This window comes from Arachis hypogaea, chromosome 3, assembly GCF_003086295.3.
Source record: "Arachis hypogaea cultivar Tifrunner chromosome 3, arahy.Tifrunner.gnm2.J5K5, whole genome shotgun sequence".
Taxonomy (NCBI): Eukaryota; Viridiplantae; Streptophyta; class Magnoliopsida; order Fabales; family Fabaceae; genus Arachis; species Arachis hypogaea.
The window spans coordinates 122386162-122447109 of record NC_092038.1 but is presented as its reverse complement, the minus strand read 5'-3'; the positions used below and the strand labels follow the sequence as shown (position 1 = coordinate 122447109).

At 34.5% G+C, this 60948-nt stretch overlaps 2 protein-coding genes across 2 annotated transcripts; both read left to right on the top strand.

Moving 5' to 3' along the window:
• Positions 1 to 11755: 11755 nt before the first annotated feature.
• On the top strand, positions 11756 to 14032 carry LOC112791199 (uncharacterized). The gene is made up of 3 exons (XM_025833930.3): positions 11756 to 12154; positions 12647 to 12727; positions 13397 to 14032. Exons 1-3 carry the CDS (start codon positions 11996 to 11998, stop codon positions 13802 to 13804), a joined length of 648 nt encoding a protein of 215 aa, XP_025689715.1. The 5' UTR covers positions 11756 to 11995; the 3' UTR covers positions 13805 to 14032.
• Positions 14033 to 47946: 33914 nt separating this feature from the next.
• LOC112791198 (uncharacterized) lies at positions 47947 to 51812 on the top strand. The gene is made up of 8 exons (XM_025833929.3): positions 47947 to 48241; positions 48691 to 48828; positions 49053 to 49264; positions 49351 to 49589; positions 49681 to 49921; positions 50293 to 50799; positions 51226 to 51342; positions 51430 to 51812. Exons 2-8 carry the CDS (start codon positions 48702 to 48704, stop codon positions 51520 to 51522), a joined length of 1536 nt encoding a protein of 511 aa, XP_025689714.1. The 5' UTR covers positions 47947 to 48241; positions 48691 to 48701; the 3' UTR covers positions 51523 to 51812.
• The last annotated feature ends 9136 nt before the right edge of the window (positions 51813 to 60948 follow it).

Here is a 60948-nt window from a genome sequence, read left to right as displayed (position 1 = left end):
AATCACGAATATAAAAAAGAGTTGAAAGACACAAAAATTTAGTAATTACAAAAAAATATATTGACAATTTTATATAAAGTATAGATTATTTATTCGCTAACCTACATAAACTTTAGAGTTATTAAGTCAGATAATTGGAGAGTTTTCACAGTATTATATTTTAGGAGTATATATTCTGAACTTTTATAACAACATTTAGAAGAAGAACTAATATCATCACAAAATCAATTTCACACGCAACTTTTAGAGTTTTAAGGCATATAAGTGCAACTAGCTTGGTGCTCTCACATAGTGGGTTTATTGTGATGGACCGCATTACCTAACTACATGAGCCAATTTCACATTTTAAACAAAGTTGAATTATGTATATTGCATAGAAAAGATTATTACATCTGTATGAGTTTAGAATATATCACGTATATGTGTAGTGCTTATATATATATATATATATATATATATATATATATATATATATATATATATATATATATATATATATATATATATATATATTCTTGAGTGAATAATCTGACTATAACTCAACTTCTGGCAGCTAGCATCGAGCTATTATTCCCGATGCCAAATTAAGAGTTTGGAGGTTCGAGCTTTTCATCTGAGGGGTATATCACGTCGTGGAGAAAACAAAATAGGGAAGTGTACCTATAAAAGGTACTCCAATATTTAAGTCAGTATTGGATATTTGATGTATGTTCTGTCGAAGATAAAATGTCATACCTTTATAGGTGAAGTGAAACAGATCGATTACGCTTCTGGCAATTATTTTTATTGAAGGGTATTAATGACGTATTAAGTCGTTATGATATTTGTTCAGTGTGAATCTGATTTATGACATTTGAATGTCATAACGTGCGGGGCCGAGTTATAATGCATAAAATCGATTAATTATTTTTTGGTTAAGTTTTATCAATCATACCATAGCCTCCAAGCTTGGCTTGGCGATGTTTTAATAGAGCAAGTTGAGCTTTTTGATGAGTTAGAACTCGACTAGTGTGGTGGGTATAGAGTCCCCAGCTCAACATATATACTTTATTAAATATCGTGAAATAATAACTATAAATGTTTAATTAAATAAAGAAAGTAAAGCATTTAATGTATGATTAGTAGACACGTGTTACCTTTTCAGTTTCCAAGAAGATCTGGACCGTTTGTAGTGTGTGATTTATTTAATGGATTTCAAATTGTTTCATTAACTTGTATGTAGTTACCTTTGAAATTCAAATAGTTTGCTTCATTTGACATTCATCCCGATCGAAACGTCATGAGTAAAAAGGGTAAGTTCTCTGGCTCTGTTTATTTTGCTTTCTTCTTTTCTTACTTTTTCTTACTTTTTCTTCTATTGTGTGGGCTCTGTTTGGGATAGTGATAGAGAAGGAAAAAAGGAAGCAAGTACAGAAGTTGGTAAAGGATGGTACATATGAATGGGTCAGTGAAGATGTGAAGATAAGCAGTTCACTTTTCGTTGGTAAAGACAATGTGAGCCAGATAGATGTTGGAAAGGTTGTGAGATTGGGTTCTGGGTTACGGGTTGAATTGTTGCCTTGTTCTAGGTCTGATAGGGTGTTTCATAAGAGAAAAGACTTCGAGTTCTTCTACATGCATAGCTGTGTGTTGGAAGAACTTCGCATTAAGCTACCTTTCACGCAGTTTGAATGCGATGTTCTGAAATAGTTGAACTACGCTCCATCACAGCTGCACCCAAATGAGTGGGTTTTTTTGTGTTGTTTTGAAATATTGATGGATTATTTGGGGGAGAGGCCGACCTTAGAGTTATTTTTCTCGTTCTTACAGGAAAAGGGGGTATGAAAAGGTGGTTGGGTAAACTTAAATAGTACACCAGGCTTCTCGGTGTTTAAGTTGTATAAGTCGTCCTTTAAAGACTTTAAGGAGATGTTTTTAAATGTTTGTACAACCGAGGATATTTCCCGTTTTATTTGGATGAGAATGTGGGTGAACGGTTTCCTTTTTTTAGTGCTCTGAATCGCAGCAGATTTTAGGCCCAGAGGAAATTTTGCCTAGGAATGAATGTATAATTGAATATTTGATTAAGGCTATTGATCGGAAAGATTTGATTTCTATTTTCGAGCAGTTGCCTTGGGAGGATGATAGGCAATCAGTGATGGATTATTTAGGTAAGAAATTTACAAGGCGCTAAGCATTCTATGTGTGTTTGTGCCTTTTGACATTTTCAGGTGGTAAATATTCTAGAGTGTCCGCAGCAAGCTTGAGGTCGCAGCTCAAAACTAAGAATCTGGAGAAAGAGGGTTCATCATCGAATCCTGATAAAGCTACTGTAGAAGGAGAAGTTAATTAGCCTCCTCATCGTCGGAGAAAGGTTATTTTTAAGAAATGAAAATCGAATCATATAGACCTCAAGCTGTCCGAGGATTTAACTGAGAAAGGGAGGGATATTCCCTTGGAGGAAATGAATTCGTTTCGGATGAGGTATGTCAGAGTTCTGCTGATGTGGCTGTGGCTAATAAGGCTGGGGATGTATCTATTGATCAATTTATGCAAGTGCACTTGGTACTGTGGTTGTACTTATATGCGCTTTTAATGATAATGATTAACATTATGGTCCCTATATGTCTGATATTTTTGTAGGTGATCGGTTTGCATTTGGCCAGTCTTGGTCAGAGTCAAGAAATAAAACATAAAAGGATGTTAGGACAGGTGGAGGAACCGAGCAAGTTGAGAGAAGAGCTTTCCCTGAAAAAAGGTTAAATCTTGGATTTGAAAAGTAAGCTATTAAAAAAAGAGGAAGAACTGAAGCTAATGGGGGGGGAATATCAGAAAGAGTTCGAGTTGTTAAAGAAAAAAGAGGAAGAATTGGCCAAAATAAAGACCATGTGGCTAATGTTACTGGTAAACTGAGTGAGTTTGAGAAAAATAAGCAAACAGAAATACTGGATGCCTTTGTGGAAAGATTTGAACGTGCTACTGATCAAGCCAAATTTTTTGCTCTTGACCGAGATTTTGCTTTGACGGATCCAGCAAAGATTGTTCGAGACGGAAATTTAGTTGATGATGAAAAAGGTGCAAAAGACGGGGAATGATAATTTAGGTCATGATGCATGACTTGTAGTTTTTATTTTGAAATTTCTGTTACCGACTTTTTAGGATGATGATGACTGTTTATATTCTGTCAAGTTTGATTTTGGCTTCTATTTGACTGTTTGGTTGTTTATATTTGTGTAGAATATTTGGAATTTGAACTTGTTTATCGATTTGGTATGTGAGAGACAATGCATGAGTGTTGTCTGCTTTTGATTGTCTGATTGTGAGTATTTGATTGTGGACTATCCTTGATGATAGTAGAAGAACAGTTCCCATAAATGGTTCAATGAATGGGTAATTTTAATGATAGTAATAGTTGATTGAATATGATTGTGTGACGTAAATAGTTGGTCGTTGTTACAAATTGTTATATCTGGAGAGATATAGGTCGGTTTAAAGAAAGAGAATAGTAATGAAACAGATAATAATATAGTATGAACCTTTTATTGTACAAAGGTGCAGGTAAGTTGGCCTCATTAAAACCTCTCCAAGCAAAACCCTTTTGAAAAAAATCTTGTGAGTAGGAAAAAGAGTACCTGTCTGGCCCTGACTTTTAACTATAATAGAGTTTTAAAGATGAGATATTCCATGTGTTCGGTATGGTATTACCATCAAGTGATTGCAGACGATAGGCGCCGTTGCCGACAACCTCGATAACTCGGAAAAGGCCCTCCCAGTTGGCTGCTAATTTTCCATGGGCTGGGGGTCTTCTAGCTTGTTCAGTTTTCCTTAGTACTTGGTCATTTACTTGAAAATATTTGGGGTGAAGTCTTTGGTTGTACTGCCGAGCTATGTGTTGTTGTATAGCTTGGTGATTGATTTTTGCCAAAGATCGGTTTTCTTAAATGATGTCAAGTTCGTTCTACTGAGATGTGTTTGTTGTGTTGTGATCGGCATATTGTGCTTGGAGAGACGACTGGGAGATCTCCACAGGTATCATTGCTTCAGAGCCATACACCAAACGGAAAGGTGTTTCTTTTGTTGTTGAGTGGGTGGTGGTGTTGTATCCTTATATGACCTCCGGGATTAATTTGGCCCATAGTCCTTTAGCATCATCCAGTTTCTTCCGCAAAGCATGCAAGATGACTTTGTTGGCGTCCTTTGCTAAGTCATTTGTTTGTGGATGTCCTACTAAGGAAAAGTGTTGTTTGATTCTTAAATTCTACAAAAAAAAGAGGTAAATTTATGATCGGCAAACTGGTGACCATTATCAGTGATAATGTGCCGAGGTATGCCGAATCTGCATGTAATATTTTTCTACACAAAGGAGACCATTTTCTGGGATGTTATTTTTGCTAGGGGTTGAGCCTTTATCCATTTTGAAAAGTATTCGATTGCAACAACTAAAAATCTTACTTGCCTTACTGCTAAAGGGAAAGAGCTGAGTATATCGAACCCCTATTTATTGAAGGGCCAACTTACTTTGAAATTGTGAAGGTTCTCGGCTGGTAGGTGTGTAATTGGACTGTGCTTTTGGCAGTTACTACAATTTTTCACTTTTGCATTGCAATCTTGTTGCAATGTCAGCCAGAAGAATCTTGCCCAAAGTATTTTGGAGGATAAGCTCCGGGCTCCAATGTATGTTCCGCATATACTTTCATGAGCTTTGGTGAGTGCGAGCTTGGCCTCCGACTTGGAAAGGCATTTTAGCAAAGGACGAGAAAAATCTCGTCTATACAGAGTATTGTTATATATAGTAAAAAAGGATGCTTGGTGACAGAATCGCCGAACATTGTCAATATTCTGTGAAATAACTCTGGTCTTGAGATAATCTATATAGGGTGTTCGCCAGCCTTCATCCTGTGTAACACTTAAAACCTCGGTTAGATCTATAATTGGTTTAAGCAGTGTAAACTGGTATAGGGTAGAAGTTGGTGTTTAGGTGCTGATGAGCTTAGATAGAATATCAGCTCGGTTATTGTGCTCTCGAGGTATATGGAGAATTTCAAATTTTGAAAAATTAGAAATAAGTTTTTTGACAATATCCAGATATTATGCTAATAATGGATCTTTCACTTGAAAAAGATTATTTACCTGTTGCACAACAAGCAAAGAATCACAGTATACCTTTAATTTTGAGATTTTTAGATCGGTTGCAAGTTGTAGACCTGCGATTAGTACTTCTTATTCTGTTTGGTTGTTGCTTGCCTTGAAGGACAGGTGTAAGAATTATTCCAGAACAAAACCGTTGCTGTCTTCAAGCAAGACTCCGGCACCATACCCTTGAGGGTTCGATGCCCTGTCCACATAAAGGATCCACTGTGTAGGATTATCGACCGAGCTTAGAACAGTGTACTCGGCTATGAAGTCTATGAGGTATTGAGACTTAATTAGACCTCGGCTTTGGTACCTAATGTCAAATTCAGAGAGTTCGATGGATCACTTTATTAGTCGGCCAGCCAACTCTGGTTTGTGCAACACTTGTCTTAAGGGTTGATCAGTTCGGACGTGTATGACATGGCTTTGAAAATATGGTCGGAGTCGCCGGGCTGAAAATATTAAAGCCAAAGCCAACTTCTTGATCTTTGGGTAGCGAAGCTTGGCATTTGTTAAGGACTTGCTAATGAAGTAGATCGGTTGTTGTTGCTTTTGTCTTTCTGTAACGAGAACAGAACTTAATGCCCGGTCAGTGACAGATAAATATAAGTAAAGTGCTTCCCCTTGAAGGGTTTTTTTATAAAATCGGTGGCTTTGAAAGGGTGGACTTTGTTTTTGCAAAAGCATTTTCACATTCGTCAGTCCAATTGAAATCATTTTTCTTTTTCGGTGCTTAAAAAAAGTAGAAAGACTTAGATGCTAAGCATGGTAAAAATCTAGATAGTGCAGCAACTCTCCTTGTTAATCATTGTACTTTTTTTATCGCTTGTGGGATCGGCATGTCTAACACAGCTCAGAATTTTTTGGGATTCGCTTCTATTCCTCAGTTTGTAAACATGAATCCGAGGAATTTTGCCTCCTTGTACTCCAAAGGCGCACTTTTCTGGTTTTAGTTACATATTGTAGCATCATATTTGATTGAAAATTTTCAGAAGGTCGTCGAGGTGGTTGTTGCCGAGCTTTGTTTTGGCCACCATATTGTCGACATAAATTTCTAGGTTCCTGCCGATTTGATTTGCGAACACCTTATCCATAAGGCGTTGGTATGTTGCCCCTGCATTCTTAAGTTTGAAAGGCATGACCTTATAACAATAATTTCCATATTCAGTAATAAATGCAGTTTTATTATGATCAAATGGATGCATTAGAATCTGGTTATAACCAGAATATGCATCCATAAACTTAATGTTTTGTACCCTGAAGCATTGTCTACCAAACAGTCAATAGAAGGTAAAGGGTAAGCATCTTTTTGGCATGCTTTATTAAGATCTGTGAAATCAACGCACATGCGCCATTTACCATTGTGTTTTTTTTTACCATAACGACGCTTGCTAACCACGTTATAAATTTAATTTCCTGAAAGAAGCCAGCACTGATCAATTTTTTGGTCTCTTCCAAAGATGCCTGTTTCTTTTCAAGGCCGAGGTTTCGCTTCTTATGTGTTATAGGTCGGACAGATGGATCCAGCGCCAATTTATGAGAAATCACTGAGGGATCAATCTTGGGCATATCAGCAGGAGTCCATGCGAATAAATCGGCATGTTGTTGTAGAAATTACTAGAAAGAACTTTTTTCCTCCAGGCTGAGAGTGGTACCAACATAAGTAAACTTGTTAGGGTCGTTGCTAAAATATATTTTTTGTAAATCCTCTATGGGTATTGGGCGCTCAAGCAGCTCGGCTCTTGGATCGAGGTCGGCAAGAGCTGGGAGCTCATTAGAGCTGCATACGTTGATTACTTCTGTCCCCATAATTCGGTTAGGCATTTTTAGACTGATGTTGTAGCACTGACAAGCTTCACGATGGTCACTGTAGATAGTTGCAATAAGGTCGTCCTACATAGGAAACTTGACACAAAGATGAACTGTGGATACTATAGCGCCGAACTTATTTAAAAAAAAGTCGGCCAAGTACTAAATTGTATGGACTAAAGCAGTAGACTACCAAATATTGAATGTCAGAGGTCTTAGATAAAGGATGCTCACCCAGTGTGGTTTGTAATCACATAGATCCTAATACTGGGACTCGTTCACCTGAGAAGCCGACCAAGTCTCCGGTGGAGGGTTGGAGTATATTGTCCCTCAGCTTCATTTTCTAGAATGTAGAATAGAAAAGAATGTCGGCATTGCTTCCCGAATCGAGTAGTACTTTTCGTACTAAAAGATCCCCCAACTGGATTGAAATCACCACTGGGTCATCCAGGTTTGTGGTGTTTGTGTTAAAGTCCAATGCCTGGAATGTCATCTATGGAAAATGTTGAGATGTGTGGGCTTCGGCTATAGTGCCTTCTATCGAGAACATAGCCCGGTAGGTACATTTTCTGGCCAAACTTGTTGTTCTTCCACCTGAAAAATCTCCGTAAATATAGTTAATAATTCCCCATGGTTGGTCAGGGTAATTATGAGTAGTTCTCTTTGTTGTGCTCTGCTTTTGCATAGTCTCGCTAATGTATTTGTCTAGGTGGCCTTGCCGAACTAGTCGTTCTAACAGATCTTTTGCAATCACAAACTCATCGGTGGTGTGCCCATATTTTTTGTGGAAAGTGTTGTATTTGGATTTGTCTGCATTTTTTGCGTCAAGATAGTTGTCGGCCTTCCGAGAAGGTTTGATTAGCTTGGAATTGAGAATCTCCTTGATGATGTCGTCCCTCTTTATATTAAATTGAGTATATGAGTCATAGCAGGGGGTTAGTTTAAAAGTCTTCTTGCTGTCTCAAGCTTTATCCTCGTCTTTGTTATACTGTGGCTTGTCTGTTTTCTGAGATTGGCGAAGCTCCTCGATGTCCATCTGACCTTTAGCCTTTTCACGGAACTCGGCAACGGTCTATGGTTTAGTAACCGCGATTGCTTCTTGAAATTTGCCTAGTCGAGGTCCACTTTTGATGGCGTGCAGATGCACTTCAGGATGGAGATTCGGTATGCTCATGGCCACCTTTGTGAAACGGGTGATGTAGTCCTTTAGGCTTTCGCTCTGACCTTTTTTTATTGTGTTCAGGTAGTTGGACTCGTGTAAGTAGATAGAAGAGGCAGCAAAGTGATCCTCAAAAAGTTTTGCTAGTTCCTGAAAATGAGAAATAGAATCTACAGGCAAAGAACAAAACTAATCAAGTACATGACCGTCTAAAAAGGTAGGAAAACAACGATATAAAACAGGATCAGAGGCACCATTTACTATCATTATAGATCTGAACTTTTGGATGTGCTTCTTCGGGTCCCTAACCCATCATAAGGGGTTAAGGTTGTTGACAAAGTGAATCTCTTAGGCATTTGAAAATTCATAATGTCAGCCATGAATGGTCTTACAGAGTTATCGAGCTTAGTGTCTTCATTCTCTGGTTGAGCTTCTTCGTTCCTAGAAGTTTCAGAGACATGTGATGGGTCGGTTTCTGTTCTGCCTCCTCCATTCGCTCGTTACAATCACCATCATTTTCAGTCCGAGTATTAGTTAACTCGGCGATTTGATTTGCCATCCTTTGTTTTTCCCCCGCCATACGTTAATTTATTTGTTGCAACTCAGTTACCATCCGAAGGAATTTGGAAGGTGTTGGGGGAGGTAGAGCAGCCATGGATGGACATGAAAGTTTTGAGGCCAACAAAGGAAAAGAGAGTTATAACTCGAGTCCCACGGTGGGGGCCAATTGTTCTTGAGTAAATAACCTGGCTATATCTCGACTCTTGGAAGCTAGCACCGAGCTATTATTCCCGACACCAAGCTAAGAGCTTGGAGGTTCGAGTTTTTCGTCTGATGGGTATATCACGTCGTGGAGAGAACAGAAAGGGGGGAGTGTACTTGCAAAAGGCACTCCGATACTTAAGTTAGTATTGGATATTCAATGTATGTCCTGTCGAAGATAAAATATCATACTTTTATAGGTGAAGTGAAACAAATCGATTACATTTCTGGCAATCATTTTCATTAAAAAGTATTAATATCGTATTAGGTCGTTATGATATTTGTTCGGCGTGAATCCGATTTACGAGGTTTAATGCGAGGCCAAATTATAATGCATAAAACCAATTAATTACTTTTTGGTTAAGTTTTACCTACCATATATATATATATATAAACAAAATAAATAAATCTGTCACGTTTATGGTTAAATTGATTATTATCGATCTAATTATGTGATATTTACCTCAAATGAAAACACATGACATGCAATCATGCATGGTTTGATAAAGCGCGAGTGTATCACCTATATACAACGACCTTCCTAACAAAATAACACAAATATCACGATGATAAATATAAGCTAAGTGTTAGGTGGCTAATATTTTTTTTTATCAAATATTATTGTAAAAACAAATATTATTGATGAAATTTGTAGTATAAGTTTTGGAAATAAATATAATGTAATTTTGTATTTCAAAATCTTTTTGTATATTATAAGGGTTATTGAGGATATCCAATAACCTGCATTGTAGTGTACTTTTTTTTTATGATACTGTTTTGTTTGGAGAATTAAAAAAATTAAATTAGAAGTTAAATTTGTAGAGAGAAATTTTAGAAATGTATAATTTGCACTTAAATCACAGTAAGACAAAATATGTAGAATATAAATTTGATCTGCAATAACAAAATACTAATATAAAAGTGAAATTGAAAAAAGTACCTTATCACAAGTAAAGTATTTTAAGAATTTTGGATGTATCATATAAGATAACAGACAAATTGAGAAAGATGTAAAACATAGAATTTAAGAGGTCTAGTTAAAGTGACGGATTGTGTATAATTTTATATGTGACAAAAAGATATATTTAAAATTTAAAGTTAAATTTATCGTATTACCATTAGACTCCCTATGTTATATGAAACAAAGTGTTAGCAACAAAAGTGAGTATGGATATAAGTTAACTATGACAAAGATGAGGATGCTAAGGTAGATGAGTGGTCACACAGATATGGATAAAATAAAAAATAAAAATACAAGAGAGAAAATTAGAGTAGCACTTACAGTTGAAAAAGATGATAATAAAATCTTGTTTCAAATGGTTTGAACATGTGATAAAAATATCGATAGAACATCTAGTTATGACAATAAATAAAAAAAAAGATAGATAAGAGATGAAAGGTTGAGACCAACAAAAATCATACACGAGATGATAAAAAAAATTATATAAACAGTTTTATTATAGACATTATACATGATAAGGTTCAATAACTTTGTTTGCTCTATATAACCTTATTACTATATAAGTTTAATTTTTTATAGTCATCCATTCATGCATTTAGATCACTTAATTTTTAGGGTAATTTATATCGATAAATAACGAAAAAAATTACACAAATATTCTAAACTTAATTTAGTTACATGCATATTTTATTTGACTTTTTTATATAAATGGATTTACACTTTTTTTAATATAAATCAAATCAAGTTGATTCGATTTACCATGTATATATATTTTATCAATAGTAAATCGAATCAACTTGATTCAATTTTCTACTAATATAGCATACAAGTTGATTCGATTTACTAATGTACAGTACATACATAGTAAATCGAATCAACTAATATAGATTATTCACATTTCTTACTTTTAATTAATCGTTTATTTAACTTCAAAACATAAATATCATTAAAAAAATGTCTCTATTTGAATTCAAATAAAATATTAAAAAAATAAAAATAAATAAAAATAAAAATTCAAATTGCATGTTAGTTCAAATTCCAAAAAAATTATATTTTACAAACATATGAATGCAAAATAGAACAATAAACGACTTATAAAAATTTATTAAAAATCATTCTTTGATTTATTAGAATCTAAAAATTTGTTATCGAAATTTTATATTTTAAAAAATTTAATGTAAATTATAACCTTCAAAGTGACATATGAGTTAAAATTTAGATTTTTTATTCAGAGTTAGAAATAACACATAATTATATAAAACCAACTATATGTTTATATAATATATAATTTAAAAAATAATTAAAATATTATATCGATTAAATTATTATTTAATTTATGAAATTAATTGTAAAATGCTTTTTGATAATATTATATTCTGAAATTTATGTTAGAATATTTATTTAATTTTTTTCATCCAATTTATCTGTGTTTGTATTCTAATTTTTAAGTGGTAAAATTTAAAAATTAAGTGACTTTTACTATCATAATAATATATGTATTGAGTATTTATATAAAACTTTCTTATACTATTAATACATGAAGATTACATTTATATTATAAATAAAATAATATAGGTTATTTTTTATTAAAAAAAATAAATGTTACGATGCTCTTGTAGAATAAGACGAAAATAGCAAGTCTATATAAACAGTTTTTGGTCAGTGTGTAAAATAAAATGATAAATTTTATGGTATTTATAATTTAGTGGTTATTTTTATTTAATTTATTTTTTGTGATAAATTTTAAATATTTAAAAATTATTATTTATATATTTTTTAAATTAAATATTAATTTTTAATTTTTTTTAATAATTAAATACTACTTTTTAAACATTATAGCAATTACTAGACAAAATTTGCTATTGGGCTTAAATTAAGTGTTCTGTGTTGATGAGTTGGCCCAGATTAAACTAAACTAGGCTGGGTTGGAGTGAAAGAACGAAAAAGCGAAGGGGTATCTGACTGAGTGGCAAGATGTGCCACGTGTATGCCACTTGGAGAAATAATCTGCAGCGTCACTCATCTTTCTTTTTATTCGTTTCTAGTTTTCCAATTCTTTTCCCTCAACCTCCATCGCCATCTCCATCTAACTCACCTTGCCCCATTCATTTCATTCCCTTCCTTCGACTCTTTTCGGAACCCCAACGCCTACCTTTATTCCTTTTGTTCTTCTTTGAGTTAGGAGGACGAAGATGGGGAAGAAGAGGAAGTCGGTGGCCACGCGCCTCGACGAGGTGGATCGGACCATGTACTCCACCTTCTGCACCACCGCTAACTCCCTCTCCCATCTCTACACCCACGCCATGAACCAACAGAAACTCTCTTTCCAAGCCGGTGAACGCCACGCTCTCGTCGGTTTCTTTATTCCTATCCCTTTCATCTATTTCTTCAACTCAATTCTTAATTTCCATTGTTCAATCTGAACGAAAAATCTTTTTTTTTTTCTTTAATTTTCTTTTATGTTTTAAACTGCGATTGAGGTTTTGTGCTTTAATTTAGGGCTACCCGGCAGGTAGCTACTGAGTAGAAGAATTTAATTTCTGATTTGAGTTTCCACGAATCTAGGACTTGGAGAATCCCAATTTCTTCCCTGAAGTAACTTGGAGTGTATTTGCAAAATTGAAAATTGCTCATCCAAGCTCCTGATTTCTGATTTGGTTTCGGTGGATTGTATTTTGTGCATAACGAGCTAAATATTTCTTGTTGTTTGTCCAGTTGTTTGGTGCGTTTGGATGTGTTGCTTGCTGTTGAAAACTTGAAATTTTGATAATTGTGTTATGCTTGTTTTATTGGCCCAAATTTTAAAGAGATTAAGAACAGTGATTGTTGGTGTTTTATCACAGGAGAAGATGTATCAATGGATTATTAGACAACAGCAAGAAGGAACAAGGGTGACCACTGGTGATATAGTTGCTCAGTTGCAGGTTTTGTAGTGTCAAAAGAGAATATTTACTAAGTTTTATGCTTTAGCATTGCTTATTCAACCCTCTTTTGCTCTATTTGCCAGTACACAGATTGCTCTTTATTTTCATGACCTTATGGCCTAAGTACTCAACATTTATGCTGAATCGACGTCTGATTGTCGTATATAACTTATAGAGTTACAGACTTATAGGTCTCTTAGTCAGTTGCTTTGAATGTCAAGTTCTGAATTTAATGGGTATCATTCTTCAACCTTTGGTTTTCATAGGAGTAGTAGATTAGAAGTAATTTATGTGGAACAAAATCTTTCAATATGTCTTTCTGATTTTTCTGCACACTGAATACCATGAGATGATATCCGAGATGTTTATTTCTTAGCATATGTTTCGTTAAGAGGTGCCATGAAGGAGCTTCAAGTGTAATGTTAGACACCTAACTTGCCCATGACAATTTTCATCCCATTTTTATCTGAAAACTGTTTAACCCCGTAGGTCTCGTGCAACCATATTTCAGGTTGTGATCTTACAAGTCAGAGCATGAAAATATACACCCTTTTATCCCCACTAAACTTGCATTGTTTCAGGATATTCATCAAACCAAATTAGTTCATTTTCAAGTGTATGGTGATAGCTGAATAGAGGTATAACTGTTAGCTATGTTTGTGCATGTAGAATGAGCTTGAATTTGGAGCAGAGGAGTCACCGGTGTCTCCAAGGCAGCCACTCCATCAACAGAACACTCAGGCTGCAATGCACGCTAATTTTGGTGCGTCCGTACCCTCTAATGCATTTACAGCTACTCTTGTGGGACAGGGAATGAGAAGTGCGCAACCTGATCAACAACCAAAGAACTCTGTGTTCTCAAATGCACTCTCTAGCCCCATTCGCCGCAGCCTTCAGCCATACCATCTGGCGCAGGGGAGCTGCCCTTCAAGTAATCTCATGTCATCCGGGAATGGAACCCGAAACAGTGAGATTACTTATCCTAGCGGCCAGAACCGGGATACAAATTCTTCCAACTCCAGTGATTGCATGGACATGCATGCTGATGATAGTCCCAGCCATGATTTTCCATATTGATACTGTACTAATTAGATCAGGGAACGTAAAAGGGAATGTTATTTCTGAAATCTGTCGTCATAGTTATGTGGTGGAAAATGTCAAAATTTATTGTGGATAGACATCAATTTATTTTTTGTAATCTTGTTCAGTTTGAAGCTTGAACCATCAGTGATCAGTCCACTTAATAGGTGTATCAGCATATTTCTGGTGAAATGGTGAACTTTTCCAGACTCCCATAACATGCAATCATTGTGTCTAATATTTGCATGAGATTTTGCTTTAAGGTCGTAAAACTAGTGAGAATTTGTTAGTAAGTCATCACTTGCATTATATACTTCATAGATCATATATAATATGCCTTTGATTCTAGAAAATCATGCCTTTGAGACCCTCTCGCTTATTTACTTAAAGGGTAGTAGCTAATTGACTTTTTATCTTGAATTTTTAATTTTTACATAGTGGGTTCCAAGCATGGATAAAGGAGAAGAATTGTGATAGTTCTTTGATAGCCAACATAAAAACTTAGTCGAATTTTTATGACATGGGTCAAAAACGTTATTGCGCTAAAGTTAGGTCGTTGTTTGGAAGCAACGTGTTATATGGCTCGCATACAGTGTCAAATGAGCAAGAGTTGTTCTATCGGTGTCCGGGTATTGTGTTAAATGAGTAAGGATTTTCGCGTTTTTGTGAACAGGTGGTGCACGAAATTGTGATCATCAACAATGGCGCCAAAAACTTGGTAGTGCTCTCAAACGTGAATCACACTTAGTCACAACTCCGCACAACTAACCAGCAAGTGCACTGGGTCGTCCAAATAATACCTTACGTGAGTAAGAGTCGATCCCACGGAGACTGTTGGTATGAAGCAAGCTATGGTCATCTTGTAAATCTCAGTTAGGTGGATAATAAATGTTATGGAGTTTTCGAATAATAAATAAAGCAGAAAATAAAGATAGAGTTACTCATGTAATTCAATGGTGGGAATTTCAGATAAGTGTATGAAGATGCTTGTCCCTGTTGGATCTCTGCTTTCCTACTGCCTTCCTTCAATCCTTCTTATTCCTTTCCATGGCAAGCTGTATGTAGGGCATCACCGTTGTCATTGGCTACATCCCATCCTCTCAGTGAAAAAGGTCCAAATGCTCTGTCACGGCACGGCTAATTATCTGTCGGTTCTCGATCATGTTGGAATAGAATCCCTTGATTCTTTTGCGTTTGTCATCACGCCCAACAATCGCGAGTTTGAAGCTCGTCACAGTCATTCAATCCCTGAATCCTACTCGGAATACCACAGACAAGGTTTAGACTTTCTGGATTCTCATGAATGCCGCCATCAATCTAGCTTATACCACGAAGATTCTGATTAAAAAATCCAAGAGATATGTGCCCGGTCTAAAGTAGAACGGAAGTGGTTGTCAGTCACGCGTTCATAGGTGAGAATGATGATGAGTATCACGGATCATCACATTTATCATGTTGAAGTGCAACGAATATCTTAGAATAGGAATAGCTGAATTGAATAGAAAATAGTAGTAATTGCATTAAAACTTGAGGTATAGCAGAGCTCCACACCCTTAATCTATGGTGTGTAGAAACTCCACCGTTGAAAATACATAAGTGATGAAGGTTCAGGCATGGCCGAATGGCCAGCCCCCAAAACGTGATCACAGGATCAAAAAATACAATTCAGGATCCAGGATGTCAAATACAATAGTAAAATGTCCTATTTATACTAGACTAGCTACTAGGGTTTACAAAAGTAAGTAATTGATGCAGAAATTCACTTCCGGGGCCCACTTGGTGTGTGCTTGGGCTGAGCTTGATCTTTACACGAGCTGAGACTTCTATTGGAGTTGAACGCCAAGTTGTAACGTGTTTTTGGCGTTCAACTCTGGTTCGTGACGTATTTCTGGCGTTTGACTCCAGAATGCAGCATGGAACTGGCATTGAGCGCCAGTTTACGTCATCAAATCTCGAATAAAGTATGGACCATTATATATTTCTGGAAAGCTCTGGATGTCTACTTTCCAACTCCGTTGAGAGCGCGCCATTTGGAGTTCTGTAGCTCCAGAAAATCCATTTCAAGTGCAGGGAGGTCAGAATCCAACAACATCAGCAGTCCTTTGTCAGCCTTTTATCAGAGTTTTGCTCAGGTCCCTCAATTTCAGCCAGAAATTACTTGAAATCATAGAAAAATACACAAACTCATAGTAAAGTCCAGAAATGTGAATTTAGCATAAAAACTAATGAAAACATCTCTAAAAGTAGCTAGATTATACTAAAAACTATCTAAAAACAATGGCAAAAAGCGTATAAATTATCCGCTCATCAACAGGCGAGGGTAAATATGCTAGTTCACAAGGAAAAAAGGTAAAGGTAAAAGTCAGAGTGACAGAAGGTTGAGATTTGTGACATGGAACAAAGGCAGAGAACAGGAAAATCCATGGAGGTGGTGGATACCATGACAAGGAAGAAGATTAACGTCATGTACCTACAAGAAACCAAATGGGTCTGCGCGAAGGCTAGGGAGTTGGATACCTCCGGGTTCAAACTTTGTTATACAGGAATGGTGAAGAATAAGAACGGGGTAGGTATTATCGTGGATAAGTAGTGGAAAAAAGACGAAGTGGATGTCAAGAGGGTGGGTGATTGGATCATCTCTATCAAACTTGCGGTGGAAGGAGGTACTTTTCATGTGATTGGCATTTATGCACCGCAAGTGGGTTCGGACGAGCAACACAAGATAAGATTTTGAGAGGATCTAGAGAGTTTGGCCCAAGACATACCTTCGGGAGATAAGATTTTCTTAGGAGGATTAAATGGTCATGTTAAAAGAGAAATTATAACTAGGTATGGAAGTTTTCACAGAGGCCATGGTTTTAAGGTGGTCAATACCAAGGGTAAAACTATTTTGAACTTTTCCTCAACCTTTGACCTTCTCATCGCAAATGCATGTTTTAAAAAAAGAGACGAACATCTTATAACCTATAGGAGTGGCATGACAAGCTTGAAAATAGACTTTTTCTTGTTGAGGAGAGCCGACTGGAAATTTTGCATTAATTGTACAATTATTTCGGAAGAGAGTTTAGCAACATAATATAGGATGTTCATCATGGATTTTTCGCATTGAGAAAAAATTGAGAAAAAGACATCATACGAAGAACCCAGGGACGAGGTGGTGGCGGATGAAAGGTGAGGAACAAAGAAGCTTTCTAAGACGGGTAGGAGAAAAGACAAAGTGGGAAGGGGATGGAAGCGCGAATGAGATGTGGAGAGAGATGGAAGAAGTTATTAGAAGAACAATAAAAGAAAGTTTTTGTGAATTTAGAGGAATAGGACCAAGAGATAAGGAGTCTTGGTGGTGGAATGCGAGTGTACAAGAAAAAATAAAGACAAAAAGGGAGTGCTTTAAAGAGTGGTCTTTGTGCCGCAATGCAGATAATTGGAAAAAATATAAAGCAGCTAAGAAAGAGACAAAAGTAGCTGTAAGTGAAGTAAGAACAAGAGCATATGAGGGTCTCTACCAACTTTTAGGCATGAAGGAAGGAGAAAAATGTATATATAGAATTTCAAAGAGCCGTGAAAGAAGAACGAGAGACTTGGATCATGTTAAGTACATAAAGGATAAAGACAGGAAAGTTTTGGCTCAAAATGAGAAGATCAATGAAAGGTGGAAGAACTACTTCTACAAGTTATTTAATAAAGGATAGAAGACTCTTCCAAGCCTTAGTCGGTTATGCGCGAGAGAAGATGATCAAAATTTTGACTACTATCAAAAGATTTGAGTCTTCGAGGTAAAAGAGGCTCTAAAGCGGAAGAAGAATGGCAGGGTAGTAGGACCTGATAATATTCTGATTGAAGTTTGGAAGGGCCTTGGAGAGAAAGGCATCAATTGGTCAACCAAACTTTTTAATGAGATTTTAAAGTTAAAGAAGATGTCAGATGAGTGGAGAAAGAGCACGTTAGTACCTATCTACATGACTAAAGGGGATATACAGAGTTACAAAAACTATAGAGGGATCAAGCTTATGATCCATACTATAAAGTTATAGGAAAGGGTGATAGAACGGAGGCTGAGACAAGAGACACATATAACAGAGAACTAGTTTGATTTTATGTCAAGCAGATCCACCACTGAAGCTACATACCTGTTAAGAAGGATGATAGAGAGGTATCGTAGTAATAAAAGGGATCTACATATGGTATTTATTGATTTAGAAAAAAACGTATGATAGGGTGCCAAAGGAGGTCTTATGGGAGGTTTTAGAAAGAAAGAGGGTAAGGATCGCATATGTTCGTGCAATTAAAGACCTGTATGATTGGGGCTACAACTAGTGTGAAGACTCAAGGTGGTGTGACAGAGAAAATTCCTATTGGTATAGAATTACACCAGGGATCATCCTTAAGTTCATATCTTTTCACATTAGTTTTGGAAGGACTCACAGAGCATATCCAAGAGCCTGCGCCATGGTGCATGCTTTTTGCTGATGATATTGTTCTAATGGGAGAGTCAAGATAAGACCTAAATAAGAAGTTGGATTTATGGAAAGAAGCTCTAAAAGTGTATGGTCTGCGCATAAGTCGTAGCAAGACGAAATATATGGAATGTAAGTTTGGCCGCCGAAGGAAAACCCTAATATAGAGGTGAAGATCGGAGAAAACATCCTACGAAATGTTAACAGTTTTAAGTATCTTGGCCGTATCATATAGGATAATAGAGAAATTGAACATGATCTAAATTATAGGATCTAAGCATGTTGGTCAAAATGGCGGAGTGTGTCTGGTAAATTCTATCGCACTGCTACCGGATATGTTTTATTGTACAGAGTGTTGGACGGCAAGGGGAACACAAACATAAGTTAAGTGTAGTAGAAATGAAGATGTTGAGATGGATAAATGGTCATACGCGATTGGATAGAATAAGGAACGAAAATATAAAAGAGAGAGTTGGAGTAGCACCTATTGTGGAAAAGATGATAGAATCGCGTTTCAGGTGATTTGGACATGTGAAAAGAAGACCAACAGAGCACCCAATCAGGAGGGTAGATGAGATGGAAGATGGACAAGGGGTGAAAGGCAGAGGAAGATCGAGAAAGACCATCTATAAGGTGGTCAAACGAGATCTATATGTAAACAGTCTCTCTGTAGACATGATACATGATAGAGCTCAATGGCGTTGTTTGATCCATGTAAACAACCCCACCTAGTGGGACAATGCTTGTTATTGTTTGTTGTTCTAAGCTACATGTTGTATAGCTTTTAAAAGGAAAAACTACCAAAAGTACCCACGAAGTTTATGAACGCTGACAAAAGTACCCATAAACTAAGGAAATTAACGCTGTACCCATGAAAGATGGATTCCGTATGACAAAAGCATCCAAATCCTAAATTTTTATTGATTTTTTAATAAAATTCCCAAACCCTCACCTCATTCTATCGTCACTCCCTCTCTTCTCACTTCTTCCTATCTCCTCACTTATCCCTCTCTCAAAAATCCTCACAGAGTTTTCTCCCTTTCACTCTTAAGGTGACTACAACACCTTCATCACGCGCCTATGACCCAACCTGAGGAGAATATCGCCGTGGCGCACCTGTTACAGCCGAGGAGAACGTCATCGTGGCGCGCCTGACCTAGCAGAGGAGAATACCAATGTCGCATGCCTGAGAAGAGAGAGAGGGGTCATGGTGCTTTTGCATGCAGGAAGAGGGTTCGGTAAAGAAAAATTAAAGAAGAAAGGGAGGTGGCGCCGTGGATGGAGGTTCTGCCATTGACGATGTTACAGCTGGCGAAGAAAAGGTATTTCTTTTTTTTTTTAAACATTTTTTATTTTATTTTTCTTCTTTTCAAAAATTGATTTAATTACTACTAAAATGATATTGTTCTATTTTTTTAAATCTGCTTCTATTTTTTAGGAAGGCTGAGATTGATTTACAGAAGATCAGGTTTATGGCTACTTCTACTTCTGATTTTTGCTGAAATAAATTTCAAATTTGATGAATGAATTTGTTGGTTTTTTATAGTTGATGGCTGTTTCTATTTCTAGTTTTGCTAAAGTGAATTGAAATTGGATGAATGAATTTGAAAATTTTTATATGTTGAGTATTTTTTTGTGTTTGATAGATTTGGTTTGGGTATGAATTGTAAACTTATGAGTGAATCGGTTGAGGTCCGATCCTTCACCACTACCATTGATTTCGGTCTGGTTTGTTGTAGGAGTAGTTTCGGACTCCATGGCAAGAGTTGGTACAGATTGGGTTATGAAAGGTTGAAAAAGTGAGTTAAGGTTGAGTGTAGGGTAGTTTAGAAATTTTATTAAAAAATCAACAAAAAATTAGGATTTGGATACTTTTGTCATACAAAATCCATCTTTCATGGGTACAGCGTTAATTTCCTTAGTTTATGGGTACTTTTGTCAGCGTTCGTAAACTTCATAGGTACTTTTGGTAGTTTTTCCGCTTTTAAAAATACACTTTTTTTTTTTGAAAATTCTTTATGAAAATATAGAATAAGTTGTTTTAAACAAATGGTTAATTTCATAATAAAATGGGAAAAGGTCCTCTATATTTTTAAAAAACAACTTAAGTTAATTATTATGTAAAAAAAATTATTATAAACAGCTAAATACCTTAGTCTATTATTATTATTATTATTATTATTATTATTATTATTATTATTATTATTATTATTATTATTATTATTATTATTGATGTATGATGTAAAACGTTTTATATAGTCGTCTAATCATATATTTTTTTGGATAATTTCTTACATGGTCAATATAAAAAATAGTTTTGCTTATATAATGCTATGTAATTAATGGACAAATTATATAAACAAACTGAATAAGATTCAATTTTACATGAATGTCCTAAATGAAAACATGGTTCACGGATGCCTTATTTGCATATTTATATAATCGAATCCAATTTATTCGAATTAGTAGGTGTACCAATAAATTGAATTCATTAGTGTTGATTTACTACGAAAAACCATTTTAGCAAAGTAGTCCATACGTAAATTGAATCAATGAGTTTCGATTAGGTCCCATGATAAATCGAATCAAAATGCTTCGATTTGTAGCCCATGGTAAATCAGATTGAGTGAATTCGATTTATAGCAAATGTAGCCCATAAGTAAATCGAATGTAATAGATTCGATTTAATAATATTGTACCTATATATAGAATTCGAACTCATTTGTTTCGAATTGCGTTTCACAACTTCCTCCACCCCCAAACCATTTTGAAGAGAGAAAATTTAGGCAACAATACCACAAGATTAAAAACTGCAAAAATGGCACCCGAATCGTATCTATCGGTTGGAAGGAGTTGCCCATATTGCTAGTAGCATTCATGAAGAGGTTAGTGAATGAAATTTATTTTCTTTGACAAAGATCAGAATTGTTAGTAATATTAAGTCACTTAAAATTTGATTATAAGTGTTACTAGAATTTTTAAACTACAAGTGGTAGTTAAAGTAGTTTGTTAGAATTTTGAAACTACAAATGCAAGTTAGAGGAGTGATAAATAACTGTTAGTTAGAGTAGTGATTAGAAGTTTAATTAAAATTTGTAAGTTTTAAATGTTAATAGTTTAACTAGGTTAGAAGTTTAGTTAGAAGTTAATTTAATTTAATTTAGTTTAAATCTAAAATGTTAGATTAACTAGGTACTAGAAGTTTAGTTAGAATTTAATTTAATTTAATTCAAGTCTTACATGTTAGATTAAGTAGGTTCTGTTAGAGTTTAATTTCAAGTTTGCAATGTCTTTTACATTAATTGTTATGATTCTTAGAGATTTTTTTATAGTTAGCATCCTCACCGATGTATCACCAGCATGAGGAGGCAGCACGGTATGCTCCTAGGTGATAGGATCATACTGTACTTGCAGATGGCCAGCTTAGCACATTTTGTGAGGCTCAACGACCACTGGTTTAGGTTGGATGAGCCGCTATCAATGCATTTGTGGAGCGATAGCATTCGGAGATGCATACATTCCATATGCCAACTGGGGGTGCACGATTATGCTATAGGATGTTGCATACCAATTACGCCTCCCGATCGACGGACAGTACATCAGTGGATGTGTGACGGACTTCGAGAGGTATATTGAGGGCGGCCGACCTGCATGGGCATGGTTCAAGCAGCTATTGGGTGTGTTATCTCTGATGGAATGCATTATCAAGTTCACTGTGAAGTGAACTTGGATGCAGGAGACATTTAGTGTCCTTCCTCAGGGTGTAGACGGGGAGACAGTTAGGAAGTACGCGAGGGTGTACATCATGATGCTGTTATCGACCTATTTCTTTAGTGACAAGTCCGGTACAGGTATGTACATTCGGTGGCTACCGTAGTAGCGAGATTAGAGGACATGGGAAAATACAGTTGGGGATCCACAGCTCTCTCATGGTTATACCGGTGCTTGTGTCGTGGTTAAGTTGGTCAGTCCATTGCAACTCCTCTAGTCATGGATCTTCTGGTGGTTCTGGGGTTTCAGCCCGATGGGTTTGATGCCTTTCATTGGAATTGGTGACGAGATACTTGATATTTATGGTTGTCATGTTTGTTAATATTTTTTCGGTTTATGGTCGTCGTTCATAAAATGTGTTGGGTGTCAGGTGATTCGGTTATCAACCAACATTGAGCGAGAAGGGTCCTAAAGTCGCGCAGTGGAGGCTCAAGATAGATTTACTCCGGGCTAGGGATGTTTGTGTTTTAGCTTTCAATTTTTTATTGTTAAGTTTTTCTTTTAACTTCACGTAGATGCCATATAACTTACCAGAGGTCATTCAGGTAGTTCATCCCGAGATACTGGAGCCCCGGCATATGGCACTATGAAAGGCTGTGATGGCATTGATCTACTTTATTGTGATAGAGTGGTATCAGGTGGATAGGGTGCTACCACATCTTGGTGGAGTACAGTATCGACCAAGACCTGCACTCAACATTAATTTTCTGATGTTGAAGGATGGCAGAGGCGGAGACTGATGGTTTCCGAACACATTATAGAGCTGGCACAACCATTGGACCAACATCGCCGATCATGTGTTACGATTTGATGTCGTGGAAGACATAGGATCCACTACAAGAAAATCGCCGGGTACCGGCGGATTTATCAGCGGATTTGCTAAAAAAGTATGCCGGTAATCTATTTACCGTTGGATTTTTCGTCGAAAAAAATTGACGATATAAACCTCGCCGTTAATTTTTTAACGGCGAATTTTCTTGTCCACCACTAATTACAGTCAGAAATATTCTGCCGATAACTTTTACTGCTGGATTTATACCCTGGTAAATCCGATGGTAATATGTTCTTTACTAATAACAAAATTAATATTTACCAGCGGATTTATCCGTCGATAAACCTATTGGTAAACTTAAATTTTCCTTTTTTTATATATATAAATTCACTCATCATCATCATCCTTCTACGGCAGAAGAGAAGAAAAGCATATATAACTTGTTAAGAGAATAATTAGAATCAAATCAAATCAATTAGTATCATTTTTATTTATATAGCGTATATGTATATTAAGTATAGGATTCTATGCCTTTATTACTTTGATTCCTCTAGCAGCTATATATACCCCATGTACATTGTATTTTTCCTTAGACTGAATAATACACAAAAACACTTTCTTTAGTTCAGTCTCTTGTTTCTAATATGGTATCAAGAGCTTAGGTTAATTTTTTTCAGAAACAATTGGTTTTTTTTGTTTCCTCTGGCAGTACTTTGTGCTCACTTTTTGACTCTTTTCTGACGTTTTGGTTCGTCACCGCCACCACCCTCGCATTCTCCTCGTTGCGACGTTTCCAATGCCACCGAAATCACCATCGTACGCCACTAGAAGCGCCGCCACGTGCCGGTTGAAGTTAGCTGTCCGGTTGCAGCCGCCCTCCCTCCAGACGCCTCCAGCGCCGTTGATCAGTGCCCAGATCAACGACTCCCAGACGCGCCACATGTTGCCCAGCAGTCAGTCAGATCCGTTCCTGACCCGTGTGACCGACCCGCACCGCCTCCACCAACCCGCAATCGACCCGTGTGCCAACCCAGCCCAGTTCGCATCTTGACCCGTGCGCCAGCTTCTCCTCGCGTCAGTGTCTGCGTGTCCTTCCCCTCCACTTAGACGTCGCCACATGGCATCAATCTGCTGACAAGGATGTTGACGTGGCACTGACATGGCGCTGACGTGGCAGATAGTCGAACCCTCCCTAAGTTTTTTGGTGAGCTATTTTCGATTCTGCACTCCGATTTCTTATTTTCTGCTCCGAACTTGCAGTTTTCTCTCCTCTCTTTGCTCTATTTATCTACTATTATGAAAAAGTCAGATGTTTTTGCTGCCACTGACAAAAAGGATAAATGCTGTCAAAACTGTAACCGTTTTGGGCACTTTTTCTCCGTCTGTCCATCTATTGAATGTCGCACATGCCACCAGAAAGGTCATATTAGCTACCATTGTCCACAGTTGTTCTGCCGTTATTGCAAGCTCTCGGGACATTTGATTACTACTTGTCCTACTCGTCCACCACGTCCTGAGCCTGCTTCTGCTGTTGCTGCTACTACTGAATCTACCATCTCTGCACCTTTTAACCAATCTCCTGTCTCTCTATTTGATATTGTGTCTCTTCTTTAGCATCTTCTCTCCCTTTCTGGTAATACCCCTACTTCTTTTTTGACCCCTCCAGGTAATTCTAAATGGTATTTTGACTCGAGTTGCTTTAATCACATGTCTCTGTTGCATAATATTTTCTCGTCTCTGTTTACCACAACAAATGGACCTTCTGTCAATACTGTAAATGGTTCCCTCTTGCATGCAACACACAAGGGTTCTATCTCCCAGTCGACTCTTAATCTTCCTGATACTTATTATATTCCCAAATTAAACTATAATCTTATTTCTGTTGGTCAATTTGTTGATCTTGGTTTTGATGTCACTTTTTCCGTTTCTAGTTGTCGTGTACAGGATCCTCGGACGGGACAAATCATCGGGACTGGACGTAAGGTCGGAAGGTTGTTTGAACTCGAGAATCTTCATATTCCTCCTATACAAAATCTCTGTGCTGCTACTTCTCCTTTTATCCTTCACTTATGGCATCAACGTCTTGCCCACACCTCCTTAGAAAAACTGCATCCTCTCGTGTCTCAGGATGTTTTGGGTCAGGTTCCAAATGAATCTTTTGATTGTATTTCTTGTAAAATTGCCAAACAACCAGCTTTATCTTTTCACAATAATTCCTCTCTTGCTTGCTCTCTTTTTGATCTCATTCACTCTGATGTTTGGGGCCCCGCTCCCACTGCTTCTATGGGCGGCGCTCGATACTTTGTCGTTTTCATTGATGATTATTCACGTTTTACTTGGGTTTATTTGATGACTAATCACCACGAGTTACCTCAGATCTATATCAACTTTGCTACTATGATTAAAACTCAATTTTCCAATGTCATTAAGGATTTTCGACGTGATAATGCTATGAAATACCGTGATTCCAAACTCTTAACCTTTCTTGTAGAACAACATACTTTATCTGAGTTTTCTTATCCTGGTACGTCTCAACAAAATGGCAGAGCTGAACGCAAACACCGTCACATTCTTGACTCCGTCCGTGCAATGCTTCTTTCTTCTTCGTGTCCTGAGCGTACTTGGGGTGAAGTTGTTCTTACTGCTATTCATGTTATCAATAAACTCATTTCTTCTGTTTTTGGTAATGTTACTCCCTTTGAGCGTCTTTATCATACCTCCCCAGATTATAGTTCTCTTCGAGTTTTCGGTTGTGTATGTTTTGTTCTTCTTCAGCCTCATGAACATAGTAAACTTCAACCTCGAGATCGTATGTGTTGTTTCCTTGGTTATGGCACTGAACACAAGGGTTATCATTGTTGGGATCCTCTCTCTAAACGTATTTGTATATTTCGTCATGTTGTCTTCTGGGAGCATTACATGTTTTCTCGATTCTCCTCCTTTGAGTCCATTCCCCCTACTCAATCACCTTTTTTCACTAACCCCAATGTTGATCTTTTTCCTAGTGATGATTCCGCATGTTCTATCTCGAGTGACTCTCCACAGCCTCCTGTTCTTCTGCCTTCTCCATCTCCCAATGATTCCAGACCAGACGATGATCTTGTTCCTACTATCATGCCTCCTCCTCCCACTCATTCTTCTAGGGTAAGAAATCTACCTCCTCATCTTCTTGATTATCATTGTTTTTCTACGATCCTTCATCAACATGAACCTAAGTCATTCAGAGAAGTCTCGACAAATCCAGATTGACAACAAGCAATGCAGGAAGAAATACAGGCACTTGAAAAAGAACACACTTGAGATTTGGTTGATCCTCCTTCTAATTAGGAAGTTGTGGGAAGCAGATGGGTATACAAGATCAACACTCGCTCTGATGGTTCTATTGACTGTTATAAGGCACGATTGGTTGCTCAGGGTTGTACGCAAGAATATAATATTGACTACGAAGAGACTTTTGCTCCTGTTGATCGGCTCACATCTGTTCGAGCTCTTCTTGCTATTGCTGCGGTTGAAAAAATGTTCTCTCAGTCAGATGGACGTGAAGAATGTGTTTCTTAATGGAGATTTGAAAAAGACGGTCTATATGAAATCCCCTTTGGGTTATCCTTGTCCTTCTAGCAAAGTTTGTCTCCTTCGCAAGACACTCTATGGACTTAAGCAAGCTCCTCGTGAATGGTTGGACAAGTTCAGCACTACCATATGTAATCTTGGTTTCACTTGCAGCCCTCATGAGAATGCTCTCTTCATTCGTAAAAGCGAACATGGAGTTATTTTTCTACTTCTGTATCTTGATGATATGATCATTACTGGAGATGATGTTGATGGTATCTCTGATCTTAAGGGATCTCTTCAGCATACTTTTGAGATGAAAGATCTTGGTTCTCTCAACTACTTTCTTGGTCTAGAAGTCATATCCACCAATGATGGCATCTATCTCTCTCAGGCTAAATAGGCTTCAGATCTCCTTGCTCGAGCCGGAATTACAAATAGTCGCAATGAGTCCACTCCTCTTGAGCCTAATGTTCGATTTACTCCTATGGATGGCACTGTTCTAGATAATCCTACTCTTTATCGACAGCTAGTAGGTGGACTCGTCTACTTAATTGTCACCCGACCAGACATCGCCTATCCGGTTCATGTTCTTAGCCAGTTCTTGTCAGCTCCTTGTACTACTCACTATGCGGCAGTTCTTCGCATTCTTCGTTACATCAAGGCACCCTATTCCATGGCCTTTATTTTTCTGCCCATTCCTCTTTATCCCTTCAGGCGTACTCAAATGCTGATTAGGCTGGTGATCCTACTTATCGTCGCTCCACTACTAATTATTGTTTGTTTCTTGGTGACTCTCTCATTTCCTAGCGAGCTAAGAAGCAAACATTCACTGCTCGATCTAGCACAGAAGCTGAATATCGTGCTCTTGCTGACACCACTGCCGAAGTTATCTCGATTCGTTGGCTTCTCGCAGACTTGGGAGCTCCTCAGTCATCTCCAACTAATGTTTTTTGTGACAACCGCAGTGCTATTCAGATTGCCCATAATGATGTATTTCATGAACGCACCAAGCACATTGAGATTAATTGTCACTTTGTCCGGCAACGTATCCTTATTGATGATGTTCGTCTTATCGCTATTGGAACACTGGATCAGACTGCTGATATCTTTACAAAGGCTCATCATCCAACTCATTTTCAGACTCTGTTATCCAAACTCAAGATGGTATCCTTAGCTCCCACTTGAGTTTGAGGGGGGATGTTAAGAGAATAATTAGAATAAAATCAGAGCAATTAGTATCATTTGTATTTATATAGCGTATCTGTATATTAATTGTAGGATTCTATGCCTTAATTACTTTAATTTCTCTAGCAGCTATATATACCCCATGTACATTGTATTTTTCCTTAGACTGAATAATACACAAAAACACTTTCTTTAGTTCAGTCTGTTGTTTCTAACATAACTAATACCAATCAATCAAACAAGTAAAAAAGATAAAATTAAAGTAAAAAAAAAGTATAACAACCAACTGCACTATAGGACAGTAACCCCTATATTCTGTAAACAAAAAGAAAAATTAAATATATATATATATATATATATATATATATATATATATATATATATATATATATATATGCACATTATGACTAGAAAGTTTTTTTAAAGTATTATTTGCACACTTAAAAAAAATTAAAGCCAATTAAGAACCTTTTATGTTCAATAAAAGATAAACCATATATCATAGCTTATTACTCTAAATGGCCTATGCAATTGACTTAATAAGCTTAATCTAAATTAAAATTTCACCCACTACCAGCCATATCAACATATAAATTTGTTCAATTTTTCTCAAGCATTAAGATTTTGAATGAATTGAAAATAAATTATAAAAATTATAGAGAATGTTCATCCTATCAATCTTTGGTATTATCGTACTCTCTGAATTTTTGTTTTATATGTGACTTCATTTTTTTCTGAGAATAAGATATGAACAATTGAACATTAGCTTTATAAGCATAATCAACCGAAAAAATAAACAAAGAATAAGCGCAAAACTAGAGAGAAACTAAAATTGGAGATAATTAATGTTGATTGAATTTTATGTTTCAACAGACCAATAAGAGAACAATTATGAAAATAACAGCAAAAATCAATCATCAATCATAAAACAAGTTAAAACAAGTAATTGATTTTTACTTATCACCACCAGCCTTGCTAACCTAATTGTTTTGAAGTTGCAGTGACAAAAGAAGTTAAAATTCAAACAAGTTAAAAATAATTTAAAAACTAATTTAACATTTTTTAAAACAAGTACTGAACAATATATTTTAATCAAACATTTAGATTTGCTTCTACTGCTTTAATCAGTGACCAACTAAATTACTATCCTATTTCTAACTGTGCCTCAGTCTTTCTTCCTTTTCAAACAAAGAGCTCCGCCAATCTTCGATATGTGGACTTCACCACGAATAAGCTGGAAGGTTCTGACACCCTTGAGTACCGAATTAATACACTCAGATATATTTGTCGTCAGGGACGAACCTACGTTAGTTTGTGTGGGGACAATTGTCCCCATTAAATTTATAGAAAAATAGTAATAAGTATATATGTATATAGATAATTGCTCTCATTGTTATAATTTATTTGCCCTCCATACTTTAAAAAAAAGTTGGGTAAGAAAAAAATTGTTATTAAATATTAATACAATTATAAAAATTATTATATCATATATATTTAAAATAAATAATAACAAAAATAATAATAATTCTATTTAGTAGTTTTTTATATAATATATATATATATATATATATTGAGTCTCTTATTTATTTTTTATTATTTTATTTAATTTAGTTTTGGTCTTACATATAATAATTATTTTTGTCCACAATTTTTTATCATAAATATTAAAAAATGTTAATTTTATAATTAAATGATAACAAATCATTTGAATATTTGCATAATATAAAAAGAGATATTATCTTATCTATACTTATATATAAAGAGAATTGTAGTTGTTTGATTTAAATTTTATTTTCTCACAATTTTTTTTGTCTTTCACACAAGTTTCGTAAAAATTTAAAATTAGTTAATTCGAGTCATATTCTTGATAGATTCTTTAATTATTGAACTATAATTTTTTTGTATTACATAAAAAAATAATCAATAAAAATATAATCGACGGATATAAAATACTTAATAAGGCACTGGTATTAATAATAAATGTACCACACAATAATGCCAAAATATTGAAATGAGAAAAAATACTATATAAATTCATATGTTTTTTAATGTGTTAATTATATTTATTAAAAATTTGATTAACTAACGTACTCCAAGATCTAAATATCTAAATATATTGATATTATTTTTTTATTATTTTCTGAGTCCGTCACTTTAATTGTCGTCAAACAACCGAATCTACGACCCTCATCTTGCTGAGTCCACTTATCATAGTCCAGCATGTTGGTCCAGTCACACATTGTCGGGTCTTCAATCCAGAGGATATCAAACCAATAATCAAACTTCACTTCAGTTTTCACGTAAGCATCGTTAACTAGGATATTCTCCTATATTGATCGTACTAGTGGGTCCCATCAATACTCACCAATGGTTTACAATACTTGAATGCTTCGATATTATCAACATAAACTAGTATATAAGTAGTAGAAAATGAATTAGTACGGATCAGGGTTAAGTACGATTTTGGTCCCTAACGTAGAGGTCGAAAATATATTTCATCTTCGACCTTTTTTCGCTACAAAATGGTCTTAAAGATTTCAATGTTTTAAAATCGTACTTTTTACCAAATTTTTTATTTTTATTACCATTTTATCCTTAATTAAAAAATTATAAAATAAAATAAAAAAAAAAGAAAGAAAGGGAACGACGAGGGGAGAAGAGAATGGGGGCCGGGGAGAAAGAAAAAGGAGGGAGGGGGAAATAGAGTCGTGGGGGAGGGGTGTGGGAAAGGAGGCCGTCGCGCCGCCGCCTGTGATAGAGACTGGGGAATCTCATGTCGCCGCCGCCGCCGCTACTTCCTCACTGTTCTCATTGCAATTCGCGGCGTTGCCACCACTGCCGCAGCCCTTTCTACGCGATCCGCCACCACCACCGCATCTTTCTCTCCTCGCAATTCGCAGTTCATTGCCACATTCAGCTCCTCCTCTCCCACCACTGTCGCAGCTCTTTTTTGCTTATGTTTCTGGTTTTGCTTTTGTTGTTGCTTTAATTTTATTATCCATTGTTGTTGTTGGTGTTGTTCTTCTAATTGTTATTGTTTCATTATTGTTGTTGTTTCACTGCTTCTGCTTTCTTTTTTTGCATTCTGCTTCTGCATGCTGCTTCTGCATTCTGCTTCTATTTCTGCATTTTAGAGAAGATGGGGGGAATGGTATTTTCGTTCGAAGGATGATTTTTAAATAAACTGAAACCTTAGGCACTGTTTGTTTAGTGGGTGTGTCCACCAAATTTTGAGACACGGTGACACACTCACACCCATGTTTCATGTTTGGTTTTCAAATACATAAATTAAGTAAAGACATAGTGGTACACATTGGTACACAAATACATAAAATTTATGTACTACCATTTTATTGAGACACTAAGACACAAAGGTTAAGACACAATTTTTTCCGCTGTTATCCTTAATTGTAGTGATTATGGTGATTTTTTTTTGGAGATAAGGATAATATTGATATTTGCAATTTATATTCTGTCTTGTGCATAGTTATCAAACAAAGTAAAAATTTTGTGTCTCCTTATGTATATGTCTTCAATATTTGTGTATTTGTGTCTATGTCTTCACCCATACATAAACCAAACAAAGCCTTAGGGACCATTTTGTAGTGAAAAAAAATCCGGGAACGAAATAAAATTTCGACCTCTATGTTAGGGACCAAAATCGTACTTAACCCTACGAATAAAGAGTGAGTGATCTAACTCAGTGTAATGGAACCCAAATTTGTTTAAAGTTTGTGTTAGAATAATAAACTAGGTACGAGGTGTCTATTTAAAACCATACAAAGCCTTATGAAACTTACACACAGAAAAAGCAAATGAAAATGAGAATTTGGGTGGTTGAATTATGTAAACGTCTTTGTCGAGAGTGCATTTAAGAAAGACATTATTAAAGTTGCATTGTCAAATTTGCAAACCTTTTGAGAGAGCTAAATTAAAGTTAGAAGGACAAAAATAGTTGTGGATTTAACGATGAAACTGAAGATTTGGTCGAAATCTAGGTCTTCCTTTTGATGGAAGTCTTTCGCAATTAGACGCGCCTTATATTTCTTTATCAAATAATCTGAATTTTGTTTGTTCGTGAAGATCCAAAGGGAGGCAATGATAGTAGCTCTTGATGATGACTGTACAAGATCCCAAATTTTATTTTTACATAGATGAATGAAATATTCCTACATAATATTTAAAATCCTATTTTGTTACAGCACATGGCATAAAGTATAAGAACTTTTATTAATAGCAGCTTATAAATAAGTTATTTTTGTGTTTGGATTTTTAGTTATAGAAGTACTTATTTTAAAGTTGTAGCGTTTGGATAAATAACTCAAAAAATACAATTTTTTTACACAAGAAAATAAATATTAAAATAACGAATGATAACAAATAATTTTCGATATTAAATGTTGATTTTACATAACCTAATCACTAAGATTACAATTGATTAGACAATTGATTCTTTATTTGTTTTCTTATTAGTTCTATTTTTCTAGCGCTTTTAACATTCGGTTCTTCCCACGTAATATCATTAGAAACTAGTTCTGCTACTTCACCTCATCCATAAATTCTAATTCACAATAATCTTAATGGCAATGCCAAAGAAATTATTGTGTAATTAGTGTTTGTTATTTTATTGTGTATGATATGGTAGGTGAAAATAAAAAACAAATGTGAAATGTGTGTCAATGTATATTTTGTTGCTATTTTTTATTTTTTATATTTTACTTCTACTAGAACTCCCTCCTCCTTTATTGGGGTCAAGAACTTGCTATAACTAACTATAAAAATAATAGCAACCTATATAAAAATAAAATCACATGTGAAAAAATAAAATTAAAACTGAAATTTCATACCACACACAATGTTGAGTACAAATTTAATAATAAAAATAGAGTGGTGAAATGATAAAAAAATACCTGGAAGGAATATATCCAGTAGGTGGATGGAACATTGTCTAAAAATGGTGATGGAGGGTCAATACTTCCAGCAGATGAATCGTTATGCGAAAATGGTTGTGGAAGGCTAGTGCTTCTAATAGATGAATCGTTATGCGAAAATGCCCGGCCCGGTCCCGAACACTTTAGGAACTAATTTGGAGTGATTTCATCGGGTTTAGGGTCGGGTACGGGTCTCAAAAATAGACCCGGTCATTATTTCGGGTCGGGTCCGGGCCATAGCTCGGGTCACCCGAAGTTGGCCCGGTGGCCCGGTCATCATACACAATTAATATTTTGTGTTATTAGTGATGGATCATGACTATTCTTACATGGAATTTAAGTATTGTAAACCTTAATATTTTGTGTTATTAGTCATTATAAGACTATAAGTTAATATTTTATGTTTAGAATGCATAAGATTTTAGACTAATACATAAGATTGTGTTATTTGTATTGATTTAAATATTTGGTATTATTAGACAATATTAGTATTGATTGTGGTTATGCTTTAATATTGATTGTGGTTATGCTTTAATTTTGAAGAATGGTTAGTTCTTGTTATATTTTTCTAAGTGAATTTTACCATGTTAACTAATGGTTGGAGCCTTGGAAATTTGGATATTTTTACATGCTAGTTTACAAGAAGGTATCAACGTAATGTAATGTTAACGGCCCGGTTTTCACCCGGTTTTCACCCGGTATAATTGTGGCCCGAAAGTGTATTGGTTTCATCGGGTCTAGGGCCGGGTTCGGGTCTAATAAATAGACCCGGTGTATATTTCGGGCCGGGTCTGGGTCACATCAAACCCGGCTTCACCCGGCCCATGTGCACCCCTAGATGAAACCTTGCGTGAAAATGGTGGTAGAAGACCAGTATTTCCAGCAGAAAGAAAAAAAATATTTTTTTACGAAAGTGATAGAATTTATCGGTGTTAAGAGATAATTAGAATCAAATTAGATCAATTAGTATCATTCGTATTTATATAGCGTAAGTGTATATTAATTATAGGATTTTATGCTTTTATGACTTTGATTCTGTTAGCAGCTATATATACCCCTTGTACATTGTACTTTCAAAATACACACTCAATAATATACAAATCATTTCTCTAGTTTAATCTCTTGTTTTTATCATGGTATCAAGAGCTTAGGTTATTTTTTTCCAGAAACAATTAGTTTCTAGTTCCTTTATCTTGTTTCACCGGCAGTACTTTGTCCTTAGTTTTCAACTTCTTTCCGACGCCTTGGTTCGTCACCACCGCTACCCTTGCCTTCTCCTCGTTACAAGCTTTCCAACAAGCTCTGCCATGCTGTCTGAAACCCTCTCACGCGCCTCCACGCGCTACCACAACATCGCTGGCCACACCCATTCTTTCCCTGCCTAGAAGCTTCAGCAGCCGTTGGATCTTTACGCAGATTGCACGCTCCACAGGCCTCCACGTGTCACGCCACAGGCCTCCCAGCAACCAGCCCCGCGTGCTACCCGGTCTGACCCGCAACTCTGACCCGCGTCCAGCTCAGTGCCAACATGTCTCCTTCCTCCAGTCAGACGCCGCCACATGTACTCCTTTTGCTGACATGGCACTGACGTGTTGCTGACGTGGCAGACAAGTGGGACCCTCTCTAAACTTTTTTTGGTAAGCTCTTTTCAATTCAGCCCTCCGCTTTGTCATTTTCGGTCCTGAATTTGCAGTTTCTACCCTTTTTTTACTTTGATTATGTTATTATGGAGAAACCGGATGTTTTTCAGCCTATTCCTGTTATCCTTAATGGCTCCAACTATGCTCGTTGGGTTGAAGTTATGCGAGGATTTCTTAAAGGATGGAAGTTATGGCGATACGTGACTGGTGATATTGTTTGTCCAGTTAAGCAAACTGGGACCTCCAAATCCAAGGAGGATGTTGAGAAGGACTTTGCAGAAAGATTGGAAGATTGGAATAGTAAAAATCGTCAAATTCTCACTTGGTTCCACAACACTTCTACTCCCGGCATTCATTTATAGTTTGGACGTTTTAAAACTGCTAAAGAGATATAGGATCATTTGGCCAAGTGTTACACTGTTTCTGATCTTTTGCATCAGTATCAACTGCTAAAAGAGCTTCATAGCCTTAAGCAAGAACGTGGCCAAGCAGTTTTTTATTTTCATGCTTAGATGAAAATTATTTGGGATCGATTGACCTCTTGTGAGCCTGTTCTTAAAGATCCCATTGATGCTAAGGCATATGAGGATTACAAGAACCAGACACGTCTCATACAGTTTCTTATGGCACTTACTGATGATTATGAGCCGGTAAGGGCTTCTCTTCTTCATCAGAATCCCCTGCCTAGTCTTGAAGATGCTCTTCCTCGTCTTAAGTCTGAAGAAACCGCTTGGGTTTATTTGACTCATTCTAAGAGTGAAACTACCTTTGTTGACACTGATAGAAAGGGCAAAATTTATCGAAACTGTAACCGTCCTGGGCATTCCTTCTCCGACTGTCCCTCTATTGAATGTCGTAAGTGCAAACAAAAAGGTCACATTTCCAATTACCCGAAACTGTTCTACCATTATTGTAAGCTCTCAGGTCACTTGATTACTGTCTGTCCTACTAGACCACCACGTTCGGATCAGAATAAGTATTAACCTCGTCCCCACAACTCTCCGCATGTGCCTGCTTCTACTGTTGCTGCTGCTACTGACTCCACCCCTTCTACCTCTCTCACAACACTCCTTCTCTCTCTCCATCAGACATTGAATCTCTTCTTAAGCAACTTCTCTCTTTTTTTGGTAATACTCCTACTGCTCTTTCCACCCCTCCAAGTAATTCTAACTAGTATTTTGATTCTGGTTCTTTTAATCATATGTCTCATTTGCATCATTTTTTTCGTCATTGTCTACCACTACAAATGCACCTCCTGTCAACACTGCTAATGGTTCCCTCCTATATGCAACACATCAAGGGTTTATTTCACAGTCCAATATTCATCTTCCTGATACTTATTTTATTCCACAACTGAATTTTAATCTCATCTCTGTCAATCAACTTGTTGAACTCAATTTTGATGTCACTTTTTCTATTTCTGATTGTCGTGTGCAGGATTGTCGGACGGGAAAGATCATCGGGACTGGTTGTAAGGTCAGACGTTTATTTGAGCTCGAGATCCTTCATGTTCCCTGTACAAATCTCTGTGCCGTTTCCTTTCCATATACTCTTCACTTGTGGCACCGTCGTCTTGCCCACAGCTCCGTAGGAAAATTGCGTTCTCTTATGTATACAGGTGTTTTATGTCTAGTTCAAAATGAGTCTTTTGACTGTATTTCTTGTCAAACTGCAAAACAACCTGCCTTATCCTTTTATAATAATTCCTCTATTGCTTGCTCTCCTTTTGATCTTATTCATTCTGATGTTTTGGGTCCCGCTCCCATCGCTTCTGTGGGAGGGGCTCGATACTTTGTAGTTTTTACATTAACTTTGCCACTATGATTCAAACTCAATTTTCAAAGGTCATTAAAATCTTCAGACGGGATAATGCTATGGAATATCGTGACTCCAAACTTTTAAATTTTCTCGCTGAACAAGGTACTATGTCTGAGTTTTCTTGTCCTGGTACCTCTCAACATAATGGCAGAGCTGAGCGTAAATACTGTCATATTCTTGATTCTGTTCGTGCGATGTTTATTTCTTCTTCCTGTCCTGAGCGTGCTTGGGGTGAAGCTGTTCTCATTGCTGTTCATGTTATCAATCGACTCCCTTCTTCTGTTCTTAGTAACACTACTCCCTTTGAGCGTCTCTATTATAGTCCTCCCGATTACAGTTCTCTTCGTATTTTTGGTTGTGTCTGTTTTGTCCTTCTTCAGCCTCATGAACACAATAAGCTTGAACCTCGGACTCGCATGTGCTATTATTTTGGTTATGGTTTTGAACATAAGGGTTATCGTTATTGGGATCCTATCGCTCGACGCATTCCTAATGGATTCAATTTATATTCACTTGTTGTTGCCACACTTACTAATTCGAATCATATGAATTCGATTTATATAGAATCAATATAAATCAATCATATTGCTTCGATTTATATAGTAATGGCCAAACGAGATAATCATAAACTCTATTTACATTTAGGGCATTCATATAAAATTAAATTTTATTTAGTTTGTTTATGTGATTTGCCCATAATTAAATGTATGTATAAAAGTATTTTCATAGTGTGTTGAAATTAAATAATAATTATTAGTCAAATAAATAGTTAGGAAATTTGAGTTCTTGGCCGTCAGGCTTCCTATGCTCTACTAGGGTTTTATCCTAACAGAGTTCACGTGTCGTTAGGTCAACGCTAAACTCATCTCAGATTTCTACGTAATCTGAATCACATTCAGACTTTTGCATGGTTGATTAAGGAGGAATAATGCAGAGCAATCTACAGGAAAGTAGGGAACAAAATGAAGAATTGATTGAATTGGAGGAGGAAGACATAAACCAAAGGATCAATGCTTGCAAAAATAGTTTGATTGGAAGACTCTTTGCAGAAAATAATTTTTTTCACTGGTACAAAAAAGGGTGCTATGCGTGCAATTTAGGGACGTCCGAGGGGTTCAAGGTGGTGGAAAATGGAAATCAGGAGAAACCCATTCCAATTTTTCTTTGATAGAGAGTGGGATTCTAAGGATAGAAAAAGGAAGTCCGTGGCTTTTCAAAGACTACACACTACATCCAACGTTGGAGACTAGGGGAGGAGATGAAGGTCAGTTCTTTTGGAGTTTCCTAGTTTGGACCCAATTCTAGGGCTTGCCAGAGTATTACAAAACATTAGAGGCTGCCACGAAGTTGGGAAGAGGAGTTGATAAGGTGCTGGAGGTTGTTTTTTTATGTTAAAGGGAGAGAATCTATAATCATTAAAGCATGAGTAGAATTGGAGGAAATTTGTGTCATCAAAGACTCCCTGAGGGTGATTGGACCAGATAATAAAAAGGCAATTGAAGTGGTGCTTAGATACGAAAGTTCGGGGATGGTCTGCTTTTATTGCGCAAAACTAGGTTATGATCACAAATCTTGCTCTTCCTTCCTAGGTAATGCCAATGAAAATAAATTGAAGGAAGACATACAAGATAAGAGATTGGGTAAAGGCCAACCAAATTGGTGTGAAAGTAGAAGCAAAAGATGGAACAAAGAAGGGGAGGGAAAGCGAAACTTCACAATAGCAAAATTTTAGGCGCAAAAAACCACTCCTTGATTGCTTAGTGGAAGGATTCTCAAGCCTAAGTGTCAAAGAACATGCTAATAAGGAGGATGAAACCCCAATAATGTCACTGCCCAGACTCGTTGAAGACAAGACTAATGAAGACAAAGGTGAACAATTATCATTAAGGTTGATGAATCGGGAGAAGGTAGCTATGCAAACTAAAATCATGTGAAAAACCAAAGCACAAATAGGGGTTCAGGCAAACAAGGGCAGCAATAAGTCATTGCAAGGAGAGTACACAAGAAAATTCAAAAGAATAAAATGCATGGCACGAATGGGGAGCGAGGAAGAGACGACTCTGAGTGGCTGCAAGAGGAGTGCAGAGAAAGATGTTGGGAAAGACATCTCATGGAGTGAAGATTTAAGTGCATATGATGTTGTGGAGATGGCGGAGAGGATGCTAGGTGTCTAGTGGCACCAGAGGCACCATGAGAGTCATGGCATGGAACTGTTAAGGTTTAAGAAAACCCTTGATAATTACAAGCTCAAAGGGATGTGCCAATTGTATATGACTCAATTTTTAGCACGACGTGATCTTACTAAAAATAAGGTGTTACTAATATGTTCTCCTAAAACTCTAACTCCTTCTTAGCATAAGGTATGAGCCTGATTCGTGGTTTGGGAGGTGAACGCGTTTTCGGGGTAAATTCTTTTAAAAAAAACATGGCCAAGATATAATGATCACACACAATAACTCATAAAGTGGAATAAAAGATAGAAATAGACATAATTCACAGTATAAACACACAGATTGTATATAATCAGCAAGAAAAAGTAAAGGTAGTACTAGTCACACAAACGTAAGTAGTATGGGCGAATGTGTGTAGTAGCATTGGGATCTATTTTTATAACTAGTCCATTTTGGCCTTCAAAGTGTATTCATGGTCCTATCTCTTAATTCTTTGGATTTGTTTATGGTGTTTCCAAGTTTTTTTTTTTAATTCTGCTTGTAAAGTAAAACAAAATTAAAATAACTAAATAAAAACAATAATCTGAAAGTGTATGTGGCTGTAAACTTAGCTTCAGAAAATGGTTGTGATGATTCTATCCTTATGTGGTTAAAGAAAGATTTACTATAATTAATAACTATTATTATTTATTTCTATGGATATTGAATTTTCAAATTTAGCATATTCTCACGTATAATTTAATGACAATCTATACGTTTATTGTGAATATTATTTAAAAAGTTAAAGTATATTTTTTGTCCCTAAAGTTTCACAAAAATTTTAAAAATATCTCTAAATTTTATTTTGTTTCAATTTTGTTTTAGAAGTTTTCGATTTGCATTAAATATACCCCTAACGGCTAATTTTTCAAAAAATTTAAAACCAAATCAACAACAATTTTATAAGAATTGAACAACCCTCAACACAAGTAAATCAAGCATAATTTTCATGCATATATATTGTTAAATTGGTCTTAAATTTTTTGAAAATTTAACCGTTGAGAGTATATTTGATGCAAATAAAAACGCTTGGGACAAAACTAAAACAAAATAAAATTTAGAGATATTTTTAAAACTTTTGTCAAACTTCAACAACAAAAAATATACTTTACCCTATTTAAAATTAGATTTGGACTTGTGCAAAGAGCTAATACTATGATTTTTTTATATAATATTTTAGATGGCTAAAAATATTAGAGAAGCTTTTATGTTATAATTAGTTATAAAATAATTTATATAACTTTTAAAATAAAGAATTGTATCATAATAACTTTTATAATATAATACAATGATAATAATATAATAAAAATAATTTATATAATTTATAGTTATATAGATATTGAAGTATTTATTTAAATTTAAATTTCTTATGTTTTTAAAATAAAGAATCGTATTATAATAAATTTTGTCGTATTATTAATACAATGATAAGAGTATAATAAAAATTAATTCTATCAATTTATACTTATATAAATTGAAGTATTTACTAAAATAATATTAAAATATTTCATAATGCATTTTATATCAAACTCAAAAGTATTTTTTTTCAAAAATATTTATATCTTTTAACAAAAAATAGCTTGAGGGAACCTTATCGAGATTTTAATGAAATTATAAAACCAACAGAATAATTAAATCATATTAAAAATTTAAAATTAAAAATATTTTAGATTTAAAAAAATTGAGAGTAATTATAAGAACTTAATCTTCTTAATATTAAAATTCTGGTTTCGTTACTTGATATGTCCATGCCAAATTATGTAATTTAAAATATATAATATTCCACCATGCAACTCATTTTTTACATAGATTGTTATAAATAAAAATAGAATTATGAAAAATAAATTTAAGCATTATATATTTATGTCATATTTATGAAAAAATCATTGAATGGTGAAAAATCAAATAAAAACGATATTATTTGTGAAATAATTTATAATGACAATGATGCTATGATGGTGATTACTATTATTCAATTATTATTGTTTCATGAAGGGCGTGGTTTTCAAATCAAAATGTGTTAATATTCATTAATATAGGAGAATTAAAAGTAACTGAAGTACATGAAATAAATGATTTCAGTGGAAATATAATATAAAAATTAATAATAAATAATCATTTCTAATCGTAAAAAAATTGTGCTGATAATTTGACCACAATTAATTTAAATAATTAAATTTTGTAAGCATGAAAGATTAATTCTGTCTAATAATTCTAACAAAACGTTAATTTTTTTAGTAACTTGTTTGTTTAGCTCCTAACGTGGCTGGTAGCCTTTCAATGTATAAATACTTTATTTTAGTTTAAAAATAAAATAGTAATTTATGAAACTTTTGGAATTAATAGTTAAATTCGTCTTTGAAAGATTATTTATTTTTTAAATTAGTTCTCAAATGATTTTTTTAGTCATATTAGTTTTTGAAAAATAAAACGTAAGTCAAATTGGTCCTTCCGTCAGTTGAATGATGATGTGACAGATTAATGCCACGTGTCACAAAATGATTGGATGACATGTCAAGTTAGTGATACCTAGTACGTCATATATCACTTGACATATAAAAAAGTTAAATAATCAAAATAATCCCTAAAAATTTAGACGTAAGTTATTTTCATCCTTAAAAATTTAAAAATAATCAAATTTGTCCTTATATAAATTTTTATTTTTTTCATAATATTAAATTTAAAATATTTTTTGATACTACTAATTTTAATAGAAATATAATTGACAAACAAAAAATTAGTAATTGTATCTTTTGTTCTTAAAATTTTTTTCAATAGAATTATCTTTCTCCTTTAATTCTTTTCAAAATCTCCCTTATTTTTCTTATTTTATATATATATATATATATATATATATATATATATATATATATATATATATATATATATATATATGCTCAAAATTGAAAAGTATGTATTTGTCAACCTAAATAAAGTTATATGCTCAAAATTAAAATTTATGTATGTTAACCTAAATAAAGTTATACTATTTTTTTTACTATATTTTTCTTTTCGTTACGGTATTACTTACATTAGTGAGACTATTTTCATTATTAATATTTATAAATATGCTATTATTTGTATAATTGATTGAATCATCTTATTCGTTTAAATTTAATTTTATTGAATTAATTATTCAAAGTGCCATCGCTATTTCTATTTTTAAAGAATTTTTTTAATATTATTTAACAATTCTAATAACATAATAACAATTAAAAAAAACAGAACAACAAATTTTTTAATGTGAAAATATGGTAAAAAGAATAAATTTATTTAATAATTTTTTCAGGATATATATATTTTTTTATAGATAATTATTGTAAGGTATGAAAAATTATTAAATTCTAACAATAATTATTAAGGATAAATGATTATTATAATTAAAAATAATGTTAATTTAAATAATATACAAATAAACCATACCAAACATAACAACTTAAAAGAGTTACTTTGAAAGAATATAGTTTATGATATTTAATTTCTTACTATTTATTAAAAAAAGCATACTTATATACTTAATGATATTTATTTTTTAAATTCACTATGTATACAATTTTATTCTTCTTTTTTTTTGACAATTTTACTCATGATGGTAATTTTTCTACTGGTGTAAATGCGAATAATTATATTTTTACTTTTTGATATAATCGATATATTATTAATAATGAATAGTAATTAATCCCTCATATTTTTAATCAAAGCATTTTGACGATAATTTTTATTTATAGATATTAATGGTTGATTGTTTCTTTAAAAATAAAATGCATTATAATTTTAGGTTATTTCATAATTAACAATAATACTTGATTATTTCTTTAAAAATAAATTGCATTATAATTTTAGGTTATTTCACAATAATAATTAATGTTCATAATATTGAATTATTCTAATTTTTTTATTTTCTATTGTTCGTAGTTAATCCCAAATTAAAAAAAATTATGTTGAATTGTTGAATAGTCCAAATATAACCGGAGTTAATTTAGTTTATTTGTTTATTAATATAATTAATTGAAAGTATAAATGATAAATAATACAAGCTAATAATTAGAAAAATATAATGTTAGTAATTACTTATATAGATAACAAAATAAGTTGTAGGGTATTACTTTATTTAAATTATTAATAATTAAAAGAATAAAAGGCCAGTAATTATTTTTAAAATAGACATTAAATTTAGTTTTATGTTATTAATTTATTTGAATTGTTAATAAAATTTTATAATTTTTAGATTTATATCTACTCAATTTATATATTTTATTTTATTCTACTTTAACAAAAAATTGAGACGTACATTTTTAATTATTTATTTAGGAAGTATAGCGAAATGAGTTATATCAATTATAATTAATTATCGATAATTGATATCAATTAATTGATTGTATTAATTTGTAAGTTGGATAACGTCGTATAATAAATATTGTGAAATTAATTATAATAAATTAATAGATAATAAATAAAAAACTAAAAGGAACTTTTTTGTTACTTTTTAATGGCTACACGTTTTTATAATTTCACTTTTCCTTTATCTCTTTCTTTCGCATTTAGTTCTTTTGATTTATTAAACTAAATAAATTATACTAATTATTTGTATTAACTAATTAAGTACTTTTTAATGGGTTATTATAACTGTACCTTTAGACCTTAAGTTAAAAATATTATAAAAAAATATTTTATAAAAGTTGTTGAAAAATAAATATTTTAAAAATGTGTCCTTAAGACACAAATTAACTAAATTATTTTTTAATTTAACGTGTTTGATTCATTCAATTGTATTAATTATAACTAATAAATTATGTAATATGATTTGATTAGGATAAATATTCATCATTTAATATTTTATTTGATTGATTAAATTACATTAATCATAACTTCAAATATTTAATTTAATTAGAGTAAATATCAAATTATTTTAAATTTTGTTTGATTCATTAAACGAAATTAATTATAACTAATTTATTATTTAATTTGATCGAGATAAATATCAAATTATTTACTAAATAATATATAAAGCAAAAAAATAAATAAAATCAATTAATTCAATTTATTATCTTAGTATTTTGTATATCTCTTTTCTCTCTCTATTTTATACTTCAGGTAATTTATAATTTTTTATTTTTATTTTTTAATCTTAATTTTGCTAATATTTTTTATGATTTTATTTTATATTAATTATTTTTTATTTATTTTGATTAATAATTCTTAAGGGAATTATTATTTTATTTAAAGATAATTTAAATTTTTTGTAATATTTTTATAAAAGTTGATTAATAGTTTTTTTGTAGTATTTTTTGACATTTTTTAATAAGATCATATTTTGATTTTTCTCTTTTATCCTTTTTATTAATTAAGTATATTAATATTCTATTACACTACATTTTTTATCTACTCTACACATTATTTTTTCTATCTTCTTTTACTTTTTTAAGTTGCTCTTTTTACTTTATTTTTAATTGTTTATTTTACTTTTACTTCTCATATATAAATTTATTTATCACAGATTTTTTTGAATTTAAGTGATTTTTTAGATTATATTTTACCATTGATGCTTTTATTTTGTTTAGTGTGTTTTTTTAGTCTGTGTTTAATATAATAATCTGTAAATATCTATTCTATTATATAAAAATTAAATTATGCACTTAATGATAAAACTGTCGTGGCATCATTGGCATGTTTTTGATGGTATTTTTTTATTTATTTTTTTAACTCATTAAATTCAATTTATTATAATAAATTAATTATATCAACTAATTAATTTGGTTAATTATTTAAACAGCATACAATTTATTATAATTTTCATCAATCAATTAATTGTAATTTAAATTAAATGGATATAAAAAATAAAAAATTATTATACTATTATAGAATAAAAAATAATTATATATATATAACAAAATAATTATAACAAAAATAATTAATATATGTAATTTAAATATTTTTAACAACCGATAACATAGAGTTTAATAAAATATAATTCATATATTTTTTATTTATGTATATGTATAGAATTATTTATATATATGTATATATATTAAAAAAAACTACCGTAATATATATATATAGAATTATTTAACAAAGTTAATATATAAGGTTATGGAAAGTTCTATCCAAATTTGACAAGAACAAGATGACTTGTATAGAAATGGTTCTCATGAATAATAAGGTAAGTTGATTATTTTTCATGATTCTTTCAAGTGATGCTAGGTCCATTTTATAAATATTTTTTTGTTGATATTTTAAATTTATTTGATAAGTAAACCCTTGCACAAAGACAGTGTGATTTTATAGATTTATAAGTGCTAATAGCCTTTATATTTAATTTATTTTATAGTATGATAATTGCCAATATATTTATTGGTGGATTTAACTATTACTATATTATTTATGATTACATTCAGTATATATGTCTGATTTATTGAAAAAAGTAAATTATTAAAACCGATTAATAAGCATTTTAAAATTAATCCAATTAACACTAAATTTAAAAAAATGTATAACAAGAATGTTACTTTTTTATTAATCAAATTATTATAATTCAAATTAATTTTAAAAAAATAATTTAAAATTATAATTTCAATTTTATCACGTACATAACACGAATAATTACACTTGTTATATATATATATATATAAACGGAACCCATAATTTTCTATATGACAATTACTTTTAAGTTCCCATAGCACGCACACTTGTATAGTTCAGTGGCTCACCCACATGTGTTCTGCCAAGCTGTTCTTCCAACAAAGATAACAAACCTGTTTGTCACAATAAAGATTAGAAAAAGTTTCAAGTATACTGAAAATACTGGATTAGTTATTTTAATCGGTGATTTAAATTATAAAAAATATATATAATATATATTAATTGAAATCAACGATTAAAATAATTAGAATATTGATATTTTTGGTATACTTAAAATTTTTTCTAAAGATTAATCAAAAAAAATATCTTAATATCCAACCATTTTACTTCTTTAGTGTCCCAGTTGAAAAATATAGAGAAGTTTTATGAAAAAGATGTGGTTGCCACTTGCCGTCTTCAGTTTGGGAACGAATAAATACCCTTTTCGATCCCGTCCTTTTTTAAATTTGACTACACGTCCCTTAACCTTTATAAAATATCAGATCGCCCCTGTCTATATATTCCGTGAGACCAATAAGCCCTTCCATTAGTTTCTCCGTTCATAATCATTGGAAAATGTTGAGGTGTAACGTGCAATCCGTAACATGACCTTGGCACATCCTACGTGGAATGGTATGTGTTCATTGGAACCATTAAACTCCTGTACAGTCAGCAAAGCAACGTTTTGCTTGGATTTCTTTTTGCGTGTTTATGTGAAATTCCATTCTCCCCCTTGTGTACACTTCAGCAACCATACATTCCCTTCGTTCTCAACTCAAAATTACGAAGAAAATCTAAGAAAACGAAACGTTTTCCTCCAAGGCAAGCTGACAGAGACTTCTAATGGGGAGGTGGTGATGGTGTTACAGACGGAGGAACTGATGGCGCTACTAAGGTTAGTGTCGCTATCTAATTTTGCAGCTTCGTTAGTTGGTGTTGCTCCAAATTTTTTTGCTCAATGTAGTTTTTGTTAATGATGATTTTGCTTAGTGATCATCCCATGCATAGTCTAAAATTATTGTGTTAACAATTGAAATATGATGGAAGTAGTTATTTAAGTTCTAATTGTTGCACATTATTGTTCTAATAGATTTCGTATGAAATAGTTTCCTTTTTCACCATGGGGGTTGATTTGAACGGGATGAAGATGGTGTATTATACTACCATGACGGAAGTGTTGAGACATTTTCTCCATTAGACATAGATTATGTTAATTTCAAGGATTCGGAGAAAATGTTCCAGGATTTAGGGTATACAAGCTACAAACAGATGTATTGGTATGATGGCAGTGCCCCTGATTTAGAGTTTCGATTACATGTTCTCAAGGGAGATAAGAAGATCAATAAAATGTGCGATAAAAAGACGGAGAATGTGGAGTCAGATTTGCTGGTTATTTATTTTGAGCATGATATTAGTCAACCAGTATATGGGCCAGATGTTGTTGAGGTTGATTCTTCTTCTTTCGATGATGGATATGAGACCACTGAAGACGAACCTTACAGCCCCCCACCTGGATTCAAATATGATAGAAGTAGTAGTGATGAGGGAGTTAATGTAAAGAGGCAGAGTGTGAGGAAGAAATAGTCTAGTGTGAGGATGAAAGAGGCAATGGATGCTGGACAAAAATGTAATAAGCAGAAGAGTTGTGTTAGACAAGAAACACCTAAGCAGAAGAAGAATGTGCCACTTGGTAGAGGTAATAATAAGGACATGTCTCCTAGGAATAAAAAGAAGAAGGCAAAAAGGTATGTTAGAAGAAAAAGAAAACATATCCTATCCCAACAAGAAGGAGACAATGTGCCAAACAGTGGGCCTAGTGGAGAACAAGGTAATGGGTCAGGTGAGGTTGACCTAACTGATGAGGCAAGGGATAAGCCCAATTCAGATTCAGTGGGTGAGGAATTGGACTCAGACCTGGACAAGCCATATCAATATGAGTCTGAGGCATTTCACTCTCCAATATCCAGTTCAGATGAGGAGCATGAGGTAACATGTTATTGGTCCAGTGGCTGCCAATGGGTGAAACTTCATGTCCGAACAGCAGAAGGTAACATACATTCATTTGTTATGTTTGCTTTTGTGTTAGTTTGTGTGTTGTTTTGATTTGTTAATTCAATATTCTGTTGACATGTTATTGAAGGGGTTGGCTTAGATTTTGCATGAGGTAATACCACTGGATCCAGTGATGTGACAATAACATTCTGGGGGTTATTTGGTTGAACTCCTTTCCCAGCTTATGCAAATGAAAATAACATCTCAACTACTTTCATGCATATAGTAGTATAACTATTCTGCTCAACGAATAGAAATAACAATAACTACAATGTAATAAAAACATGTAGAACTCCTTTAACCTGTGCATGTTGCTGATCTGCAGGTGTCTGTGATGATTGGTTTTTATTTTGGTGTTGCTTTGATTTCTTTCACTTTAACTGCCAATTCGGATTTGCAAGTGCACCTTTGCAAATCTTATGGTAGTGTCCCTTTTGTCCACATTTACTGCATGTTATTTAGAATGAGTTCCTCACATTGTGACCTTGTGGCGGCATTTGAAACTCAACCACCACATCAACAACCCTTTTTTTGGTTGGTTTCCCAGGAGGTCTCTTAATTATTGGTGCCTCTAGACGCAACCTGTTGGTTTCCTCCCAAAACTCTTCAGAGTTTATTGGCTTTACTGAGTTCCCATAAGTAGCCCCTACGGCTTCCATTGTAAGTCATTTGTGTGCAAAATCCTCTGGCCATTTGTAGAGGGCTTGCTATACCTTGGGATTGCGAGTGCAAAGAGGTCATATGTGAAACTGATAATCTTGATGCGGTTTTTCTTGTTTTGCGAGACACAACCAGTATGATTAGGGCTGACTTTGATCTGCTTGACAAAATTAAAGAGATGCTCCAACGTAATTGGACAGTTAGGATAGTACTCATTCAGCACACATCAAATAGAGTGACTGATTTAATGACTAAGACTGCTACTTTTAACACGCAAGTGTACTTAAAATAGTTACTACTCCTAATAATTTAGACATTATTATTAGAGAAAAATCTTACTCTTTTTCTTAGGTCTTTTTTTTTAATGTTATTTTCAGTCACCACAGAATTTAAAAAACAACAAGGGCGGAAAGGGTATTTACTCGTTTGGGAACTGAGTTGAAATTAGCTGTGTGTACTTCATTCCCTCCGTCAGCGAAATACCAACATTCAACATTCTTTCGTTCCCGCCCTCTCTCTCTCTCTCTCTCTCTCTCTCTCTCTCTCTCTCTCGCGTGTTGTTTCTCACACCATCACCGTTTCGATTCCGTTCAGCTACTCCTCTTCCCTTCCCTTCCGGGCCTTCTCGAACCTTCCAAAACCCGTTCCACCCTACTTGATTTCTTCTTCTTCTTCTTCTTCCTCTTCTTCTTCTTCTTCTTCTTCTTCCTTTTACTCACTCATCATTTTTTATCTACTTTTCATTTGCTGCTTCAAATTTCATCCGATAAGGTAATCGCCTCTCACTCTCCCTTCTTTCCGTTTCTCTCTCTGGTTTCGGAAACCTCTTTCTTTATTCTACAGCAACCATTTCCGTGAATATTTTCTTTTTCTCCTGCTGTTTCGTCGGAGTAATTTTATTTTATTGGTAATTACATTCTCACAGTGATCAATTTAGGGCTTCGACGTACGCCAATCTTTGATGAATTTTGTTGACTTCAGAGAAATTATATGATTTTTCTTAAATAAAGGTTACTTATGGTAGATTTTCCCCACAATTCCAAGTTTAGAATCTGATTCCCTGTTTGATTTCGAATGTGTAGCAGATTGCAGGGAAAGTAAACCCGGTTAATTTTTGTTGAATAAATTTTCCAGTACTTGGCTTTTGTTACTTCTCAGCTACTGAGCCTCTACAGTTTTTTTTATTATTTTAAGGATTTTTTATTATCGATTTTTGGAAGGTTGGACGACAATGAAAACGGGCAGGTTACCAGACAGCAAAGCTGCAAAGGCTTCTGGAGAGTGCAATATGAAGACAGGATCCATGGGTGTGAAAAATTCCACTAGGAAAACTACTAGAAGGAATCACAAATCAAGTGGTAATTCGTTTTCCCCAATCTACTGTTTGTATTGATTTATTTTATCCTATTTACTAGTATATTGAATGTTAACCTATATCATCCAAAGAATGTTTGGGTTCTTCTTTGTAGAATCATTATATTTTGTTCGATGAGTTTCTAGTTTTAAAATTTGCACAGAATATTTATTTGCCACTAACTTGTAGATTTTGAAAAACCTGGTCAAACCTTTCTTTCCTCTTCAGGATGTGAAGAGTTGTTCGATGGTAAGGAGAATGAGCATTTTTCATTTAAGGAACCTGTCGGCAAGTGCCCAGAGCTTCCTGATAAAGATATATTCCTTATGGAAAACAGAGACAGCCCTGTATTTCACGCTGGACAAACACTTGCTTCTTCTTCAAAGATTAAGTTGCAACTTTTTCCCATAAACAAAGAAACTCGAGTTGGACTTCAAAAGGTCATATGGCCAATATGGAGCATGTATCTATTATTTTTATGCTTGCTGTAAGTTTGAAGCTTAAACTATTACCTTCTCGTTTTCAGGATGGACATAATCCGTATTTAGAACTCACACTCAAAGGTCAAAAGAAGATTTCTTCTGTGCTGAAACACCTTGAAAAAAAGTGGGGAAGCTCAACTGTAGCCAAAGGGGATCCCATACTTTTTCCATATAATATAATGGAAAATCTTTCTAACTGCAGAAGGTGGACAATTAATGATAGCGGCACAACTGCTGCAGATGTATATGCTGCTGTTGGAAGCCCTATACTTTTTCGCTTGAGGTATAAAGTTTGATTAGTTACTCTCAAAGTTTTCCTTTTGTATGTAGAAATTGAGTATCCTAAATTGTCTTTGGCTTTTCTCTCTTTTCAGGTATGGTTGGTTTTACATGCATGAACCTAGATCCTTGGGTATACCTTTCAGACCAATACCCAATGCGCCTGTTGTACAGTCTGGAGAAATAGAGAGAGGTTGCATTGCTAATACAGAGACTTCATATGAAGAAGGGGACAAGGTTGAGGTCACAACTAAGGAATGCAAAGCAACTGATATGGGTGGTGAAGCAGATGATGTTACAGCCCAGAAAATAGACAATGCATCTGCTGCTCCTCCAGTAAATTGTTTAGATCTTTTGCTTTGTTTGACTTATAGGAGTGTGTGGAGATTTTTAGATATATTATGTGGAGTACAAGAAAAACTAAGTTCCATTATTTAGTCTTATTTGTCATCTTGGTACTTGGTAGCATAAGCATAAAAGCAATCAAAATTCATAATGTAAATATAATTCTGATTGATTGACAGTGTTTCTTTTTACATATTTGAGGGATTTAGTAGTGGCTGGCCTTGTTTCAAGACTGAAATGCAAATTCCAGTCCTGTGACAGTTATATTTTATATAGTAAATGTTCTAATACAAAACTGAATTCCAGCACATATGATTCCATTTCTTTGTTTTATAAGACATACGCATGTTTTGTTCTAATAGGATAACCAGGAAGGAGTAAGTAATAGTCTTCAACAGCCATCATTATCATGGATTGATAGTCTAACCAACGTAAGCATTGGGGGCCTCCTTGCTGAAGCATCCTTACTGGGTAGATTTGATACTCCTGAACCAAAGTCATATGAGAGCAATGCTGGCAAGCAACAAAGTGGTGCAAGTCAGATAATATCTGATAGTCTAACCAACATAAGTATCGGGGGCCTCCTGTCTGAAGCATCTTTACAGGACAGGTTCAGTAAATCAACGGAAAGTAATGCTGGCAAGCAACAAAGTGGTGCAAGTCAGTTATTTTCTGATTCGTTGGATGCTTTTATTGTCGCCCAAAACAGTCATTCTTCTGTTTCAAGACCATCTGCTGAAGAGTTGCGAACATCTATATTGGATGCTGAAGAAACATGTCATGCTTTTCCTGTTCAAAAGTTAGCTTCTACAGCAGTAGACATGCAGACTACTGGTAGTGCCAACTCATTAAAGTTGCCAATAGATAAGGTAGTTACTCTTGGTCTTCAATGTGGATTTATTCTTTAGATTTAAGATAGTATCATGTTCTCTTTCACTTTCATTTCATTTTATTTTATTTTTTAAAAAATTGAAGGGAGGTGGGGTAGTGGGGGTTGACTCTATCATGAGATTGTGCATGGTGCACAGTGCATATCATAAGAAGACTGTTTTAATTAGGTATCATTTTAGTCAGCCTATGAGTGTATAGAGTCAAAAAGGCCTATGTTTCATTTTGAATGACTGCATAAAAATGCCTTGCTGATAAAGTACTTCTATATATATTCACTGGCATTGAAATCAAATTCAACATAATGGTGGCTTGAGATTGTAGTTCACTAGTTCTATTAATTGCATGGAAGCTTTGTTTTCTACATTTTTGCTCGTTAACTCATGGTCTCTTATGCTGCTGTAAAGGTTAATAATCAAGATGGACTTTCACAAAATCTGCTATTGGAGAAGAGTTGGACAGACTTGTTACTTGCACGTTCAAATGATGATGAAAGAAGTCTTGGGCTATCTGGCATCAAATGGGTGATTTATATTCTTACTGAAGCTGTTGGCGTTTATGTTTTCTCATTCCTTGATAACTGATTCATTTAATATGCTATTTGAATACAGAATGAATCCTTGGGACCTTTTGATTTTGGTGTGCCAGCTAAGAAGATTATCAGCGGAGACAGATTTAGCATGGATGAATTTGTTAAATCTTAGATGTATGGCTCCATTCTGAAGTTAATTTTGTAAGGAAGGAGAAGAAAAAAATTGTACATAATAGAAAACACTTGATGAGAAGACAAGGGAAAAAGAAATGGAAAGAAACATTCAGGGGACTAGAATCCGGTTTTGAAGTTGTTCTTTTCAGCATTGTCCTGGTTTGGTTTTTGATATTTTGACTTCCCAAAATGCTAGTGAACTGATATTTAATGTAATTCCATCATTTCATGGTATGTTAAACGCTTTACGTTGGCAATAAAAGATATACTGGTGCAAATTCAAACAAACCTGAGGGAGGAAAATGACTGTTCTTCAAAAGCCAGATGTACGTGAATTTCCCAGTTGGAAATAGGTAAAAGGTAATACTGTGTTCTATTGGTAAGTATATCCCAACCATACTTGCAAGATTTGAAAAGACAGTAATATTAGTTAGAAGTAGAATATTTTGGAACAGTTGTTGACAACTAAACTCTTCTCTAGTATTTTTAGAATAAAATATTTTTAAATTTGATTCGATTTAAAATGAATTAAATTAGAAATGAGTAATTGTATATGAATTATGTAAAATATGAATTGACTTATTTAAAAATTGATAATGATTTGATTTTGTATTTTTATCTCTTATTAATCATATAATTTTTTAGATCACCAATTAAGGATAGCAAATAGAATATCCACCCATCTTGCTAAAGTACGTCCCATAAATGGGACTCACCCATCCACCTAAAAATGTGTTGTTCAAAAAGTTCACCGCATGGGTTGTCTTGTTGGGCTCATAGCCCATGACCAAAACAAAGGTGCACCCCACTCGCAGTTGGTGGGTTGGTCTACAAGAAAGATTCTTTTTAAAGAAAAATTTAGATTGGAATTTATAAACTGGAAATTTGAATAGAAGCAAATCTTTTTTAACAACTCTACAATCAAATGTTCAACGTATTGTATTTCAACAACACAAAAATATTTTAAACAAAAAGTGACAAACTGACAATCTTGCAAAGTTCAGTAACCCGTAATTATAAAATATTCCAAATAACATATATAATTTAGTGTGTTCCAATTTTTTTTTTTAGCGAAATTCCACTTCGATCCCTAACTATTTCGCTAAATCTCAGATCCCTAACTATTTCGCTAAATCTCATTTCGCTTCTTATCGATTGAAAAATGACATTGTGGTCCCTAACGATTAACTCCGTCAGACATTTTACCTTCTTCGATAATGTTTTTATCCAGAGCTAATAGGTTTTGTCTATGTGTCACGTTAGCTGATGACGTGTCAAGGAACTATTCCAAAGGACAAAACATTTCTTGCCATGTCAACAATATACTACAGTAAAATAAGACAATTAAACCTCTAAAAATTTTTTTAGGAGACACTTAAATCCCTAACTAATTTAAACATAAACCTATAATGAATTATGAAGTAGAACACGTATCCCTAAATTTTAATAAGTCATTGTATCTGCTGCTGTACTAGTTATTGCCTTATTGGCCTTGTTTGATGACATGTGTAAGAAATGGTTGGTGTTACTTTTATCACTTTGATTGATGGCAATATAAATATGAAAAATTGATTTGGCCTATAAGAATTTTCAGGTAATGACCAATCAATGCGCTGATCAATGACCTTTGCAAAATTTATGATTTGAAGGAAGTTAGGAAACTTGTGAATGAAATGAGTGGGAGAGTTTTAAAATCTAACAAGTTCAAGTTCACAATAATAAATGAATATTGCAAAAATAGGGACATAAAATTTGTATTGGAGATCAAGAAGAAAATGATTGAAAGGGATTGAACTTTATGAGGTAGCTTTTGCTGCATTCATATAAGAACTTTATAGAGAAAAAAAAAGAGAGAAGGAGGAGCAAGGAATTGTGGTTGTCGCCAACCAAAGCCAGCAACAGTGCAGCAAATACAATAACTTGTTAAATTTTAGGGATATTTGTCCTACTTTATGGTTCATAACGAGTTTATGTGTCTATGCTTAAATTAGTTAGGGATTTAAATCTCTCCTAAAATTTTTTTAGGGGTTTAATTATCCTGTTTTACTATAGCATATTGCTAACACGGCAACGGGCGTTTTGTCCTTTAGAATTGTTCCTTGACACATCATCGACTAACATGATACGGAGATAAAATTCGTTAGCTCTAAACGGAAACATTAACGAAGGGATAGAATATCTGACGGAATTAATCATTAAGGGCCACAATGTCTGTTTTGTCGATTTTTAGCAAATCGATGGTGGTTTGATATCTAGTGGTCTGGGAGCGAAACCTACTCCTTTGTGCGAGTACCAATTTTCTAGAAGTGCATCAAAGCATCTCCGATTAGACAAGTTTCGACAATGAAAATAAAATGAATTTGTAAAATGTTAAATAATATTTAAAGATCAAAGTTTTCAATAAATAAAGACATGGTAAATGAAAAGACTTATGCCAAAATCAAAAGGAAACAATAAACAGTGCCTTTAATTAAATCAAAGAACTTCAAAGTAAGCCAGAGAATGTTGGAAACTAAATTAAACAAAGAAAATAAAGAATATAAATAACACTTAGCGAATAAGATTAAGTGAAATTGTTTTCCAAACAGAATTGAATTTAAAAGAAAGAAGAAGGTGGAAGGAACCCTACAGAAAAAGGAAACTCGATCGCAAACTCAGGAATTCGCTGGGATGTGAGAGTGCTAGAGTGTTTTTCTGAGTAAAAGTTCCAACCTTTATTCCCTAACACTTCATAATATTTATAGGCTATCTTACATAACAGTTAAATAAAGTACAATTAATTACAATTAAATGAGAAATTATAAATTTGAAATACAATCACTTTTGGTAACTGTTCCCGCTGCATGATTGAAGATATTTCTAATATTTTCCTCGTGTGATAAAAGTAACGAACTTTCCCACTTCCACCAATACTCGAACAGCTCTTCAAAAGCTCTTCCTAATTGCTCAAATCGAGACTCTTGCTCGATTTGGCTTTTTCGATCGGCAATATAATCGAAACCCCAAATTAGCACCGATTACCTTTAACTTCAGCTCACACTCGTATCTTCTCGAAAAGACCATATAATTTGTTTCGATTCAACTTACTTTTATTGAAAATATTTTGATCAACAAATTGCCCCCTTGGATTAATGTGGTTACTTTCGATAATATTATCGATAAATAAAGCACTTAATCCAAAAGACGTCCGTTTTCAAATAAAAAATAATTATCATTTAAACTCCATTACTACTGCCTCACTCGACACGTCTCCCGAGACTTACGCTTTCTCTCTCTACCACTTCATCTTCGTCGTGAAGTTACCTCAATTCACCTTAACAGTAATGGCTACAGTAGTACTTTAAATTTTTCATTTTCTTCTTTGTATGAATCTCTTGAACTCCTCATTCTCTGAACTCTCCTTGCATCAAGAATTTTTCACAAAATTCCCAAACTTTCAATTTTTCTGATAATGGCTTGTTCTTCCTCTCGTGCCACTACTCAAGATAAGGGTAAAGGCCACGCAGTGACACCACCATCTTGACCAGCTCTTTGCATCCTTAATCAAATCAACAATGAAATCATTGATGACCCCCATTTACCAATCAATGATACCAGGATTCTTATCCCCTTCACAATCGGTACAGATACACACTGCTTCCTTGGGTCGATTGAAACTCTTGAAAGGATCAACAAAAAGCTTTCTTTCTTCCCTAATGCCGAAGGAGAAGATCTATTGATAAATCAAGCTTTTAACATCTCTCACTCCATCAACCAAAAACCCTTTCGAAACAATCCGAAAATTAAACCCCGAGGGCTTGATTTTATAACTTGGTACCAACGCCTCGAATCCATAAAGGGTGCCACTTGGGGAGCCTTAGGAATACAAGAACTGTTACGGATTTCCTACTTTTCACTCACCACACATCCTTGGATGATTGGAGCAGTGACCTGTTTCTAGAACAGAACTACCAACAATTTCCACCTTCTTCCTTGTGGAATGATCGGTATGTCTCTTCTCGACATAGCTGCTATTACAGGACTCCTTAAATTCTCCAGACTGCACCCCTGACATGCAACCTTAGCACCAGTACAATATCACATCCAGCACCTCATACAATGATTTCATTACCCATAGTATGGGTGCAAATGGTATAGAAATCACTGATGATAAACATGTTGCCTTCTTGTTTTACTGGTTAAATGCAGTTATGTTCTGTTCCCGAAGCGTTCAAATGTCAAAACTCTTTCTTCCCCTAGCCGCTCTTTTACATGAGGGAAAAATTCTCAACTTGGCCAAGCTTCTTCTCGGACACATTTTCGAAGAATTTAGCCTACTTGTTTGTGACCTCCGGGATAACAAAATAATCAACACAGGAGGTCCATTCTGGCTTCTTCAATTATGGCTAAATTCCATTTTCGAAAACTATATGATAAAACTTGTAGGGGGCAACACTGATAAACAACACATTGAGGGTTTTCGTTTGTCTAATTTCAAACCCAATTTTCCAAATGCCTAATCAGATGAAGACAAATTTTCGACTGTTTTTTCTCTTTTTCATTCTTGCAGAAATTTTGATAATGATCAACTCAATTTCACTCCTTTTTTGCGCCGTAACTGTGGTCCTGCTTGGCTTGATCGTTTGCTCTTTCCAAACACTAATGAAGAAAGCGAACTCGCAAATCGAACTTGGGCACATCTATTGGCTGTTCAAGTCATACCAATAGGGCTGCCACAGTACAAGAAGGAAAAGTTCAAAATAACCTTGTACGCCCCTAATTTAATTGCAAGACAATTGGGATTCTCTCAGGCTATCCTAACTCCTCAGCCTCGGCACAGTGAACCGTTCTGTCAAATTACACTAACCTCTCAAGAAGATTTCAACACTTGTCTCTTAAAAAATAAAAAATGAAGAGACCGTTTCAAGTTCTTGATTTATGAACGCAATTCATTTATCACCAAATCTTGCCTTGAATGGTGGACTACTTATTACTCAAGGTATACTCGCACTCTTGAAGACATCCAGCAAACTGCCATTCGAGCATCTATTACTGAAAACTCTCCAAAAAGAACACACAAAAGGAGAGCTGAAGCTGCTCGACCACCACCACATAAAATCAGAAGGACTCCTACTAGAACTTCTCGCAGAGTAATTCTTTTATTCATAACTCTACATTCAAATTCGAAATATCCTTCGAATATCACTATTATACATTTTTGAAATATAATTAATTCTGGATCTCGAACAGCTTGTTTTACAATCATCAAGTGAAAGCGCTAATGAAAATGAACCAACTAAGAAGGATTCTCTTGTTGCTTCCTCTCAGTCAGAAGATGCAGCTGATTCTGATCCCAGCACTCAGTTAATACTAAGATCCAGAATTCCTCAGGCAACACATTCATCACTATCTACTTCTTACCTAGTTTAAAAATGAATCTTAAACTCATAAATGTGTACCTTTTATATTAGCCCATTAATGTTGCCCAGACGGCTTCTTCTACTGGAGCTCCCAATCAACTAATATTTTAACAACAAAATGATCTAGAGCACTCTACATCACATGATTCAATTCAATTCATAAGATCCTTGCAATCAATTCCTGCTACTCATCCACCTCCTCTTCACACAACACAAGTGATTGATCTGACAGAAAATCCCCTGCAGCATTCTCCAGAAGAGACTCATAGACTTGAATTAACTTCACCAAATAATCAAGCTGCTTTTACTGAGAAAAACCAAATAGTCCCATATTCTGACTCTGCTTCTAAGGCTGCCGACACCACCAATTCAGATTCTTCTCGATCCAAGGTGTTAAAGACCCCTCCAGAGTTGCAACCTGATCCTTCACTCCAAACTTCTCCAGGACCAAGACCAGGGATATCAAATGTTCCTATCACTCCAACCAGTGCTACTTTGGAAGATCTGACTTCTGTTTTAAATAAAATCATCCAAGAAAATAAGGTACCAGTGCCTGCACCAACAATTTCAAGACCTGTTACATCAAAGCTTTTGATTGAATTAGATTCTACCACTCAGGAACAACTTCGATCACTCATCAAGCTCTTGGATCATCCTCCAACCACTTGGGTTAATGATCCAATTCTCAACCAACTCTTGGCTGATATTTTGAAATTCTCTTTTGAATTCCCAACAAACACACCATATTCTGCTTCTATTCAAGAATTCAAACTACTTCTCAATGAGAGTGTTGCATCTCAGTTTCAACTTCAAGAAACTGAAAATGAAGAAGCCATGACCAAATCAAAAATAGACAATGTTCTTGAAACTTCTCAACCCATTCAAGCTTCTCGTGAAGAATTCGATCAAAAAATTTCTCATGCTATCTCTGTCCAAGCTTTCCACGATCAGGAAGAAGCAAGACTCGAAGCAGAATTGACTCAAATTCAAGAACAACTTGCTACCATTCGCCAAAATCGAGCCACTATAGCCAAACCCCTTGCTGCAGCCCAACAAGAGCAACATCTCCTTATCCAGAAACTTGTCTCACTTGATACTGAACGAGGAGAATATGAAAAACAACTTGAGAAAATCCAAGCTGACAAGTTCAAGCAGATTGAAGTGCTTACACTCCTGGAAAACAAGAGAATAAAACTGCGCTCCGATTTGGCAAAACTATTGGCACCTTGAATCCCTTTTACTTCTAACTTTATTTTTAATTTTACTTTGTAATGGTTCTTATTTTTTTGAACTTTCCGTATATGTTAACTTTCTATGCTTGCTAACAATACAAAAGTTTCAAGTATTTTCCATTAATCGAGTTAATCACTTTTTCTGACTCAATATTTTTAATCTGATAGGCATTCCCGGAATATGTACCTATCACTTGAAAGGGACCTTCCCAACTATAGGACCACTTATCCAGAAATATCGATTTCTTTTCCATAGGTAAAACAACTTTCAAAACTAATTCGCCTATCTTGAAAGATTTTTCTTTGATTCAACGATTATAGCTTCGAGCAACACTTTCTTTTTGTTGAATTACATTCTCGAGTGCCAAAATTCGCTCCGAATCCAATTCATTCAACTCATCAAACATTGCATTCCAATAATCATTGACCGGCAAATCATTCTATTTCGATACTCTTAAAGTATTTAAATTAATCTTTAATGGCAATACTGCATCATGGCCATATACTAATTTATAAGGTGAAGTCCCTGTCGAACCTCTTAGTGAGTTTTGATAAGCCCATAATACTTGAATTAAAGTCTCATGCCATATTCAAGGCTGATGAGCGGATAATTTATACGCTTTTTGGCATTGTTTTTAGGTAGTTTTTAGTAGGATCTAGCTACTTTTAGGGATGTTTTCATTAGTTTTTATGCTAAATTCACATTTCTGGACTTTAATATGAGTTTGTGTGTTTTTTTGTGATTTTAGTTATTTTCTGGCTGAAATTGAGGGACCTGAGCAAAACTTTGATAAAAGGCTGACAAAGGACTGCTGATGCTATTGGATTCTGACCTCCCTGCACTCGAAATGGATTTTCTGGAGCTACAGAACTTCAAATGGCGCGCTCTCAACGGCGTTAGAAATTAGACATCCAGAGCTTTCCAGAAATATATAATGGTCCATACTTTATTCGAGATTAGATGACGTAAACTGGCGTTCAACGCCAGTTCCATGCTGCATTTTGGAGTAAAACGCCAAAAACACGTTACAACTTAGTGTTTAACTCCAAGAGAAGCCTCTGCACGTGTAAAGCTCAAGCTCAGCCCAAGCACACACCAAGTGGGCCCCGAAAGTGGATTTCTGCATCAATTACTTATTTCTGTAAACCCTAGTAACTAGTTTAGTATAAATAGAACTTTTTACTATTGTACTAGGTGTCTTTGACAGTATAGTCTCTTGACCATTCGGTCTTTTGATCATTCATGGGGGCTGGCCATTCCGCCATGCCTGGACCTTCATCACTTATGTATTTTCAACGGTGGAGTTTCTACACACCATAGATTAAGGGTGTGGAGTTTTGCTATACCTCGAGTTTTAATGCAATTACTACTATTTTCTATTCAGTTCAGCTTATTCTTGTTCCAAGATATCCGTTGCACTTCAACCTGATGGATGTGATGATCCGTGATACTCATCATCATCCATCCTTATGAACGCGCGATTCACAACCACTTCCGTTCTACCTGAGAACGAGTGCATATCTCTTGGATTCCTTAATCAGAATCTTCGTGGTATAAGCTAGAATTATTGGCGGCCATTCCTGAGGATCCGAAAGGTCTAAACCTTGTCTGTGGTATTCCGAGTAGGATTCAGGGATTGAATGACTGTGACGAGCTTCAAACTCTTGATTGTTGGGCGTGATGACAAACGCAAAAGAATCAATGGATTCTATTCCGACATGATTGAGAACCGACAGATGATTAGCCATGCTGTAACAAGAGCATTTGGACCTTTTTCACTGAGAGGATGGGAAGTAGCCATTGACAATGGTGATGCCCTACATACAGCTTGCCATGAAAAGGAGTATGAAGGATTGAAAGTAAGAAAGCAGTATGTTGCAGAGATTCAACAATGACAAAGCATCTCCATACACATATCTGAATTTCCACCAATGATTTACATAAGTATTTCTATCTTTATTTTATGCTTTATTTATTATAATTTCTGAATACTCCATAACCATTTATTATCCGCCTAACTGAGATTTACAAGATGACCATAGCTTGCTTCATACCAACAATCTCCGTGGGATCGACCCTTACTCACGCAAGGTTTATTACTTGGACGACCCAGTGCACTTGCTGGTTAGTTGTGCGGAGTTGTGAAGAAAGTGCTGAGTTAGTAGATGCGCATACCAAGTTGAATGCCATTGTTAGAGATCACAATTTCGTGCACCAAGTTTTTGGCGCCATTGCCGGGGATTGTTCGAGTTTGGACAACTGACGGTTCATCTTGTTGCTCAGATTATGTAATTTTCTTTTCAAAAAGTTTTCAAAAAATTTTCAAATTTTTTTTATTTGTTTGCGTTTTTCAAAAAAAATAAAAAAATAATAATTTTCGAAAAATACAAAAAAATCATAAAATCATAAAAATAAAAAATATTTTGTGTTTCTTGTTTGAGTCTTGTGTCATGTTTTAAATTTGATGTCAATTGCATGTTTCCCTTTTTCTTGCAATTTTCGAAAATTCATGCATGTATTCTTCATGATCTTCAAGCTGTTCTTGGTAAGTCTTCTTGTTTGATCTTGATATTTTCTTGTTTTGTGCTTTTTGTTGTTTCTCATATGCACTTTTTAATCCATAGCGTCTAAACATTAAAAATTTCTAAGTTTGGTGTCTTGCATGTTTTCTTTTCTTGAAAATCTTTCAAAAATAAGTCTTGATGTTCATCTTGAAATTCAAAGTGTTTTTGGTGTTCATCTTGACATTCATAGTGTTCTTGCATGTATCATGTGTTTTGATTCATAATTTT

What these genes read in the sequence shown, in the direction of transcription:
- LOC112791199 (XM_025833930.3), top strand. Translation starts at nt 11,996, where the DNA reads ATGGGGAAGAAGAGGAAGTCGGTGGCCACGCGCCTCGACGAGGTGGAT. An exon ending in CCGGTGAACGCCACGCTCTC is followed by an intron (nt 12,155 to 12,646) that starts GTCGGTTTCTTT and finishes GTTTTATCACAG; the next exon opens with GAGAAGATGTATCAATGGAT. An exon ending in ATATAGTTGCTCAGTTGCAG is followed by an intron (nt 12,728 to 13,396) that starts GTTTTGTAGTGT and finishes TTGTGCATGTAG; the next exon opens with AATGAGCTTGAATTTGGAGC.
- LOC112791198 (XM_025833929.3), top strand. Translation starts at nt 48,702, where the DNA reads ATGAAAACGGGCAGGTTACCAGACAGCAAAGCTGCAAAGGCTTCTGGA. An exon ending in CTCGAGTTGGACTTCAAAAG is followed by an intron (nt 49,265 to 49,350) that starts GTCATATGGCCA and finishes TCTCGTTTTCAG; the next exon opens with GATGGACATAATCCGTATTT. An exon ending in GGCTATCTGGCATCAAATGG is followed by an intron (nt 51,343 to 51,429) that starts GTGATTTATATT and finishes ATTTGAATACAG; the next exon opens with AATGAATCCTTGGGACCTTT.